The sequence below is a fragment of the Coptis chinensis genome, chromosome 1 (genome assembly GCF_015680905.1).
Source record: "Coptis chinensis isolate HL-2020 chromosome 1, ASM1568090v1, whole genome shotgun sequence".
Taxonomy (NCBI): domain Eukaryota; kingdom Viridiplantae; phylum Streptophyta; class Magnoliopsida; order Ranunculales; family Ranunculaceae; genus Coptis; species Coptis chinensis.
In genome coordinates, this window is record NC_141456.1 from 35,958,055 (window position 1) to 36,029,880 (window position 71,826).

At 36.7% G+C, this 71,826-nt stretch overlaps 5 protein-coding genes, 1 long non-coding RNA gene and 1 pseudogene across 7 annotated transcripts in view; 3 read left to right on the forward strand and 4 right to left on the reverse strand.

Annotated features, from left to right (window-relative positions):
• Positions 1-6: 6 nt before the first annotated feature.
• LOC147523732 (pyridoxal 5'-phosphate synthase-like subunit PDX1.2) lies at positions 7-2,469 on the forward strand. The gene is made up of 2 exons (XM_086572238.1): positions 7-73; positions 1,722-2,469. Exons 1-2 carry the CDS (start codon positions 7-9, stop codon positions 2,429-2,431), a joined length of 777 nt encoding a protein of 258 aa, XP_086428364.1. The 3' UTR covers positions 2,432-2,469.
• Positions 2,470-16,791: 14,322 nt separating this feature from the next.
• On the forward strand, positions 16,792-18,790 carry LOC147523733 (uncharacterized). Its single transcript, XM_086562655.1, has 3 exons — positions 16,792-17,424; positions 17,549-17,678; positions 17,765-18,790. Exons 1-3 carry the CDS (start codon positions 17,292-17,294, stop codon positions 18,591-18,593), a joined length of 1,092 nt encoding a protein of 363 aa, XP_086418781.1. The 5' UTR covers positions 16,792-17,291; the 3' UTR covers positions 18,594-18,790.
• A 4,727-nt stretch (positions 18,791-23,517) lies between these two features.
• LOC147523734 (uncharacterized) lies at positions 23,518-24,177 on the reverse strand. The gene has a single exon (XM_086572247.1). The coding sequence runs from the start codon at positions 24,175-24,177 to the stop codon at positions 23,518-23,520; it is 660 nt and encodes a 219-aa protein (XP_086428373.1).
• A 14,276-nt stretch (positions 24,178-38,453) lies between these two features.
• On the reverse strand, positions 38,454-40,390 carry LOC147523735 (uncharacterized). Its single transcript, XR_015217240.1, has 2 exons — positions 39,094-40,390; positions 38,454-38,714 (listed from the first exon to the last, which is right to left on the reverse strand). It is a non-coding gene; the product is annotated as an uncharacterized LOC147523735 (long non-coding RNA).
• A 1,152-nt stretch (positions 40,391-41,542) lies between these two features.
• LOC147523736 (F-box family protein) lies at positions 41,543-49,393 on the forward strand. Its single transcript, XM_086599472.1, has 4 exons — positions 41,543-42,290; positions 48,221-48,354; positions 48,614-48,796; positions 49,007-49,393. The coding sequence occupies exons 1-4, from the start codon at positions 41,783-41,785 to the stop codon at positions 49,160-49,162; spliced, it is 981 nt and encodes a 326-aa protein (XP_086455598.1). The 5' UTR covers positions 41,543-41,782; the 3' UTR covers positions 49,163-49,393.
• Positions 49,394-50,373: 980 nt separating this feature from the next.
• On the reverse strand, positions 50,374-53,471 carry LOC147523737 (F-box protein At5g51370-like; annotated as a pseudogene). The gene is made up of 2 exons (XR_015217246.1): positions 51,749-53,471; positions 50,374-50,779 (listed from the first exon to the last, which is right to left on the reverse strand). The product of XR_015217246.1 is annotated as an F-box protein At5g51370-like (transcript).
• Positions 53,472-69,968: 16,497 nt separating this feature from the next.
• ARO4 (armadillo repeat only 4) overlaps positions 69,969-71,826 on the reverse strand; it is a 2,446-nt gene continuing 588 nt past the window's right edge. The window contains exon 1 of the mRNA XM_086599483.1: positions 69,969-71,826. This exon is cut by the window's right edge and continues 588 nt beyond it. Within this exon, the coding sequence (XP_086455609.1) occupies positions 70,432-71,826 (1,395 nt within the window). The 3' untranslated portion in view covers positions 69,969-70,431.

Sequence of the window (71,826 nt, forward strand, 5' to 3'; positions counted from 1 at the left end):
TTGGTTATGGCGGCATCTCAAGGAGAGCTCATATCTGTTCTGAGTTTGCTTCAATGCGCCTTTGTGAAACGAGGTATCCTACGAATTTCCCTGAAGCTACCCTAAATACACATTTTGCTGGGTTGAGCTTCATTTTGTTTTGCCGCAGTCTTTCAAAGGCTTCCTGTAGGTGAGAAATGTGATCTTTAGCCTTTTCGCTTTTGACTACCATGTCGTCTATGTAGACTTCTATAGTGTTGCCTAGCAAGAGTTTGAACATCTTTGTGACCAGTCTTTGGTAGGTCGCGCCTGCATTCTTCAAGCCAAATGGTTGGACGTTGTAGCAGAACATTCCTTGTTCGGTTATGAATGACGTTTTTTCTGGTCTTCCTCTGCAAGTGGTATTTGATTGTACCCACTGTATGCGTCCATGAATGATAGGAGTTCGTGGCCGCAAGTTTGATCTACTAGTATGTCAATTCTTGGTAGGGGGAAGCTGTCCTTGGGGCAGTGCTTGTTGACGTTGGTGAAGTCTATGCAGAGTCGTACCTAGCCATTCTTCTTGGGAACGACTACGATGTTAGCTAGCCAGGTCGGGTATTCGACTTCTCTAATGAAACCAACATTTTTGAGCTTTTCTATCTCTTCATTGATGGCTTTTTAAAATTTGAGTGCAAGTTTCCTAGGTCGTTATTTGATAGGCTTTATATTTGGATTGACATTCGATTTGTGGCAAGCGACACGGTCGATTCCTGGCATATCGATATATGACCAAGCAAAAACATCTTTATTGAGAGATAAAAATTTGACAAGTTGCTCCTTGAGCTTGGGGTCTAAATCATCCCCGACATAGACAAACTTTGGGTCATCATCTGTGCCCAGATTGACTTTTCTCCTAGTTCTATTTGTGTTTGTTTTCCTTTGAGCTTGTCTTCTGCTGCTGGTGGAGGGCTGGAAGGTTGAGGATCTTGCTTCTTTGGGACGTCCTTGCCTTCGACGACCTAAGGCTTGGGTGTTGTTGTTGTGCTGACGTGATTACATCAATGAGCTTCTAGTTGGTTGCTTCTGAGCTCCATGATGCCTCGGGGTCCGGGGAATCACAGGACCTGGTGTAAGGTTGATGGAATTGCTTGGATATTGTGAATCCATCGGCGTCCTAGAATGGCAATGTAGGATGACTTGATATCGATCACACTGAAGTGTCACTGCACCATAATATGATATTTGCAACACGCACCTGTTTTGCTTTGCAATGGTTATTTATTGTTAGCAAGTTGCCAACGCTATATAAGTGTTAGCAATGTTGTAAAGCGTTGCTTTATTTCAGTGAATTTCAGGAATTAATTGGTAACGCTTAAAAATCGTTTGAGAAGCGTTACAAATCGAAATATAAAACATAACTTTAATTTCTCTCCTCTCTCTCTCTCTTACCACCGCTACACTCTCCAGTCTCCTCCTCTCGCTCTCCCTCTCTTTAGACTCCATTTATTATTTTATCGCAAAAGCAGCAGCCGAAAAAGCAGATCTATCGAGAAAAAAACCCTTAATCAATCAATCAAAATAAAAAACCATGGATGAAGAGTACAATGTGATTGTTTTGGGGACATGTCTCAAAGAATGCATCCTCAGCGGTCTTCTCTTTGTTGACGGCCTCAAGGTGAATATTATTTATTACATCTCTGTGCTCATTACCGATCTATAACTTTCAATCATTTATCTTTCGTCGGATCCCGGATCGGAAGTTTTATTTCTTCCGACTCTTATTAAGGAAATAAAGAGGGTAGTTTCAGTTCTTGTAATGGCGAAAGCCCGAGTTGGGCATTTTGTTGAAGCTCAAATTCTTGAAGTAATTGGTGTTGAGTATATTGATGAGAGTGAAGTTCTTCCATGTTCAGATGAAGAGAATTATATTAATAAGCATAAGTTTAGCGTACCCTTTGTTAGTGGGTGTCGCGGGATTGGAGAAGCGTTGAGTAGAGTGAGAGAAGGGGCTACTTTGATTAGAATTCAGAGGGAGGTTTCTAGGATTGACAACATTGTCGAGATGGTTCGGAATGTGAGGTCAGTGATGGGGGACATAAAGGCTCTTAGCTACATGGATGATGATGAACTTTTCGCGTTTGCTAAGAGGATTTTTGCACCTTATGATCTAGTTGCGCAGATGAAGCAAATGGGGAGACTTCCTATTGTGCTATTTGCAGCTGGGGGGATAGCTACCCCTGCCAATGCAGCATTGATGATGCAATTGGGTTGTGATGGAGTGTTCTTAGGTTATGAAGTATTTGAGTGGTTTGATCCTTGTAAGCGTGTTCGAGCTATAGTTCGTGCTGTGATGCATTACAATGATGCACATGTCTTGGCTGAGACTAGTTGTGGGCTGGTTGATTCAATGGAGAGGCTGAACTTGAATGAAGACAGAGGTGAACAATCTGGAAGTGAAGGTGTTGATTGATCAGAGCAATTGAGTGTGCTTGAATTTGTTGATTAAGAGAAGAGGTATTATGTCTACTTCGTTGTTATGTCATTTGTGACAGTAAACTTGTTTTGTCATCTTCGTTCTGATTATTATATCAAATACAACTGTACCTAGTATTCCTATTTGTACCTAGCTGCTTTTCACAAATCCTATTAGTCTAATCCATCAAAAAATTTCTTTCTTTCTTTCTTTATGCAAATAAAACACTTTCATATTTACTTCCCTATACTGCTTCTTCTTATGTTGTAAAATATATTTCCATCTTTGTAATGCCTACTCTCTTGTATTTCATAATAAATCAGGTCATGTACATGGATATAAATGACTATTACGGCGGAGAGTCAACTTCGCTCAATCTCATTCAGGTTCCCATTTCTTTTTACTCACAACTCTGCCCTCATTACTTTCTTTCTCACTATGTTTTAATTCACAACTGTGGAAAAGATTTAGGGGTGATGACAAGCCTCCAGCACATTTAGGTTGTTTTATAGCTTGCCCTGATATATATTTTATTTAATGTTAGATTGGAGATGAGACATTTATAATTGCAGCACTGATGGCAATGCGCCATCCCAAGTCAATCGTACTATCTGGTTCCCTTTCCGCATTAGTTGTGATGATGGTAAGATTTTTGTGGTCTAGGATTCCTTCCACTGATTTGAGAGAATTTCACATTTAAACTTTTTGTTCTTGTGAAAAAGGTACTATCCACTCGGACTTGGTAGATTTGTGCCAAATTTGATATCAAGGAAACACACAAATAGTGTTGCTACAGGTAACAATTTATCTTTATACTAAAAATAATTTTTCTCTATAGGCTTACTCTGATTAAAATTCCATGTTATTTTAAGCTTCTTGTTGTTGGAGTTTCTTTTACTCATTGGTTCACAAATTTCTCATTCAGTAGACGTGTTTTAGTACTTGTACTGGGTAATGCTTTTGCTGTATATTCTCTAAACTAATTGAGATTAACATCTTGTAAACTTATGTTAGTTAGTGTCCGGCTGTCAAAAAAATCAACCAAGATATGTGTTTACTCTGTACCCGCATACATCGTGCTCTTACTACATAATTGTGTATGGGATGTAAATGTATGCAATGTGTTTCTATAAAACACGAGTGAAACTCCAGTCTAGTATGTAATGACACTGGACAAGTTTAGTTCAGCTTATGGTTTGTGTGTGTAATACCCATCAGTTTTAAGGAAATGGTATGCCTGATCATCCACACCCCACGCTTAGTTTTACGGGAAACCTTCCCAAGTTGAGTACTTTAGATTTACATGTTTCTAACAGTGCAAGTACATGAATGTAACTATAATGCTCAAATAATTGCCTTAGTCCTTTGGTGTAAGTATTTCTTGAGACAGGATGGGTAGCCTATGGCTGTTGGCATGTGTACCCATCTTCACTGAATATATTATCTATTATTTACTTATTTATCTTACCTTGGTTTACACTACAGTTCTTTATGCATTCTTTGGATTGAGGCTGCTTTATATTGCATGAAGATCATATTCAAAGGCGTCGCAGGAAAAGGAAATGGAAGAAGTAAGTTCTCTTCTATTTTTCTTTCTTTTGCACTGTCATGTATTCGGATTTACTTGTACTTCTGCTTCTGACAAGCTTAAACAAGTATCTCTCTCTTCTTGTCTGCGTTTTTTACTCATTACTTTAATAGGAAGATGGTAGGAACTTCTTAATATTTAGCTAAGGAAGTTAAGATTCTTGATAGTCTTATCCCCTAAGGTTGCAACTGGTAACTGTTAAGGTTTTGAAGGACAAAATTCACCTCTTAGCCCTTGGATGTCAAATTATACTGGATAGTCTGCTACTCTAATCAACTAACATATTATACTGATACGCTAGGTTATAATACCTTTTATCTACCTATATTACTCAATAATTCTATTAGCTACATTAATTGAAGCTACATAATACTTAAGGTTCACTGGAGATGATCTAGTGCTTATGAACTGCCTTATTATTTATTGCAGGTGGAAGAGAAACTAGAGACACAACAAGGGAAAATAGCATCTCGTCCTATATAGGTTAAATATGACAACCACCTTTCTCTTGAGCCACCATTATTATACTAGAACAATTAGATATATTACCAAATAAATTGCTTTATTAAAATGCAAAAGGCTGTTAGTGTTAATTGTACTTGTGAAACATTTCATAGGGATTAGCATGTGTTTATTACTATATCTATATGGAGATTCAGTCGGATGATGTGAACCCTTTTGCAATAAAACTAGTAGAATGAGGATTAGTGGCCCTCAGCCTTTTTGGTTTCTTTTCATTTAGGTCCCATAGTTTTTTTATACTTGTATTTAAGGAAGCTGAATTCTTTGTTTTGGTTTTGTTCATAAGAACTTACAACTTCTATTAAAAAAAGCCAACTAAATGACTGTGCTTGTTGTTTATTAAAAAGCTCATAAACTTGATATATATGGTTTTGTTCTTGCTCATACGTGCTATTCTTACTTGCTTGCTCATCTGATTAATTGATCATGTGATTATGAAGGCCTCACCTATCACTTTCAGGGATCGTCAAGCTTACATAGAGGAAAAGAGAACTTCAACTAGAGGTAAGTGGAATTCTTATACATATAAAGGCATGGGTGCCTTTTCTGTAATCCATCCTATAATCTGATATAGTTCATCTATTTGCTACAACACCAAGTCCATGAGAGATGAATGACTATATGAAGTTATCAAGAAAATTTTGGACAGTCCTAGGTTTGTAAAAGTGGTGTTTTTGTTTCTAAAGTATTTTAAAGTCTTCTAGAATATAGCTCGATTAATTAATCTTTTCATGTTGGGCAAGTTCTTTTTTAGCTTGATAGATCATTTTGTTGTCGTTTGGTGTATTGTGTAGGGTATCGATTTTATGAAGGGAAAAACAAGAAGGCCAAAAGAATTGCTTCCCAATAATTTGATGAGTCAGGCTCACCTCAAGCTCCTCGTTAAGGTAAAAACTTAAACCCCACTCTCCATTTTCTCAATTTTCAACTCGTCAAGTTACTACATGGTTTTCTTTTTATGCACCGATTTTATGTAATCATTGTTTATGTCGTCGAGATATGGGAGTAGACAACAAATGCTCTATCTTTAGGGGTCAAGTATTTAATTAATTGCATGAATTTAATTAGTATGATTGTTTTTCTGAGTTCATTATTTGTTTTGTGATTTTTTTGGAATTAGATGGGCTTTGTGGAGCAGCACTAGGATTTCTATTGAGTGAAGTCATTGTCATTAATGCATGTTATTGCATTTTGAAGATTCGGGATTGCTTGGAAAATCGAATAGAAATTTGTAACCTTTAGTAAATCTGAATTTGTAACCCTCAAAACTTTTTTGAAGTTATATATATGGTTCAATGAATATAATATTTTTTTTAGGTGTTTGCTTGTGTTTATTTTACTTGTCAAATGGTATGAAAAAACATTGGTAATTTTATTTGCTTCTATATGAAACCAGTAGGTGCAGGTTTAGGGAACGAAAAAAATTAAAATATTTTTTTTTACTATATCAACACATTAGTAACGGTTGTAAACCGTTGCAAAGCAAAAAATAAATATTAAAACATCCATCAATAATCATTACAAATCAAACTACATAACGCTTTTTAACCGTTAGTAATTGTCACTCTGCAACGGTTAATAACCGTTGGAAATTTTGGTTTGCAACACTTTTTAACCGTTAGTAATTGTCACTCTGCAACGGTTAATAACCGTTGGAAAATTTGGTGTGCAACACTTTTTAACCGTTGCAAACATTTCCAACACTTTACCCACGCCATATTTGCAACGCTTAAAAAGCGTTGCGAAAATTATTCGTAACGGTCTTTTGCCGTTAGTAATAGCCTGTTATGGTGTAGTGTGTGTTGAAGTTTTGACCATGTTCTCTTTTTCTCCAATGGAGACTAGTAGGATGACATCTCCAATGGCATCTGTGCGATCTCCGTTGAACCATCTGGATCGATGAGGACTCTTTTGACTGTCTACCCATTGATTTTGACGTGCACTACTAAAGCATCATTGTGGGGTAGGCACACCTTGTCTAGATCGTCCTCCGTGAATGCTTTGGAGGTCGTTGACTGAGAACTGGTAGGAGTGATGACTTCAGCTTTGTGGGAGAGGTGGTAGATTTCTTGTAGCGCGCCTACCCGTTTGCACTTTTCCCGACCTGATGTTTTGTCATTGGACGTGTCTGTAATTATATTGATTACTTTTTCTTCATCATGGTCGGAGGAGTGCTGTCTTCTATTGTGCCTCGACCGACCTGGAGATTTAGATCGTCGAACTGTTCTGCTCCTGCTTCTGTTGTTGGCAGGTCGTTCATGGCTGCGGCTCCTGCTTCTATGGCATTTGGCATCCAGTTTATGCCTGAGGTCGCTTTATGGCAGGAACTCTTTCAATTTGCCCTCCTCGACTAAGTCTTGGAGGTAGTGCTTGAGGCTCCAACATTCATTGGTGTCATGGTGGTGGAGCTTGTGAAAATGGCAGTATGGACGTTCTGGTATGGTGATCACCTTATTGATGTTGGGTTTGAAGTATGGTGCTATATATATCTTTTTCAGGATCTGGCTCGGCGTCCTGGAGAAGTTGGAGAATTCTCTTTTTGTGTAAGAGGGCTTGTGGGAGCTGGAGCCCTTGTTATTGTTGTTGTTGTTGTTGTTGCTGCTGCTGCCCGAGTAGTGTTTGTTTTCTTTGGGTTCTCGCTTGTCGCTTACTGCGAGAACTTCTTTGCCCCTGCGCTGGGCTAGCCATTCTTCGTACTTTATGTACTTGTCAATTCTGTGATACAGGTCGTCTAAGCGTTCTGGTTTGTTGCACATCAGAGATCCTGCTAGGTCAGAGTCATCCAGGAGAGCGTTGGTGAATGCAGAAGTTGCAAAGCTATCATTTAAGCCTGGCTCCATTAAGAGGAGCTCCTTTTTGAAACGTCCTAGGAAAACGCATATCGTCTCGCCATGTGCTTGTTTTAGTTGAAACAAGGAATCTAGGTCGGCTTGTTTCTTCCTATTGTGGATGAACTCTACTGCGAACATCTCAACTAGCTTGTCAAAGTTGCTGATTGAGTCAGGAGTGAGCGTGTAAAACCATTCTAAAGCTCCGTCCTTCAGGCTGGCTGGAAAAAGCTTGCACTTCAGATAGTCATACTCTGGAGCACTGTAAAGTGTGAGAGTCTGGCTGAAACGAGCTACGTGCTGACCTGGACATGAGCTACCGTCGTACAACGAGAACTTTGGTTGGATGAACTCTGAATGAGGTTGCTTGTCCCTGATTTCAGTTGTGAATGGTAGCGCCTTGTACGTCTGGAGTATCTTTTGAGCGATTTGGATTGCACTTGTCTTGTCGTTTTACTTCTCCAACATTTGTGCGAAGTCTTCTAACCTTTGATTGGTGGTAGTGGTGAGGGCTGTGACGGTGTTGTTCTCCACTGCGTCTAGAGTGCCGTTGTTGGCATTAGAGGTGGCTTGCTCGCGCATCGTTTGGTTTTCTTGTTGTAATGTGATGAAGGCCTCTTGGAGCGTCTTCATCTGATCTGCTAACATCTGAAGTGAGGGGTCCATGATGATTTTTCTTACCAGCTTCGTGGGCTTGAGAAAAAAGTGTGTGTTTTTTTTTCTTAGGGAAACGAACCGGCAGACGGCGCCAATGTAGAGGTTTGGTGTTTAGGAGACAACGACCTGATGGTCTGTTTGATAGGGAATGACTGCACTCTTCTTGGAATAAGAGTTGCCTACGTATCAAGTTTCTTGGGGTAAACTTGAATCAAGTCTTACGTAGTCCATCTCTCTCCACTTATAAATGTTTGAACTGACTTTTCTTATTTGCTCTAAGCCGTTATAAAGTGTAGATCCACTTTGTGTGCTATCTTGATGATTCGCCATTACTCTAATGTTACAAAGTAAATGTCTCCTTGATTGTTGCGTTGACTGAGCTCCAGGATTGTGTTAGTTGATTTGCTTCCATAAATGGCTGTAACTGATGTTGGAGACGACTTGGGTTTGGATTGTTGGTACGCTCTGATGGATTGGTACGACCTGGTGTGTGGACACGTGTCCTGTAGTGCAAAACTGAGATTACTTACACCAATAGTCCACATTCATATATGGTTGTCAAGTATAGAACTTACTATCATGCTATGAACAGAGTATTTATGTCCGAATATTAATCCCTGCGGTCCTAGTAATCAGAGAACAAGAATTGTGGAAAATGAAGATTCAACTAAAGTATTAACATTGGTTTCTGCATTTGGACCACTACGTCCTATTGATAGAGCAATAGAATCTGCAAGGACACGAAGGATTCCATTAACTAATTTTTGAAACTTTTGCTAGTGCTGAAGGTCCAAGAGAGTGAAGGTACGGGGTACAAATTGGAAACAGAACGTTTGGTACTGTATATGTTATCCAAACATCATTTTCATTACAATGAATATAAAGTTGCAAAAGTAGCTCACCACATAGAAAAGATGGTGCTAAAACTGAATCAATAATGCTGAGAAGCACTAAAACTGTTGTGTTTTGGTTTCATGTATCCAATAATTTTGAGCATTTGGGTCTGCTGTATTGATGATGGATATAGTTGATGACACTGGGAATCATAGCTCCATCAGCTATTCTACAAAATGGTTTTCTAAGCCCTTTTCCATTCTGTGTATTATGCATTTCAAAGACGAAATTAGTGGGGTTTGAAATTTATTGCTCAACTTAAGTAGACAAAAATAACCCACCACTATGACTGGAAAAGGAAAAAAACATAAGTGAATGAGCTCACATCTAAACGACATGGAAAAAGACATACTTGGACGGATTATGTTGGACATGTCACTTTGAGAGATCTCTATCAGTTTCTCACGTGTACAATAATCTCAATTCCAAAATGAGGATCGAAATAAAAAGGGTCAGCTAAGATGGCTGAGAATTACATAAACCCAGATGGCTTTAAACTGCGGTCAATTTGTTGCCATCTGTCCACTTTAACACCACCAAATGGGCCGTTAGTTTCTCTGTTTCTATTCTCTTATTCTTAATCCTTTTTTCATTCCTTTGAACTATACTCTTTTAAGCATAATAAAACTCTAATACAAGTAAAAGAGCCTTTTGTTTGCTTAAAGGCAGTTTTTTTTAATAATAATAAGAAAAAAGAAAGACTAATAAGAAAAGAAAAGAGTAACAGAGAATCTAACGGGTGAATTTGATGTAGTTAAAGTGGACAGATGGCATCATACTTCTAACAGTTACAGAGATGGATCTCTGTACCCAGAGGAACCGGACTCTTACAAATTCATACATTATGGTTTGAAATACTTGTATCAAGGACCATAGTGCATGAAACCTACTGAAGTACTCTTGAGCTAATAGGATAATCTTCTGTAGGCCATCGCCTAAATGGTTGTGAGCAGTTGGATATGCAACTGAAATCCGAAAAAAGATCAGCAGGCCGGCATGATCTGAATTTACATTGCATAAAGGCGGCACAAACATTAGTGGACAAGGCAAGCACCTAGGGGGCCCTTGAAAATTCTAGTAAAACCTCTTGGAGATGGAATTAACCTTTCCTCGCATTTTAGGTGCCAGACTTTTCCAAGGAAAACTTTCCAGATTCAAGTAGTTCAATTAAAAAATATAAATAAGTCGCACTTTTTCAATTTGTTTAGTTCCTTCTTATTATTTTACTGTGTCCTAAAACTCTTAATGCCTGGCTTCAAAGAGAGGGCAATGTTGATGATGTTTTCTCTAGTAGCAAGCCAAGTGAAGCTGAAGCTATCTCAAACGGATATTGAGTTTCAACATTTTTTAATTTTACCAATGAAAGCTTAAGCGTACAATCTCTGCCTTCTGATGTATCTTATCCGTCTGTAGTCTGTACGCACACATTTCACATTGTTTTACTATTATAGACAAATTTCTCTATCATTGTCCTTGTTTGGTCAAATCCAGAAACTTCCATGTTGAGAAAAAAAAGTATACACAAAGCTGCTTTACTGCTTAATGCCTTTCCACATGTCTGTGAGAGTCTTCCATCAATAATGAAATGAGAAAACCTTGAGACAATAATTAATGGTATCGCTTACCAGAAATCGGTATGACATAAGCCTTTACAATAAAAAAGTACGTCATAAGCCAGTTTTCAGATAGCACTTATATTGGAAATATATTGCTAACGGAAGAAACATGCTTGCATTTATCCTTAAAATGGTATATATATATGTGTGTGTGAATTTGATTCTGTCTATGGATTACATTGCAAAGAACAAAGTAAGGCACCTCTGATAATGGATTACAAAATAGTTTGAGTACATAAAGATCCTTGCAGAAAATCAGCAGATCTATGTTCGTCGTACTATTGAAACAAATAAAGAGAATTGGAGTGAAAGCATAGATAGAGATGGGATTCTCTCAAACTATTGCAGTGACTGTGAAGTAATATATATTAGACAACATTTTACTGTCACGTACTTTTGATACGTTTGTACACTTGAAAGTTTGGGAAATTAAATTAAAAACAATCGCCCATCACGGAGTAACTAAAGTCAACTTAGTCAACATAGCCAAAGACGTGGTCAATGTTTTCTTTGGTTTTAGTGGAAATCTCAATCGGACATACTATATAGGCAGGCAGGGAGAAAAGAGTTCCCATTCCTCCTCATGGTCAGAGGCCATATGGTAGGAACTTCCCTGGTGAGATACGAGGACGATACTAAAAGATACGTTATGGGTTCTTGAAGACTCTATGACGGGTTTAGAGACGTAGCTCAGTTGGAGCCTGACTACGTAGGTTTGTTGGGGGTATATAGTGAGGTTTCCAAATAATACCACGTCCTAGCACTACGTCGGGTTGCTCGGTCATGTTTCATAGTCACTTCCCACGTTCCAATCCAATGGAGTATTGGGTATCTAGTCTTAAGACATATGGACTTATGGAGTATTGGGTATTTGGGTATACCGTCTTAAGACATGAGATTGGTGTGCTTAGTGTTCTCTTGGGTTTATCCGAGAAGTCGACTGTAGATAAACGGGATAATATATAACCTTCATTGACTATCCGTGAGAATTGAATACTTGACTCCGTACTAATGCTTATCAGGCTTGGACGGTCGAGTTGCATGGCCATGTACACTGCACGTACCCCTATCAACACATTAAATCAACTTCGGGTCTGTCCGTACCCACCCCCCACCCCCGATTAATCATTAAATCAACTTCAATTCAGTGTAGTAGTGTACACACCTCATTAATTTATCCATAATTATATTGATTAATTGGCACTCGTTTGTGTTATGGATGAAAATATTGTTTGTCCGGTAAAAGCGACACTTTTGCTTATATGTCAGACCGTGTTGGACGTTAGAACAACTACTACCTCAGTGTACACATTCACTGAGCCAAATGGAATGAATGGTAAGCTAAGTCTCAATGCAAGTAGAGTATTATGCAATTCTCTTGTGCAGCACAGTGGACAAATTACTCTCAACTTTCTGGAATGGTGTTGGCATGCAACAAACGCTAGCATTGGCATCTTGAGCAAAAACACCAGGCCGTACTGAAGGCATAAACTTAATATAATATAGGGTTATTTAGGCTTTGGTCCTACTATTAATAGGGAAATTAACTTTTGGTCCTATTTTTTTCCTTGACTGTGAGTCAATATAGTTGATCCTGGTCAAGCTGCTTGTTATTTCAAAATGGCCAAAATATCCCTCCTTGTGCATGTCACGTGTTTTTATGTTGACGTTTTCAGTTCGCCACGTGTCGATATAGGGTTTGGTTACAGAGAACTAAAAAATCAGACAGTCAATTTGTTGTTATGCGCATCTCGAGGAGTTGGTGAATAATAAGGAGGGTAAATTTGAAAAGTAGGACCAAAGCCTAAATAACCCCTCTTAAAACCCCAATAAGTCAATTATCAAATCAAACAAGCACTTGATTGACCCAGCATTTGATATTAAAAATTCAATAATAAATGGGAAAGAGTAAAAAGAGACCAGATTGGTATGGCATCGTTTGAGGTCCAAGCACTTGACAGCAACAAGCTAGTTGATTAGAAGGGAGATAGATCGCTCAAAAACAAGCCCAATAACTTGTAATCATTTGAATTCGCTGAGTAACTTGTCTTTCCGTTACCACCCATCCTTCTTTTGTTTCAACTAGTAGATTATGAACTATTGATTGATGATTAAAAATGTTTGTCCGCTAAGTTGTTATGTTTGTATTTACATTATGTAATTCAATTAAATTGATTGTGTCATAAGATTTTTGAATGAGATTTGTACAGTAAAAAAAAAAAGATGAAGGTTCTCTGAATCTGAAGATAGATTGAATAACATCTTGCTATTAATAGACTAAAAAAATTAGGGTTATTTAAAAAAAAAAAAATTAGGATTATTTAAGTTTTGGTCCTACTATTAATAGCGAAATTAGACTTTGGTCCTACACTGAAGGGTAATATTGTCATTTTGAAAATACAAACAGATTGAAACAGAATGACCAAGGTCAACTATTTTTGAGTCACAGTCAACAAACAGAAATAGGACCAAAACCTAATAAATTTGAAAAATAAGACCAAAACCTAATTTCACTATTAATTTTTTCATAAAACTAGGTTTAAAACCCTAATTCCGGTCTTTATTAGCTTAAAACCCATTGACTTTATTAATTACACCTAAAGCCCACCCGATTTTTGAAATGTGAAATAAAGGTTCCAACTTCGTAAATTTCGAAGTTTAAGTCTTTTCTTTGTGTTTCATTTATTCAAAATGCCCATTTTACCCTTTTCAAGTTTTTCCCTCACAAACACCTCTCTTCTCAAAATATATCTTCATCACCACACTCCAACATACACTAGCTGCCGACCTTCAGATCTCCCACAATCAAAGTAATCACTTTGCCTCTCCATCTTCTTTTTTCCCCACTTTTTTTTTCCTAATCGCTCTAAAAAATGAGTGTTTTATTATTTATGATTTTGGGTTTCAAAATAACCTTTGAAATTTGGTATTGATTGACTTTTGGAATTACAAATGAAGCATTTCCCTTTATGTAGATTAGTTTTATTGCATACTCTGATTTCAAGCAACAAGCTATATATATTGATTGTTTTTAATTTAATATCCGATTTTCTTTACTTTGAATTATTGATATTGTTACTACATACTTTGTAAAGTTATACGTTGAATACATTGTGTAATATTCTAATTGTGTTTTCAAGGTCATTTAACTCATATTGTTTTTGGCACTTGAAGAACAATGTTGGTTATGTTATATCTGAAGATAACAAATTGAGAAAATATGTTGTGAAGCTATTTTTCTGATTGTTGGGAGATCATGAATTTTTGCCTTGTGTTGAAAAGTTGAAGAAACATGGTGGTTTTCCTGTGCGAAGGTTTTTGACAGATATTATATTGGAAAATTGGGCAAATGCATACTTTCACAGTGCTAGATATGGTAAGATACATGTGTTCGACACTAACTGATCGAATGTTTCAATGAATGATATGGATCACTAAAGAGCGCTTCCTGCCTATTATTCCTATGCTTTTTGGAATCATGGAAAAGATGATAGAAATGACTTGGAACAGATTGGAGGAGTCTATGAAATGGAATTCCGTTTTATGTCCAAAAATGGAGATAAAATCCGTTAGTAAGGTTGAAGCTATAAGGACTTTGAGGGTGGTTAGATCAAATGAAAATCAGTTTCTAGTTCATAATTCATTCAGTTGATTTAATGAATAGATCATGTACTTGTAACTATTAGTGTGTCGATAATTTCCCTTGCATACATGTTATCGCTTGTATTGGTAGTAAAGGGTGATTCCTTTTATAGCTACATTGATGATGAAGGATATACGATGATCGATTGATGTTACTCATTTTGAATGGTTCTATGCCAAGACATATAAAAAGTCCTAAGATTGGTCCTGTAGACTTCGAAGAAGAAAAAATTGAAAGAAAGCACCGGTGTGATTCGTTATTATTTTGATGTTCTTGGCAAACCATATTTTTTTTTATCTTAATTGAGATTTTTTAAGTATGGTCTTCCTGACATTTATTAATGAGAAATTGATACTCATTGTATTCTTTTTATTGCATGTTAGATACTCATTTGAATTATTCGTTAGTCGTGTTATAATGGAATTTATATCCCCGTGAAATTATTTGAATTCATGTTGCCAACCATAATTGATAGTGCAACATTTAATTGATATGGCAACATTCATGTTGCGAAAAAAAAAGATGAAGGAATTTCATGTTGCGGTCGTGAAGATAGATTGTAATATTCATCTTGCTATTGAAGGTGCAACATCCATATTGCAAATTGGGATGTTGTACAAGAACCATGCGCGAGACTTACTTTTGAAATGCATGAGACTTAATGCTAGAAAAAAATCGTGGAGACTTAATGCTATATACACATATAAAGCGAATCTTGGTGGATTTGAACCACCATCCTCTTGGGATTCTTCTCCCAAGTGCTTGAGCTAAAGATCCATTCTTTTTATGTTAACTTCATCACGATAATACTTATAGTACATTTGAATCAAAAAGTAATAAGTGCACTTTCTATTGTGTATAACCATTAAGTTCTTTTTAACATTCATATATGAGTACATGTAATCTCAATTATTTGATGTCAATGTAACAATTGCAACATTCATGTTCATTTTGAAAATACAACATCCATGTTGCAAAGGTAATTAACAATGAAACAGAATGACCAAGGTTGACAATGGTTGTTGCTAACATCCATTTTGAATGGTAATTGACGATAGTGTAACACCCATGTTGTAGTAGGAGTTGACAATTGAAAACAACATGTAAAATCAAACAACAAGAATCAACATTTAAGCTTCATGTTCATTTAAGCAAAAAGCAAGTTCATTAAAACAAAACACAAAATACAACTAAAATTATATATATATATATATAAGGAAATTTTAAATTTAGTTTCTCACTTTTGTAATAGTTGGTTGTTTTTGTTTTGAGTAGATCTCGGTTTTAATGTACAAAATCGGGTGGAATAGCCATTAATTTCAAATTTCAAATTTCCATGTTACAATACTTTCACCTAATTTGGAGGAACTAGGGTTTGTTTTTTGTTTTCAAAATTTAGATTTCGCTTGGGGAAGATGGGGTGAGGGACAAATTTGTAATATTACCAAAAAATTGACTGGGTGGGCTTTTAACCAAATTACCTAATTTTTTATCCTAAATTAATTTTTTCTCTGTAATTTTTTTTGGTTGGCATGTTCTCAGTTATTATATTTTATGTGTCATAATGGATGATAGATCTATTATGATAATAATTGTGAACTCCAAGATAAAATTTTATATTGTTGGTTCATTCGATCACTTGGTTGTCACTTGTCACAATATATATCTCACCTGAGATTACCATGTCAGGAACTAGAGTGTAACTAATTAAGCCACCTAAAATGACTTCTCCCCTACCAATTGTGGATGTCATGATGCTGTTAAGACTTAAGTAATCAAATAAGCTTATGCCGACTCGCTTTTTTAGCTGAAGAAAAAGGCTTGCTTCGAGATCGCATTTTTCGCGTTGACGATATGGGCTAGTTGTAATATAACCCTTGCTTTACTTTCCTAAAAGTAGATTTTTCTATATCTCATCAATCGCTCTTGTTTGTGTTGATAACATGGTTGCTCGAAAAGGATCTTATAACGACTTAGACATAATAATTACCTTGACTTAATTAAGCTCTTTATTAACACTTTCTAATGGGGATGTCTGTCATAGTATTTTTCATTTGTACTATTTTTAATACCTTAAATCAATATTTAGTGTTTAACAAATCACAACTCAACACATAATTATAAGCTAGATCGAGCTTTTTTGAAAAGTAAAATAACAAAAAGTAATAACAAGAGGGCATTAGTGTTTGATCGGCAGTATCAACGAAACTAAGTCAAAATGTCTAGTTTGATAGAAAAGACATTTTTAACAAGCAAAAATGGCAAATCCAAATAGTTATATTAGTCATCTTTTATTCTCATAATTAACGTCATAAAAGCTTATGCTATACTATAATTGATCATCGTAACATATCAATATCCAATACGTACTTAACTTTACATCTCATAAGGTAACTCTGTCGGCCTGTTGTCCAATTTAATTGGAGCTAGTTAACTTTTTCAAAAAACATAACATGTGTTGGAATAAATCTGTAATATTTGTTTGAATATGAAAAAACACTTGGATTGGAACTAATAAACATAATTTACATTAATTTTTCTACTCATAACTCACTTATATATAAGTGCATGTTTATAAGCTTGTCCACAAAATACTAATGCGATTAATACAATATGTTTTAGTTTTTTGGAGGTAGAGATAACTTAAAGCTCAATCCAATACAATGCAAAAGCACCCCAAATTTGCGTAGAAACCACTTGATTGCTTCACCTTCTTGTGAACTTATTCACTCTCCCTTCAACTTCATATCTTGAAATCTAAGCATGGTTTCTCTTCTAAACAGTTCCACTCAAATATCGCAAATTAAACAGCTAGAACTACTCCGATCCATAAGCTCTTCTTCTGTTACTAAGTTGTCGTCCTTATATTAAAGTCTCTCTTTTCGATCTTTTCCTTTTTTGAAGAATAAGCTAGCTAGGGTTAGGCAGACCCTCACCTGTACTATTAAACATTCCTAGTATATACATCCTATATATATTATATTTTTCCTCCGTTACAACTCTATCCAGTTCCATTCCAGTTGTTTTTATATATAGTCACTACCAAGGTGCCCAGTTTTATAAAACCTTCATAACAATATCAAATTTTCTTGACCATAGATAGTCATACATGGGGCGCCACTCGTGTTGTTTGAAGCAGAAGCTAAGGAAAGGTTTATGGTCTCCTGAGGAAGATGAAAAACTGATTAATTACATCACTAGATTCGGTATAGGCTGCTGGAGCTCAGTTCCTAAACAAGCAGGTTACTACAGCTAGCTAGCTTTGATTCGTACCAGCTTTTCTTTCTTTTATTTCGATTCCATCTACTTGGGGTGCATATATTGTTTTTAACTTCATGTAACGTTCCATATGATGCTTAATTACAGGTTTGCAGAGGTGTGGAAAGAGTTGTAGATTGAGATGGATAAATTACTTGAGACCAGATTTAAAAAGAGGGGTGTTTTCACAACAAGAAGAGAATCTTGTAATCAGTCTCCATGAGATTTTGGGCAACAGGTACTGATATATATATTGAAAATGTGATCATGTTCTTAGTCTTTTGAATGTGTATATTATATATATAATATTTTTCGCAACTGCAGGTGGGCTCAAATTGCTGCACATTTGCCTGGGAGAACCGATAACGAGATAAAAAACTTCTGGAACTCATGTTTGAAGAAGAAACTCAGGCAACAAGGAATAGACCCAGCCACACACAAGGCATTGGATCAAATGGATATTCAGAATGGAAATGGTAGAGAAGAAAAACCTTTGCAATCGTTTCAGTCAAACAAGTTTCAAACCTTGTCTAGCCTTGGTGGAGTTGTGCAAGCATTGGGATTTAACAAATCATGCTACATCGATACAATTGGATTAGATGAAGCAGAAAAAGTACAATTTCTGTCTAAACCCGTTTTCGATCCATTCTCCACATTTGAAGTGCAGTCTAGTTTCCATCAAATGGAGTCTAACAACTCTAACTTGCTACTGCAATATCACCAAAATTTCAAACCTGCAGACTACCAGACCCCTTTGGAGACAACATATGATTCTAAGTTCAGCTCGATGCCACATTTGACTTCCTGTGATTACAGTAATGTGACAGAGACTGATGTTTCGGATAATTTGTCGTTCAGAATAAACAACACCATATGGTTGAATGAAACCAAAGAAAGTTGTTGCAACGGTTATAACTTCAACAGTCAAGCAGCATTTCAAGTGAACAATATTGTGGACAGTGCAGTTTTTCCTTTGGACCAAGATACCAATTTAGAGTCAGGCTTTATCAAATGTGAAGATGTAAAGCTGAATTCATGGCAAGAAGAGCAGCAACAAACACAACAGCATTCAACAGATTTCAATAACTTCACATCATTCTTCTCTGAAGATATGATAACGGCGGCAAGTTTCCATCTCTTTGAGCAGATTTAGACTGTATATCCTATAGTAATTTACTCTACTTTTTGCCCCCTCTTTCTTTACAAATAACACATGTACTTACAATACAAGGGCATTTGCTATTTTTAAGTTTTGGTTCGTCCATAAACTTTTCTGTCTTGTATATTTGCTATTATTTTAGCCTCAATAATGTTGATATATATAGATGTATGATTTGAAATGTTGGAATATATTCTTCAGCTGTGTAATATTAAGGTTTTGCAGAAATTCTTGGTATGCATTTACAGTTTACAAGTATCAATCATCAATGTAAGTTGTCAAGAAAAGGTTTGTTACGTTTTTTGGTCCCAGTAACCCGTTTGTGTTTGCCACTTTTTGATGGAACACCACACCTGAAAAACATACTAAGTTACTAACTAGATATTACTGATGTGGGCTAATTACACTTTTTTCATGTTCTTGGCGTACAAGTATGTCAGTAGATTAGACAAGATGCATGACAGGTGTAGTAAGGCATATCGAAAGACCATTCGACCAGAAAGTTTGAGTTTATTGATAAAATTGAGAAAATAAGATCGAGCATCTCTAGGGGAGGCATCAAGTGTATATTTGCCTCCACCATTCGGAATTTTGGTGGATTCGTGGAAGCATTCATAGCCGCACCAAGTGTCTAGCCGCATCCGTAGAGACAAATTTGTTGTTTCGGATGCAGATGCGGTGCAACAGTGACAATGTCGCCTGTGGTAGGTTCTACTCCAAATTTATTGGAATTGTTTGAGAAAATATGTTGCTACTCCAAACAGTGCTAATGTCGCGCGACATTTCCACGGTCGCACGCCATTTTCAATGTCGCGTGTAGTAGATCCTACTCCAAATTTGTGACCTTGTTTTTTCCCACCTAGAGTTGGTCATTGTTTACGGATTCTTGCCTCAAATACAGTCTCAAACTTGACACTTGATGCCTCCACCACTTACAGATATTCTAAGATGCTTTGCGCGCAGATTTACCATCCATGGAGACCTTTCCATTTGCGTAGGTACGGACTACGGAGTTGTCCATTTTTTTTGTTATTATTATTAAAATTTTGATTAGCAGAAAAATCACGTTAAATGTTGCTATATGTGTACGGAGTTGTCCCTTTTTTATTATTATTAAATTTGTGATTAATAGAAAATTCACTTTAGATCATTAGTTGTCGGGGTCCCTCTACAAGATCCGCCACCACCTATGCATGAAGATGGTGAGCACTTGGCAGTAATCTAATTTGGGACTTGGGGTGCGAGTGTGCAACATGGCAAGCTTCATCCCGAAGTAGCTGAGGCCGAGAGTGAGAGTGTGAGACCACGTAAATTCAGGTTTGGTTTGGGCTAAGTAGTTATGAATTTTCATGGGCTTATATTGAGTATTGGATTTCAACTTTTACACTGGTTGGGGCAAAATTCAAAAGTTTTTGGCTAGCCCAATGGGCTGTCTTACATTTTGAATGTATAGGAGGTAATGAGGTATTGAGGTAACATTCCTACCATTCTTATGATCTTCACAAAACGTCAGACCACTCTCAAAATAGTTTTTCACTAATTTTGGATGTGTTAGAAAAGCTTATGGTTGTCAGAGTTTTGTTGGACTTGATCTGCAAACTTCTGATGATATTTTGGCGCTCTAAATAATCATTGGTTATTGATGGCTAATGTCATTAACTGATATAATAATGCAATTCATATATAAATGAAGTGAGTGTGATATAGCCAGTCCCAGCGCTACTGTCTATATATGGGATCCCACATTCCTACCTGAATTCCACAAAGATACTGTCGGCATCCAGTCCATTTAGACCCCAAAGTTTCTCAACGACTGCAGCTATCATTGTACCAAATACCCTGTGACTCTTCACTCTTGTCTCCTAGGCTTTTTTGTTCAAACTCGTGGCTTTTAGCTTGAAAAAATAGGACTACCTTTTCAAAAGGCATATAAAAGTTATTGGCTCCAGGGTCACACCATAATGAAAGATTCGCACCATGTGATTTTTTTTGCTTTATGAAAAAGAAGCCAATGTCAATTGTCTCATGACTCATGAGCTTATTGTTACTGTTTGTGCTTCATTATAGTGAACTGCATGCTTGGTCAAATAATCCTTTATCTTCTCCTGAAGTCATTTTAACCGTGCCATCAGACCTGGCCTGGCCCGACAGGTTGATCCGGTAAACTAGGAACCGGGTTAATTGGGCCTACCATAAGACCATTGTTTTCGCATTAGGCCCACTACTAGCCCAGTTGAACCGTCTTGTTTTATACCAATACCACTATGCCAACCAGCTCATTGTGAATATCGTTAAAAGGTGAGAAAATCATAATTCTAAGGAAATTTGAACCTAAGTCTTTTAGGAAGAGGAAAAAATACATGTTCACCAGTTTTACACTTTTTACTAAATAAAATAGATGTGGGAAATGCATATATTAGTAATAGAATATTTTATGGCCGGTTCAACCCATTGATTCTAACCACCAACCCAGTGATTCAGTACCTAGTACCTCTGCTGGGTTGGGTCTTATAAATTTTTTAAGATGGGCAGTCGGCCGATACTGGTTGGTGGTTGGTTACACCGTCAAATCACTTGTTTTTTTTAGCAAGTATATTGATATGGAAAGGTTACAAAGGTTGGCTTAATTGGGATTATATTTCTCAATTATCCACAATCAAATCTGTAATACATACACCGTCAAGTCCAGTCAATCGTACAAACTTGCTACTACACGTATACACTTGGTCAAACTGTTTGTTGTGTCGGGTTAGCCCGAACCTTAAATCTTAATCCCATATCAAAATATGAGAGAATTTGTGTTTCCACACATACATGTGAGAACCTATTTAAAGACGCTATCTAAAAGATCCAGAAACGACCCTGCTCATGGTCATACAACAATGCTGAAAAATATAAAAAGACACTAATATATTAAGAGTCCACGGATCGTCGCCACTTTTTATTCGAATACCGGACTCCGATTGGAACCAGTAAATTTTCGGTTCGGGTAAGATATAACTTGTTTTTTATTTTTTTTGAAAAATTGATAATGTGGGGAGTTGAACCTAGCACCTAAACCAGATAGTCCAAACTCCAAACCAACATATTACTATGTGTTTCTTGTATAAGAAATTTGTTTTGATATATAATACCAATTAATATTGAATTAAAACATGTATTTATTCATTTTATTATTGTAATTATTAAAAAAAATTGCTAAATAAACATCAATCAGTCCGACCGAGTCGAACCATGGTTGAACCATTTTAACAAAAAATCGATTCAATCACCAGTTCGGTTTTCAAAACATTGAGCATAACCCATCCCTTTGAGTCGTTAGATAAAAGAAAAGTTGACCTCATCCACTCATGAAAAAGAATAGCCTTATGACTAGGAGGATTGTTGGGATGAGAACAAGGAATTCTTCACTCTAGAATTCGGAGTAAATATATATTGTAAATGAGATATAGGTGTATACCCAAGTATGCACACATTAAAATGAATACACATCTATAATATTGATAAGTATAAAAACAGTTAAACACTAATATTAATGCTAAATAACACTAACACATAATATTACCATTCTTATGTTATCAATTTTAAATATTTACTCTCATTATATCATCATGTAATATATTACGAGTAACAAGTTTGATCCACTCTTAATAAATCAAGAACATGTAAATTCAACCAATTTAATCTAAGAAAGGAGCACGTGCAGGGGCGGATCTAGGATTTTAGATAAGGGGGGGCTGCCATGGAGTTAACCTTTAAAGATTTTTTTAGAAGCCAATAAGCTAGCATTGATAAACAAAAGAATTATCGCTTTTATTACCTTACCCAAAATGGACAAAATAGTGTTTTCACTATAGACCTAGACAAATATAACAAAGAAATGTGCAAGAATAATATAGCACATTAGCATCACACTAGTGAAGTTTTGACCTGCATGGATTCTTATCAAATACATCTATTATTGCATCCAAATCAACTTCTTTAGCAAATTCCCGTTCAATGTAAATAGTCATGCAATCTGAAAATTCATCCCCATCTTGTTACGAAGTCGTGTTTTGAGCAATTTCATAGCTGAGAATGCTCGTTCTGTAGTTGCCGTGGAAACAGGAAGTGTCAAGACAAAACGAATCAATCTATCAATCAAATAATAGATATTGATCTTTCTTGTTTCAACTAGTCTTTGACATAATTCAGAGATGGTAGACAACTTCTGAAAAAGAGGATGCTTGAGCACATCAAGTTTGTAATGTTGCAGTTGACTTCTCAAATGATGTATCTCTTGTTTCGTGAAGTCTCCACAATAAAAAAATTCTGCGAGTTTGCAAATGTCATCAATGTTGAAGGACTTAAAAGCATCTTTCGGATCCAAAGCAGAACTAAGATAAAGAAGCTATATTGTTTCTTTTGGAAATCTGTTATTTAATTCCACCAACTGGTAATCTATTACAGCATTAAATAACTCGACGCGGTAGTGGTGCTCAACTGTAATGTAATCTTTCTGCTGGCAAGAACGACTTGTACCCGCCATGTGTCGAGCACCCATATTAGGCATATCAATGTCATGTTTTTTGCAAAACAAAATCACATCACTAAGAAAAGCGTCCCAAGAAGATCCTCTTAATTCTTGAAGAAGTGCTTCCGTACTAGAGACTAAGCTGATAGCATTTAAAATGTCTTGGGACTTTTCTTGCAGGACTTTACATAAGACATTAGTAATTCCCATAGTCTTATGCAATAAATGAAAAAGAAAGACAAACTCAAAACTTTTCATTGCAAGAATAACACCTTTAACTTCTCCACGCATAGAGTTGTTTGACCCGTTCTTCATAACGCTTTCAAAAACTATACAAATTGAATCAAACATCTCTTTCAGGCTACAAACCGAAGCAAAATGAGAACTCCATCTAGTATCTCTTGCTCATTGCAAAGTAGAAACTTGATTAGCTCCTTTTCCAGTAACAAGTTCACCACTAGCTACCAGCATATCAATTTCATTTTTCCGAGTATCTTCCAACTCCTCGCTTACGGCAGCAACATGAAGATTAACAATAGAAGCCAACTTGGAAAAAAACAACCAAACATCAGAAACATCTTTAGAAGCCGCAACTAGAGCAAGTTGTAGACAATGTGCAAAACAATGCACATAATATGCATATGGACACTCCTTCAGAAACAATGCCTGTAATCCATTCCATTGACCACGCATATTGCTAGCACCATCATAACCTTGACCTCTCATATTTATAATATGCAAATTATGGCGAGCAAGGATATTGCATATAGCTTCTTTAAAAGTTAAAGCACAAGTGTCTTTAACACCAACAATACCAAGAAAATACTCTCTAACAAAACCACCTCTATCAACAAATCTTAGGACAATCGCCATTTGCTCCTTGTTTGAATTATCTTGTGCTTCATCAACAAGGACACAAAATTTTGCATCACCAATTTCCTCACGAATTCTCTCTCTCACTTTATCGGCATAGATATGCAAAAGTGTCTTTTGAATTGAATGTGAGGTATATGTGGCATTTCTTAGAGCATCTTTTAATAATTCTGCAACCTTGTCATTCAACATCGCTGCAAATCCCAACACCCTCTTGAAATTTCCACCATTTTTTGACTTTTTGGACTCGTCATGGCCTCTAAAAGAAATCCCTTGTAGTACAAGAAATTGAATACACTGAAGAATAACTTTGACTAGCAAACGTTAACGGTTCTTAACAACCTCTTCTTTAGATAATGTATTTAACACATTATCTATATGTCGAGAAGGATTCATGAAATTTTCACAAGCTATCATCGCCGACCTATGAGGTGAGCATGGACCTCCTTCATGTTGCAAAAAGGAACACTTCTTTCCATTATTAATCTTCTTCCAACATTTAAAACCTTCAATAGTGAATGCAGGACGCTTCGGCGGATTTGTTTCAAATATAAAACATGGAAAACAATAAGCTCTATCCGTATGGAGTGAGTACTCTAGCCAAGGAAATAGTGTGAACCAAGAGGAGTTGAACCGGCGAGTTTGCTTTCCGAATATGGTGGATGAATACTCTTTCTCACCGAAGTTCAAGTAACCAACGCCTTTCCAAAAAAAAATCAATTAACATCATCTTGTTGATTAACCGGGTAATTATATATTGAGATGCGTTTACCGGATCACGTTCAAATAAAGATGTGGACTCAACTTCTTCAACACTAACTCTTTGGGCTTGAGGAGAAGGTTCAACTTGCTCAATTTTAATAACTTGAACTTGTGAAGGAGGTTGGCCATCTCTATCAAGTCTTGAAATATCAAGACTAGATGATGTAGAAGTTACATCATTTTCCGGGGTGACATCTTTGGGTTTAAAGAAGGAAAACATGGTTTTCATTTTCTTACGAGCTTTATGTTCAGACATTCTTACCTAAGATAAATCATAATAATTTCGTAATCAATAGTTTACTCTATACTAAAAACAAAAAAAAAATATCACAATAATAACTACAATAATATTCAACTAATTAAATAAGACAAAAAATTAAATGACAATCTAATACTCCAATATAAACTATAAGTTAACAAGGCAATAAGTCAAGTAGAGAACACATTAGTATTTGAAAATTGAAAAACAAAAACGAAATAAAAAATATAGGCATAATACAAAACAATTTACCTTAGCCCTTAGCTAATGAATAGCCAAATATGAAATAAAATGATAAATAGATTAGGCGCGGAATTGGAACTGCCGACTGGAAGAAGATAATAATAGAGAACAAAATTTTCTTTTGTGAACAATACCGTCAGTACGAGTGTACAACACAAAGGACCTTTCAGTTTTTTTTTTGTTGACCTTTCGGGTTTTTTTTTTTCGGTTTTACTTTTTTGAGAATCTCGGATTGTGAGTTGTGATAAACTGGGATAGACGGATAGTGACTTGTGGGCCCCTATTGTGAGTTGTGATTCTTTTTTTTTTTTTTTTTTTTTTTAATAGGAAGTTAGGAACAGCAAACAAGACAAGACCAAACTGGAATTGATTGTTACTTGTCACTTGTGGGCATATGGGCTAGTGTTCATACTACTATTTTTTTTTGGGGAAGTTTGGGGTGCCAGTAGCCCCGTCCACCAAACCTTTAGATCTGCCCCTGAGCACGTGAGAGTAATTATTTGAATAAGAAATTAACTATTATGATGATACTACGAATTTATACTAAATTAATTTAAACAATATTGTGAATCAAAGATAGAGAATGTTAAAGAGAGAATTAAATCTACTTTTCAATTCCTATAAGTGTTAGAATAGATTGTTGAGAAACCCTAATTTTTATATTCTCACTAAAATATAAATCTTAGACTTTTATGATCCCTAATTCAATTATACCATCTTTAGTCATAATCAAATTAGCATGATTATTTTCCATTCTCATGGAAAAACTCACAATCCTCTAGTTTAGATTTTTCTCTTCTTATCTCTAAGTCAAAAAAAATTCAAACTTTAAACCCTAATCAACAAATCTATGCTAAATAAATCAAGTCCTCTTAAAGCTTTATTAACCTCCCTCTAATGGGAGTTTAGCTTTGATTTATTGGAATGAAACTATTTAAACAATGAAACAAAGACATTAAAGTACATAAGAAGAAATGAATTTAACTAAAGCTTTTATTGAAGAAGGTTTTTAATGGAGACTACACTACAAACTAATTAACTAAACCTAAACTACTATATACTAACTAAAGAAAAGGGGGGCTAGGAGAGAGAGAGAGAAGGGAGATGAGTTAAGTTTAGCCTTAATCTTCTTTATATATGAGAGAATTAGGGTTAAATTTTCATGCATAGGCCTGGAGGTTAGACTTTGGGCCTCTAATGTGAGCTTAAAGTCCATTACGTTAAGTCTAAAAAAGTCAATACAGCTAGAAAATATTTTAGTGCCCTTTTGGTCTACTTTTATAGCTCTGATTGGGGCAAGGCTGGGTCCATTGGAAAGCTTGTTCCGAGCCGGTCATTTTAACATATAGTACTCTCAATTTTGAGGTCCGAGTCCAAAAATACATCCTTTTAAAGTTCTAATGGCTTTTTGTCATTTTTCTATCCGAATTGACTTTGACTTCCTAGCTTTGACTGGGCTTGAAAATATTTTTTCTTCTTGATTTTTGGGCTTTAAACATAGAACTCTTCTAGCAATAATCTTGACTCGTTTTCCATGCAAAATGGCGTCTTTAAGCACATAAACATCTTCAAGACCTGAAATACACAAAAATACGTAAATAATACTAACTCTTATTTATTATAAACATAATTGGCCTAAATGTAATACTATTAGGGCATCTCCAATGGGGGGTGTAAACTGTATAGAGTAGAAATTTGACACCCCAAATGTCAAAAAACTCTTTCCAATGGAAGTGTTATACCATAGGTAATAGAGTATTAGTTGATAGAGAGGGTGGGGAATTTTCCCTCTCGCTATCAGCTAATAAAATGCCCGGACGATACTCGAACAGACGTCTGAGTAAAAACAAATTCGGACGTTACTTGGAGTGTCATCCCTATCTATTTCTAAAGTTACAATTTGAAAATTTTAAACTCAGACGACACTTGAAGTGACGTCCCACTTTAAATTAAAGTGGGACGTCACTTCAAGTGTCATCCGAGTTTAAAATTGAAATTTTTTACACTTTTCCATTGGGAACAATAGAGAGTGAATATTTATGGACTCTACAATAATTTACAATTAGAGTTGTAAAATCCTAATGGCGCGTAGATGGCACCTATGTGGAGGTGTAATTTTGCACCCCCCATTGGAGATGCCCTTAAGGGGTTAAAACTACAGTTTTGGGTGCTTATCAAATACTATATAGATAGATATACCAATATGCAAACTACATATTTAAAAGGTTGAATTATATATATATATATATATATATATATATATATATATATATATATATATAGCAGAATTTCAGACAGCATCCAAACAGCACAATATCGGCCGTTAGATCAAGATTAATCAGATAAAAGATCAAAAAACAATATTTCGATATTTGCTTCACAAAATATGATATTGTGCTGTTTACAAAATACGAATACGAAGGGTTTGGGTTTCAAAATTTCCTCCCAACAAACAACAAACTACGATCACAAGGGTTTTGGAAATTCATACAAACTTAACAAACAACAAATCATCAACAAAATCAAAACCACCAAAAAAACCAAAATCAAACCCAAAATTCAAAACCCAAAAACCCAAAATTCAAAACCCAAAAATCCAAATTTCATGGGCAAAGCAGTTTGTGGATATCAGTTTCGATTGTATATGGTATGTTGAATTTCAGTTGTTAGTTTTGCCTACCTTTTCACTTGTTAGCTAGTATTTGAACTCAAACCCAAAATTTAGAAATGGAGTCAATGAGAGATAATGTAACAATCAGTATCGACAATGACGTAGTTGTTGGGTCTTCGTTGAATAAATCCCCAGATAGACTAGTTGCTCCATTTGTAGGTATGGTTTTTAATAGTATTGACGACACAAAGACTTACTATAGATAGTATGGTCAACAAGAGGGATTTGAGACTCATGTTCGATCGACAGATCGGAAAACCAGTGTGGATTTGGCTAGGGGCTATTTAATAGTTTGTTCACGTGAAGGGATCCATAACAAGTGAGAAGTGGGAGAAGTGAGTGTTTCTAGAAATACTAGCACTGTCAAGTGTAGTTGTCCCGCTAGAATGCGTGTTACAAAAAGAAAACACGATGATACATACTATGTAAGTTGCGTTGAAAATGACCATAACCACGGTTTGGTTAGTCCAGCAAAGAGAAATTGCTTGAGATCGAATAAAAATATGCCTGAAGCAGCGAAGAAGTTGACTGAGATTTTTGGTGAAAATGGTTTATCTACCAGTAAAGTTGCAGCTGTTTTTAGTGGGGAAGAAGTTGGGTTTACAAAGAAGGATTGTTGGAACCATCATTATGGTTTGACTAGAAAGATGCCTAAAGAAGGTGATGCAACTGCCGTGCGTAAATATTTTATGCAAAAGAGTGCCTGTGATCCCCTGTAACGCCCGTATTTGTAATATGTATTTATTAATTAATTAATTAATTAATTAATTAATTTTAAAATTTGTTGGATTGGATTTGGGATATGTGGGCCCGAGTCTGTATTGGGCTTAGGTTTCAACCAGGAATGTATATTCATATTTTTCCATAGAATAAGGTTTTTGGATAAAAAAAATAAAATAAAATGGAGGCGGCTCGCTTGTTAGAGAGTTGGAGCACAACGATTTGGACTATGAGGGATTTGTGGAGCTTTTAATTAATGTGAATAGATTTTATCTTTCACTGACTACTAAAACTATGATTTTTCGTCTATTTAAAATCTACAAATTTATTGTCAAAATATATAAGTTTTATGTTTATTTTTCCTGTTCATTCTGTTATGTGCCGTAATATTCTGTCTGCTGTTGAAACCAAGTTATACTGATAAAATGGGTTTGACTACTAATTAATTTTAATTAATTATCCCTATATAGATATAAACTGTTATTGTGAGTATTGTTGATTGTGTTATCGGTTTTATTAGTTTTGGTTGGACTGTTTTGTTGCCTGTTGGGTTAGAATCGGTGGTGGCTATTGATTGTGGGTGGAACGTTGCTGTCGATTTGGTTGTGTTGTTGTATGGAATACGGTGGTCGGGCTATCGATTGGAGTTTGTGGTGTAGTTGATGGAAGTTGGGAAATAATGTTAATGGAGAATCAGTGGTTTAACTATCTGGGTGTATGGGTGAAGGGTGTGTTGATTGAACTGTGTTTGGTGAATGGAGATTTGATTGTGTAGTGAGATGTGTGCTGTTAAAGTTTGGAAAGAGCTTGAACAGGTGTTAATGGCGGTTGGGGTCGAGTTTTGGAGGTGAGGGGAATCGGGTATTTGTTGGTATTGGAAGATAAGGTTTTTCGCAAGGAGCAAAACCGCTGGAAGGAGGAAGTGAGGAGAGGTGGCCGGCAACTCGAGCTGGTGGTGGAAGGGAGCTGCTGTTGAGGAAGAAGAAGAGAGGAAGACGACCTGTTACCTCTATTGGGCCTTGGGCCGAAAAGTTTAAGTTTTGTTTGGGCTAGTTCAATTAGTTGTTTTGGGCCGGAACTTAGTTTTGTTTTTGTTGGGGCTCATTCTAATTTTGTTTACACGGGCCGGTTTTCTTTTATTTTGTGGGCTGGGTCATTATTGTTATGTAGATCCGGCCAACATTATTTGAATCTTTGGTTGAGTCATGGGCTTGGCTACTTGGGTCTGAGCCATGACCTTAACCATGACCTTAGCCATGAACCCATGAGCCATGCACCTTTACCTTAGCCATGATATGAACTATGACCTTAGCCATGAACCATGGCTATGACTATGAACCTATTGAACATGGAACTGACATGTTGACTTTGACTTTGACTTTGAACGTTGACCATTGACGGTGGAATGTTGACTTTTTCCAGATTTTCACATATTTAATTTTATGGACAAATGTAATAATAAAATGTTGTCGAAAATTTGTTGTATAACATTGTTTGTCATTATCTAATTAAGATTTGACGTGAGTAGTGTGTAAAACTTATAAATATTGGCACGTAACAAGAGGGGAATTCTTATAAGACTTAGATATATAAGTTTTTATGAGAATTAAACTACATACGGACTTAGATTCATGGACTTTAATATTGGGCTTTTAATGGTTGATCAGTTTGACTTGACTTGTGATTTGGACTCGAATAATTACGCATGATATTTGGACTTGAGTTGTTCCTTCTTTTTAAAGTCGTTTCATTTTGACATTGGTAGAATGGACATATATTTTGATTATTTATTTACTATTTATATTGTGCACAAATGAAAATAATGCGTGCCTTTGATGGTGAATTGGGTTCACATAACTATATTGAAAGAATACATTACATGATTGATTACTATTATGAGTTGCTACTTAAATGAATTGTAATACGTATTTATGAAGGCTTGAGAGATTCCATATGGTGTAGTGCAATATATGATTGGCACGTGAAATAATAAGTTTTGAGATTTGATATAGAGATGCTTAGATATCGTGCAATGAATAATATTGGCACGTGATAATGTGGATTTTATTATAATGAGAAACATTGAGCTTCAGTACAATTAAGTATACTGGCATGAGATAGAACAAGAATTATTATGAGACATGAATGTATGACACCTGAATAAATTACCTAACGAAAATCCTAGAACCTAGCTACCACAACTCATGTGATTTGGCCTTTGTGATGGGCGTAAGTGATATGATTGGCCCTTCTGGTGTTCCAGTGAATCTGAATGGCCCTTCTCGCATAAGTAATTTGATTGGCCCTTCTGGCATTTCAGTGAATCTGAATGACCTTTCTGGCGTAGCCGAATAGTGGTTTGATTATTTCGTTCGCCAAAATTAGAACGAGACACGCGATATTTTATGCCGAATAGTGGCAGTACTCACCTAATAGCGTTCGTGTGGAGGTTACCTAGTATGCGATATCCTGCTTAGAGTAACTACGCACGGAGTAGTTTATTATGTGAGGGGAGACATGTGGATGTACAGTTCGGCGTTGGGTAGCGATTGTGGTAGCCAGGAAAACTAGGTAAGACATAGAGACGACATGATTCTAGAGACACTTGAAGAAACTCTAAATAATAATTGTGATGATATATCAAAGTGTACTTTAAATCTATAATAAATAATTTATTGTGATTTAGGTTGCATTCACAATGGTTTTGCAGAAGGGTGGGTTGAATTGATTATTCATGCAAATGTGACCCACTCAGCGATTTGGCTTACACCAGTGTCAGTATAGAGTAAGTTTTAGTTTGGTTATTCTATTATTAGATACAGTTGATTTAGTACGGTTTGAAGCTAAGGTGCCTCAGTGGAGGAACTAAATGCCTTATTATTATTGAATTAGAAGCTAAGGCGCCTCAGTGGAAGAACTACCTGCCTTAATTATGATATTTAAGAATGTTGTATTAGTCATTGGAAGTTAAGGCGCCTCGGTGGAGGAACTAACTGCCTTATTGATTGTGTATATATATATAAGTATATGTTGTATTTTAGGGCTACTCACACCAGCATTGTTTATAATGCTGACCCGATTTGCATGTTTGCTTATCGGGTGTGTTCATTAAAAGAACATAGTTGATAAGTCTTGACAGGATTAGTATTGAAGAAGGTTGGTTGCTGCTTGTGGTTTGCGTTAGCATCGCATTCAAGATATATTTTGTTTTCCCTTAAGGTGTAATAGATTTTAGTTGAGACAAATGTTGTTTTGTATTTTTCAGTTGTAATTATAATTAAAGAGTTGTTGAAAGGAAATTTGTAATTTAATCATATTTGTGAATTTTTGTATTGAAGAGAACTTTTGTTTATTTAAAATTTTTTATTGGTTTCAAATTATTAGAATAAATAAATAGATGATGGGTTTTTGGAAGTGGAGAGTGCATCACGCCTCGAAAATTGAAGAGTCGGGAACAAATATTGTTTTTTTTTTCCGATTTCTGTCGAAATTCGGGGTATGACATCCCCAGTTTTACTATGCTATTGATCTAGATCAAAATGGGACTACAGTAAATTTTTTCTGGGTTGATGGGAGGTCTCGAGTGCAGTATGAGTATTTCGGAGATGTTGTCTCTTTTGATACCACATATCGTACGAATGCATACTATATGCCTTTTGCCCCTTTTACTGGAGTCAATCATCATATGCAGTCGATTTAGTTTGGTTGCGCGTTGTTACTTGATGAGACAGAAGATACATTCATATGGTTGTTTAAAGCCTGGCTTGGAGCCATGGGTGGTTGTGCGCCAACTACAATCATCACTGACCAGGATAGAGCAATGACCGCAGCTATTGCTAAAGTGTTTCCTGGTACTCGTCATCGTTACTGTCTCTGGCATATTATGTAGAAATTCCAAGAGAAGATGTCCTTTACTAAATTTGAGACATTGGTAATTGAGTTGAAGAACACTATTTCTTTTTCGTATAGGATTGCTGATTTTGAGAGAAGATGGTGTACAATCATTGAGAAGTATGAGTTGTCTGAAAATCATTGGTTGACAGAGATATATTCAATCACGGGAGAAATGGGTTTCTTGTTATCTCAGTGACACCTTTTTTGCTGGCATGCATACGACTAGGAAGAGTGAATCGATGAATTCTCATTACGACCAATTCGTAAATTTAAGCACTATGCTAATGGAGTTTGTACATGGTAATGAGAGATCTTTGGCTTTGATTGCTAGGAATGAAAGAGATGTTGATTACCGCACTGAGCATAGTTCACGAATTGTGGCTAACGATGCTTTCCTCCTTATGCATGCTGCGAAGGTCTATACGATTAATGCATTTAATAAATTTAAGGAGCAATTAGACAAGGCAAAGATGGAGTACAAATTTGATGGGGACGAGATTGTCAACAATGGAACCGGAAGTTGCATGGTGAAATTCAGAGACCCGCAAAAGAAATCCGTTTGGAAAGTGAGTTTCAATAGAGGAACCTTAGAGGGAGACTATGAATATAAGCATTTTCAGTTTATGGGGTTACTTTGTGGTCACATGTTAAAGCTTTTTCAGCGTTATGAGATCGAAGAGATTCCAAGGCATTTTATTTTGAAGCGGTGGATGCAAAAGGCAAACACGTATAGAACGGAGTTTCATACTGGATTAGTGGCCAACCATGAAAACCACGAACTTTTAAGAGTGGCTCATTGTATCAAGGTTGCTTCTCAAGCGGCTTATGATACGGGGAATAGTGTTGAGGCTTATTCATATTTTATAGAAAAGATGGATGAAATGGCTAAGCATGTTTCAACGTTGAATAATACTTCCAACGAAGGAGACGAAGATAATGAAGATGATATAGTTGAAGAGCCTTTGGTTGATACCTCACAGGTTATGATTGTGATATTAATGTTTAATTTTATATCGGTTTAGTGTTTAATGTTATTTGATTTATTTTAATATTTAATTTGATATAAAAAAATTATTTGATTTTGACTTCCAAATCTTTATTTCAGATATTGATTTTGAATCCCAACATATCTCAAACGAAAGGGAGGAAGAAGAAGAAAGTGGAGAGATGGAAATCCCCCAAAGAGATATCCCTAAACAATCCATGAAGAATGTGTAGAAACTGTGGAAAGATTGCTAACCATGACTCGAGAAATTGTCCAGAGAAAAATAAGACGTAATTTGTGAAATGTAAGTATTTTTGGTTGTTAGGTTGCTTGGTTTGTTGGTTAATACATACTAGATGCTTATGAAGAATTTATTCTTTGCCATTTTGTGTAAACTGATCCTTCGATCTTTCGATGCTTGCAGTAGCTTTGGATTCAATATTGCGGTGTTTTTACTTGCTGGGAAGACTTCGGCACTTACTATGAATATAGTTGGTGTTGTGAAGGATTGGTTATTGATGCAAGATGAGTTATGTCAGAGTTAAGGGTGTGTTCTGTCAGAGTTTTAATTTAGTTCTGTAAGAGTTAAGGGTGTGTAATAGCTAATCCAATTTCGAATTTTGTATTGATGACCATACTATTGTATTTGGTATTTTGTATTTTGTATTGGCTGTCAGAGTTTTGTATGATGTGTTTGTATCTCTACAAGTTTTGTATCTCTACATACATAATTATTTTTAGTGTAGAGATCGGTCCAAGCCCAGCTCAGCTCAATAAGCTAAAACTGATCAAATGGAGTTCTGAGTTTTGTCAGAGAATATATACTAGAAACTGATCAGAACAAGTTCTGTCAGAAAATCAATAAGATGTTGCAAGTCACATAGCATATTGGTTTCGAACTACATATGAGAAGCTATTGGTTTCGAACTGCATATTGTGTTCTGTCAGAGAAAATTTCGAATTGCATATTGGTTTTAGCATGTTGGTACTAGTTCTGGGTCAGAGAAACTGATCATAACAAGTTCTGGGTCAGAGAAAATTTCGAACTGCATATTGGTTTATTTCTTCCTTAAAGAGCAGCCTTAAGTTCCTTAAACTGTCAGAGTTCCTTAAAGAGCATATTGGTTTATTTCTGTCAGAGTTTATTTCGAACTGATCATAACAAGTTAGCCTTAAGTTCAATACTGTCATTTAAGGAACATTAAGTTAGTCACATAACATTAACTAGTATTTCTGTCAGTGCAGCCTTAAGTTCCTTAAACTGATCATAACAAGTTCCTTAAGTTCGATACTATCAGAGTTTATTTTGATACTGTCACACCCCGAATTTCGACAGAATTCAGAAAAACAATATTTGTTCCTAACTCTTCGATTTTCGAGATGTGACACACTCTCAACTACCAAAAACCCATAAACAGTTTAAATATGCGGATAATTAAAAACCAATAAAAAATTTCAATTAAACAAAAGTCCTCTTCATTACAAAAATTCACAAATAAGATTAGGTTACAAATCTCTTTTCAATAACTCTTTATTTAAAATTACAAATGAAAATACAAATAACATTGTATGTCTCAACTGAAAATCTATTTCCCCTCAAGGGAAAACAAAACCTATCTTGAAAGGCGCGCTAACGCAAACCACAAGCAGCAACCAACCTTCTTCAACACTAAACCTGTCATGACTTATCAACTATGTTCATTTAATGAACACACTCGATAAGCAAACATGCAAATCGGGTCAGCATTATAAAAATGCTGGTGTGAGTAGCTCTAAAATACAACATATATTTATACATATACATACACTATCCATAAGGCAGTTAGTTCCTCCACCGAGGCGCCTTAACTTCCAACCACTAATACGACATTCTTAACTACAATAAGTAAGGCAGGTAGTTCCTCCACTGAGGTGCCTTAACTTCCAACTAACCACACAACAAACCATACACATAATAAAAAGGCATTTAGTTCCTCCACGAGGCCCCTTAGGTTCTAACTAAACTAATAATCAGCCAAGCATATTCTATACTTACCGCATTTCATGCTCAATTACAGAGTGGGTCGTCTCTGCACAAGTAATTAGTTTGACTCACCCTTCTGCAAAACCATATACAATCATCTATCTAAAGATATATAATTAACCAACATATTACCATAATTATATTAATTTAAGGCTTTCTTTGCGTGTCCCTAAAATCACGTCGTATCTATGTCTTACCTAGTTTCCCTGGCTACCACAATCGCTACCCAATGCCGAACATGTACATCCACATGTCTCCCCTCACATAATGAACCACTCCGTGCGTAGCTACCCTGAGCGGGATGCTGCACACCAAGTAGCCCTCACACGAAAGTCATTATGTAAGTACTGCCATTATTCGGTATAAAATATCGCGTGTCTCTTTCTAAATTTGCGAACGGAATAATCAAGCCACCATTCGGCTACGCCAGAAGGGCCATTCAGCTTCACTGAAATGCCAGAAGGCCCAATCACATTACTTACGCCAAAGGGCCATTCAGATTCACTGAAACGCCCGAAGGGCCAATCATACCACATACGCCCCTCACAAAGGCAAATCACATGAGTTGTGGTAGCTAGGTTATAGGATTTTCGTTACGTAATTTATTCATGGGTCATACACTTATATCTCATAATTATTCCACTATATCACGTGCAGGACAAATACCTTATTGCACTAAGCCACAATATTTATAAATATCTCAATAAATCTCATAACCACTTTCATTCCTTCACGTGCCAATATATTATTACACTACACCACCATCCCGTAGGAAATATCCACAAATACTCTACTAGCATCTCACAGATTAAATAATGGAGCGTTTATACATTTATTTCTCCAAAACTATTACATTTAATATATATATCCCAACATATTATATAATGTCACACTTTGGTTCAAACGTATCGCATAACATTTTTATAGCATTTTAGGAATATTATATCTCCTAAAGTTTCTATCTCGTCACGTGTCAAAATATACACAATATTAACGTCAAATCTTAATTAGATAATGACAAACAAGGTTATACAATCTCGACAATATTTTATTATTACATTTGTCCATATTCTTAAATATGTGAAAATCTGAAAAAAGTCAACATTCCACAGTCAACGGTCAACGGTCAATGTCAAAGTCAACCTGTCATTGTCAAAGTCAAACTGTCGTTTCCATATTCAACAGGTTCAGGGTCATAGCCATGGTTCATGGCTAAGGTCATAGTTCATGTCATGGCTAAGGTAAAGGTGCATGGCTCATGGGCTCATGGCTAAAATCATGGTTAAGGCCATGGTTCGGACCCAACTAGCCAAGCCTATGACTTAACCAAAGGTTCAAATAATGTTAGCTGGATCCAACATAAAAACCAAACTAGAAACCGGCCCAACAATAGATTTAGCCCAATTAGAAATATCTAGAGGGAACAGATCCACTTAAAACAATAATGGCTCAGCCCACAAAAATAAAAGAGAACTGATCCTTGTACACAAAAATTAGAACAGACCCCAACCAAAAATAGAACCGGCCCAACTCAAAAGATTAATATCGCCCAAAACAAAAAATTAGATTTCGGCCCAACTAGCAAAACCAAAAAGCTTTGGCCCAAAGCCCAAAAACTGAAATCGGCCCAAGGCCCAACCGGTCATCTTCCTTAGCTCCAGCTGCCACCAAATCGGCCACCACCACCTCCACTCGTCCGCCTCTTTCAACCCACCGATTTTAATCCTCATAGAAACCCCTACCACTTTAACAAAACCAAAAACTCTAATTAATACACTCGAAAATCACTCTCCCAGATTTCGACCTCCATTCACTACCGTCCGACGGCTTCCCATAGCCCCACTCGACAGCCCTCACACACCCTACACTACCCCACTTCAACCCACCATCAATCAACCAACAAAACCAACCCCATAACAGTCCGAATTATTTTTTGGGAGGATGTGCGGCGTCGCCGCCTTGCTTGTCGAAGCTTTGTCCCAAGCTTCAACAAAGACTCCAAAGACTCACTCAAACCACGACCACCAAACATCATCCCACCAACATCACAACCTAAAACACATGATCTAGTTTCAAACAAAATAGTTCAAAGCATAAACTGACGATTTCTTGGTTATAGCTTTGGTCGCCATTAACGACCTCTTCAGAGCTCCAACAGTTCTATTAAGGATTTCAATGATTAAGTGAATAACTATACTAACATCTAACCAGTCTCGAGAATTCCGCAGAATGAGAACAAAAACCCGACATAGGAAAAACAGAAACTGAGCGAGAACAAAACTTTGGCAATAAATGTTTTATTCTAAAACTCTAGTTTTTATGAAAAAGAAAAACATAACTACTCACCTTAATTAACAGCTCGACGAATCCCTTATAGTTCGAATCGTCGCGCTCTAACGCTCTAGCCAACGAGCTGCCTCCATTTTTATTTTATTTTTTTATCTTAAAACCCTATTCTCTAGAAAAATATGAATATATACTTGGGTTTGAAACCTAATCCCAACACAGACCCGGGCCCAGAAATCAAGCCCACATATCCCAAATCCAATCCAGTGAATTTTAACTAAATAATTAAATTAATTAATTAATAAATAAATATGTATTTTAAATACGGGAGTTACAGATACTGTCAGAAGCTAGCCTTTAAAGAGCAGGCCAATTCCTTTTGGCGCCTAGCCAAGATGAACTCCCATAATATCATAAATGCAAGAAGCTCAATACCCAATATCATAGATGAACTCCCCTGATATTAACCAATTCAACACCCAATATCATCTATCACAAATTCACAAGAAGCTCGATCAACCATATAATTAAGAAAAAAAATATGCTGGGGGCATACCAACAAACTAATTCACAAGAAACCCAAGTGTTTTTATACATGAAAAGATGATGGTCACAAAAGGTCGACTGGTCGAGTAATTCTCTCAACAAAGTTTCCAAAAGTACAAACTATTTAAGCAGCAATGGTTCTTTTCTCCATTTAGTACAAACCAAAGAGAAAGATTCCATTTATTTCTTTGCTAACAACTTCTTAGGCAGCATCTCTAAAGGAGTAGTCTTGAGCAGGAAGAGCCTGGCAGCACGCTCTGGCAAAGTACCCCCACATTTCAATCCGCATGCTTGCAACTCTGTTTTTAGCCTTTCCATGCCAATTCATCATCATTTCTAGCTGCCAACAACACAGAAAATAACAATAACAATAATAACAATACCAATAATAACAAAAATAATAATAACGATAACGATAACGATAACGATAACGATAACGATAGCAAGTTAATAACAATAATAAACGATAACTTTGTCTACATCTCTCATATTTCATTCGTTGTCCAATGGCAGTTTGTCTAAACCACTTCAATAACATAAGGGCTACAAACTCCGTTCTTACAAACAAGACAACTTACAAACGATTACATTTTGTAAACTTCGTTCTTACAAACAAGACTAACTTACAAACAAACGAAAAAGGGTTTCAGGGTACACTACAAACGGAATGCCCAACTTCAAGTCAAATTGAAAAAAAAGGGCATAGTATAAATGCAAACCTTAGCAAATTCTACGATCAACTGACAAAATCTTGGGTGTTTTCCTGCATGTAACCAAGAGGCGAATGTAACGAATGAAATATAAATTCTAAAAATAAAAAATAGAATGAGAACCATTGCAAACTTTACCTTATCAGCTAAGGCATTAGAAAATGCTCTTTGCCCAATCTACACATAACCACCTTAACTAGGAGAATAACACCTTAACTAGATACTTAATCAAACACATAACCACTAAGATAAGACAAACTAACAACAATTTAAATATTATATGAATGCCGATAAAATTAATCTCTGAATCAGTCGTTATCCTTCTTGCGTAAGTAGAAACCGGACTCTCAGTTGAAGCTGGAGTAGCAGAACAATAATTTGATTCGATATTCGATGACGAACAACTTCCATAATTATCCTCGTTATCATTCCACTTGAAGAAAGTACATCTCATTTCCCTCGGAAGACGATCGGAATGTTTCTCGCAGACGATGAAACGACGTCTAGGATTCGCTGATGTTCTTGAAATTCTCTTAAACAATACACTTCCACATATTGGGCACCCCATTTCTTGATGGAATTTCACTATTTATTAAAGAGATAAAAAAATATGTAATCAAATGTAAAAACAGCTACCCAACAAGAAAAACATGTTTTTCGTCGTATCCATCAATAATCAAATGACTATAAATGAATAAATAAAATCAGACAAATCATCCATCACAAATCCCTTAACACATAGTAAAAAGTACTACTTATATCATATTAAGAAATTTATTTACATAAAAAAAATCTCAAATTCTAGAAACAATAAAAGACAAAAAAAAAAAATAATAATAATGATTTAATACTAGACAAAAGAAACTTAGAACGGAGGCAACATAAACCGAAAACACCTTAGCAACTTAATAACATGTTTTTTTCTCTATGTTTTCCCTTAACATAACTTCATACAAACATCTTTGCAGCAATAATAAGGTGATTCAACTAGGAATTTAAGCAAACAAGAGTAAGTATTTTCAATCAGCTAAATAACAAAATAATTCGAAGACGCTATTGATTGAAAAATAATCATCATCATCATCATCATAGCCAGATCTATGTGAGATTTATACTAAAACGAGCTTAAAAAACAATTTACACCATAAACAAATGCAATGCGGAGATGACGAATACAAAATCAAAATAAGCCAGATCTACATCGATTATAAACTAAACCATCCGAGTATAATGTAGATCTACATCAAATGCATATAACAAATACGATTGAAAAAAAAAAAAACAAATAACAAGAAGCAGAAATAGTGTGTCACAAGATCGAACTAAAAACGATAAATTCTTACCAGATAAATTAAGAATTAAGCATGAAGTGTGAGCGAGATGATTTTGGAGAGAGGAATAGCGAGTCAGAGAAACCTAAACCCTTCGTAATTTCGTATTTTGTGAGGTGAAATATCGTATTTTGTGAAGCAAATATCAAAATATCGTTTTTTGATATTTGATCTGATTAATCTTGATCCAACGGCCAATATTGTGCTGTTTGGATGCTGTCCAAAATTTTGCTGTCTACCTAGCCGGCTCGATATATATATAAGAAAGAAACAGAAAACCAAAATCAAATCGAGTTCAACAGCAAAATAAAATCAGTTGGAAACTTAACACCATAAAGAAACATTCCTACCACCTATTACCACAATATGAGAATTACCTAGATCTTCTCATTCTAGGCTAACCTATGCTCTGATACCAAACTGTGACACCCCGAATTTCTAGAAAATTTAAAACATGAAATTATTTAAGATATAAATATCTCAATCGCCACTCTATTCAATAATCTAAAAACCCAGGGGTGAAACGAAATCCTAATAACCCATTACCAAACACAATATAAAAAAAATGAGATCAAATTAAAACAAAAAATGAACAATCCTTCAATCACAAATTCAAGAATTACTAACCAACTCTATTATATCTGTCTCAAAACAAAACTGTCCACTCCAAAAAAACTTAAATCATAAAGACTCCAAGAACGAATCCAAATTAAGCGTCGTCATCCACTGCATTTTACCATTTATGTTTCTAAGAACACATCTACGTTGCAAAAGAAAACATGGGAGCAAATTGAGTAATACAAAAATAAAATATACAGTACTACATTCAATCTTTTAAATATATAAATCTAATGTCACAAACTATTTCAACTTGGAATACAAAATAGTTCCGTTTTCCAAAACGTTGTGTAGTTTCTTCAAAACAAGCTTACTATACATAATTTCAAACTAGTAAACAAACAAATTATACCTTACCTTTAATCTATCACGTCATGTCAGGGTAGGACAACGTCTCTGCATAAAAAGTTAACAAGTCCTACCTTCCTGCAAAACAAAGTTAGATTTTCGATACGTAATTCATTTACAATATACATCTATTTTACTCTCACTGCAACCACCGTCAAGTCACATTTTTTTTTTTCCTTTAGCAAGTATATTGACATGGAAAGGTTACAAAAGGTTGTCTTAATTGGGATTATCCACAATCAAACTTGCTACTAGCCAAGCTTTTTGTCGGGCCGGGTTAGCCCGAATCTTAAATCTGTTAAGCCCATATGAAAGTTGTTCGCGTGTGAAAAACTGTGAACTAGCAGAAGTTGGGTTTTATTTCCTTTCAGAAAAAGCAAACACTAGTCACTCAAAATTGGATGAAGCAAAAAACGTGGCCAGCTGCATCAGACGGCTCACACTTCAAATCCCTAAACTTATACCGTCCCACCACATCATTATTCCACCCTACACCCAGACACAGCCGTCTTAACCAACTGCCATCATCCCAACCGTCAAACTTTTCCACCTTACCATTCGATATACTAACAAAAATAGGCTCATCCTTGAATCACCCAGACCTTAAATCATCATCCTTAGTATGTACATCATGGAGAGATGGTCTTACACCGTTGAGAGAAGCTATGTTGTTTGTTATGTGGGGGAAGAAATTTAAGCATGGTAGAGGTGGGGTTAGGAAGAATCTTGGCAAGGCTTTGGATTCATTTATGAAAGGTGTAGTTAGAGGCTCTACACTTGCTATGGTTGATGCTGGTCTTATTTATTGGGAAATGGGGAGAAAGGAGGATGGTGTTGCTTTGTATAGGAGAGCCGCCGAACTCGGTGATCATAATGGGGAGTGTAATTTGGGTATTTCTTACTTACAAGGTATATCTGTCTTCTTTTATAGTTTTATGTGTTGAGATGTTCGGGTGGTACGGCCAGGAATGAGAGAATAATGGATAACGTGGACATAAGAGTGTTTGTACCAACACAATTTTCTTATTACCCGTTGCTTTTGGTGTTCCTTTGTGGTGAATTTTTTTACAATTGTGGTGGCTTGAAAAAATTGTGCTAAGCGTTGGCAAAGATTTTTTAGCCATTGTGCTAAGGAGTGAACATGCTTCTTTAGGTCAACCCCAAACATTTCGCATTATGTGATATTAGTATTTTGGGACTGAGATTTGGAATTTTATTTTCATTTCAATAAGTCTTATTGGAGTGTTTGCATTGGTTGCTTAGTTGAGTACTGAGAAATTAGTTTGGTTGGCAAACTTACTTTACAATTGTGGTGGCTTGAGGGACTGGGGACAGGACAGTGACGGGATGACTAAGAATGTTTGTAGTTCTCTTAAAACCCGTTGCTTTTGGAGTTTCAGTCACCAGAGCATTGGCTTTGTGATCAATGTTCATTGGCCGGAATACTGAACTTTTTTTTGGGCTCACAATTTTATTCCGACTTTTTAAATTCTGCTTTTGTGGTTTTTGTGTGCTTGTTTTTGTAATGCATATGAGCCATACAAGTGTCATGGTGAGAACTGTGAAGCAGGAGACCTCTAAACAATTGATGGGAGCTTTGTGATGCTGGGTGTGTCTCTTAAAGATGTCTAGTATCCCACTGGTCAAGCCCTGTGAGGCAGGGCCCTAGCTCGTGGGTTCGATTCCCACTGGGAAAAAAGGGATTTGAGGGGAGAAGATCAAACCATCAAAAAAATAAAAATAAATGTTGGGTTGGCATCTTGGAGCGACGTTACCCTGAATTAGTGATTTAGTGCCTAGGGTGCTAACAAGACCAGCATCTAGTAGGAGATATCTTAACAAGGGAGAGTCCCATATATGGGAGGCGGGCCCTTGCTCCATTTACCTTACCGTTGACCAATTAGATCTCCAAAAGCTATAAGCGTAAGCTACTAAGCTTGTCTGTCAGATCTAGACGCTACCAGTGTCTCTTAGATTTCAGTTTGGGTATGAGATCACCATTGTCGATCAGCTCAGTTTTGATCCGCCAGTTAGGATCCAGATGATCTCAATTCAGGTTCTCTACGTGGAGTAGGACCGTTGTTGTCATGGAAAATTGGCAACCTTCCGTGGTGAGAAAGGAACGCAACCGAGCTCGACGATCATGATGGGGAGTGTAATTTGAGGAATTATTTACTCGCAAAGTAGTGTAATAAACCAATATGAATCGTAAGTTAACGCTTCAAAAAGAATATGTTGACAAAAGGGTAACAATGCTTCCCAGTTCCCATAGACTAAGGCCAAATTTATGAAATGATTTGATTCTTAAAATGCTGTTTAAGTGATCCGTTCTGATAAAATCGCAGTTTTAAGAATCATTTTGATAAAAAAAAATTACAAAGTTAGTTTAATAAGATGGTATTGAGTTCCTTCATATCCAATGTGATATAATTTTGGCAATTAAGAATTGACATGTTCGGTGGCTTACCTATCTTGAGATGGCCTGGTGGTAGGCTAGGAGTAATAAATCTGGAGATGATGATGTTTGTGTAGTGTGAATATATAGACACAAATGCGTGATTAAGGGAACAATGATTGGTAGGGACAGTTTGGTTGTATTTGGACATGCATTATGCATTTCTAAAGGATTTTGTTGAGGATTTATTTTATCGTTGGAGCAAAGGATACCTAGAGTGTAGAATGCCTATGCACTTACAAACTACTTGGTTGGTTTGGCTTCAGGGCTTAAAGTCAACTTGTCTAAGTCAAAGATTTTTGGAGTTGGGATGGTGGAAAATTTGGTGATATTGTTTGTTGGGTCGTGAAGTGGGGACTTTTCCTACACTATATTTGGGGATTCCATTGGGAGCTAGAAGCAAGTCTAAGGCCGTTGGACTAAGGTTATCGATAGGGTGGACAGTTAGTTGGCTGGCGTAATGGAAAGACCACCCCAAACTACGATCTTTGTTTGCTTCCTATACCTAATGGTGTGGCTAGGCACTTGGTGAAGCTTTCTAGACGTTCGTGTTGGGTGGTGAGGAAGGAAAAACAAAGTTGCGTATGATTTAATAGAGGATAGGCTTTGCCTACCAATGGGAAGAAGGTCGTTTGGATTGTATGCACTCTTGCTTATGAATGAAGCTTTACTACCAAAGGAGTGTATGGTGTTATGTTTAAAGGCATCTAGTGTGTCATGGAAAATTTCAAGCTTCGCTAAGGATATCTGAAATAATCAGCTACCTTTGTCTAAGTCGCAGATGGTTAAATGGGATAAGCTTTGGCGCTTTGCCTACCAAAGGAAGAAGGTGGTTCCTATAAAAATCTTGCTTATGAATAAAACCTTGCTATCAAATAAGTGTCTGGTGTTATGCTTGAAGGTGTTTAGTGTTTCATGGGATATTTTGAGCTTCTTCAAGGGTCTCTGTAATAATTGGCTCCTTTTGTTTTTTTTCGAGATGCGGAAAACTGTTTGAAGTATTTCTTTTCTTCACTATCTTATGGGGAATCATGAGTGGTGCACACAGAGCATTAAAGGAAATTGGATTGGGAGGTTGGGTTCTATGAGATCATCTTATTAATCAACAGTTGTCTTCCTTTAGGTAAGGCATTACTGGCATTCAATATATCGCATTAGCTGGGACATCTTGCTGAAGCTGGGTTTTCATTGCATTTTTTAGTTCTGGCTTCTGGTGTTTTTTCCATTTCGTACTTGCTTCTATCAGTAGTTTCTACCAATCTTTGTTTCTGTATTTTGCTAAATTCTTGGAAGCGAGTTTCCTTTTTGGGGGTTTTGGATGTGATTAACACTGTTGCTTGTGTGTTTGCTTGAGCATTTGTCATGTTGTGTGTGTTTTTCCCTTGTTGGATTCATGCTCCCTTTGAGATATGTTGAGGTGTTAAGTATAATCCTACATGGGATGTTTAAAGCCTTGCAATATAGTTTAAATGTTTCCTGGGCCTCTCCACTCATCACCAATTGGTTTTGAGTTGGAAGCTCCCAAAGTTTTGAGAGAACGTGCTTCTATTTATCGACCCTAAACATTTGGCATTATGTAAAGTTGGTATTTAGTGGACGAAGTGAGATTTGAAAACTTTATTTTCATTCAACAAGTCTGCTTGGAATTTTTGCGTTGGTCGCTGCAGGAAAACAAGAAATTAGTTTGGTTGGGGAACTTAAATTGGACAATTGTGGTAGCTTGAGGGACTGAGGACATGAGAGTGGAGTGGGATGACTGAGAGTGTTTGTACCTACACAGTTTTCTGAAAAGCCGTTCAATTTGGAGTTTGGGCAACCAGAACATAGGCTTTTGTGATCAAGGTTCGTTCGCTTAGATTCTAAACTTTTTTTGGGCACACGATTTATTTCTGTAATGATTTTAAATAAGAGCTCTTTTGCGGTTTTTGTCTGTGCATGTGTCCGTTATGCATCTAAGCCATACGTGTACCGTTGCGAGACCTGTGAAACAGGGAGCTCGGTGATGTTGGCTTAGCCTCTTCGAGTGATGTGACACTGAACTAGTGTCAGTTTCATGAGATATCCTAGCATGGGAATTTGCCCCCAGCTACATTTATATTGCCATTGATACCAATTAGGTCTGTAAAAGGTAGGAGTGTAACATCATCTGTCAGGATCTAGATGCTACTGGTGTCAATCAAGTATCTGTTTTGGTGCGGTTACCATTGTCGACCAGCTCAGTTTTGACCCTACTGTCAGGAGCCAGGTGATATCAGTTCAGGATCCCTACAGGAGTAGGACTGTGGTTGATAAGGCATAAGGCAATCTTTCATGGTGAGAAAATAAGGAAGCCAACCATGTAGATCACAGGATCACAGCGGGCAGTGTAATTTGGGATTTTTTTTTGAACTCTAAAGGAGTTTAATAAACCAACATAGTTCCTAATTGACACATCAAAAAGAATTAGTTGACAAAGGATACCCATGTAAGGACGCTTCCCAGTGACTTAGTGATGTGATTTATGGTTCCAAACCCTTATTTAAAATTTATCTTTATTTGAGGATTACTTTAACTTGTGATTAGGAGTTATGATATTAGAAGTTGTGTTTGGTTGAGAAGTTTTTATTTATTTATTTAAAGAGTTGTAGCCTTGTAAGCCTTTAGCCAAATTTGAGTTGATTAAATTGAATTTCTATTTAGCAGAGAATTCTTGAAGTTTTTGTTTATTTGTGGGTGCTATTCAATCAATAAGTGGAGTACGCAAACCTTAAAGGAAATTGGATTGGGTGATGAATATTTTGAGTAAAATTATATTATTGCTAATGAAGACGAAAGTTTAGAGAGAATGGAGAGAGAAAAGAGAGTACGGCTTAAGTAGTTTCGGCCTTCTCTCACACTTCTTATATAGGAAAATAGTATGTTTACAGATAGTCTCTATGCTTGCTTCGGGCGAAGTGTCCCACCTATCTAATGACTCACAAAGAACTCTAACATTAGCAATATACATAAACAAAGTTTGGTAACTACTGAAAGAAGCAAGTAAAGAAATATGCAGAAACAAAACTCAAAGCCAGCACAAAACACCCAAAGCGAGCATAGAGAAAAACAGTAAAAATACTTATATCTTCATATATAGTACTTTCCCAATTAATGGAATAAATTAAAATGCTACCCAGGCCTCACCTCTTACCCAAGGGAGACAACTCTTGATTTATAAGATAATCTCATAGAAGCGAATAGAAAATACACGCACACATACACACGTTAAAGTTAAATAATAAAAGAAAATAACTGGCATTTTACTTGGAGTATATCTGAAGTGCGAGATGTAGAACTGTGTTTCCTTCCTCTTATGTTGGTCTTTAAGTGGTAGTCTCCTACTAATCTAAGGGTAGGTCCTGACTCCTGACTGTATAATTACGTTGTGCACATTAGATTCTTGGAAGAGGGTTTTCTTTTTTGAGGGCACCAGATATGATTCATGTGGTTGTGGTAGGTTTTCTTGCTTGAGTATTTGTCCTGGTGTGTGTTTTCCCCTTATTAAATTCACGGTCTCTTTGATATGCATTGTTGTGCCTCTCTTAACCAGGTCGGGCTTTTGGAGTAAATTGGGTCTCAACATGGTAGGAAGCAGTAGATTCTAGGGGCCATAGTTTGAGTCTCGAGTCCAGCACCGAGGAGTGTTTTGGTATGTGTGTTTTCTGTGGTTGTGTATACCCCTTGTTAGAGCAGTGGTCCTTAAATATACATTATTGTGCCTATCTCCATGAGCTCGGGCATTTATCGGGTGTAGTATGTCTCATTCAATGCTCCATATCAGTGGCAAAGATACCAACGAGGTGCTTGAGCAACTTTTTGTGAATTGATGTTAAAATCACTCACAGTGGACCAATAAAAATGGAAAATAATATAATGAAAATGAAAATTCAACTTATAGTATTGTTTGATTGCTTAGCAGTTAGGATAAAGTCTACCCTTTAAAGTAAACCTCAAAGATGCATAAGAGTATAAGACCCTTATCTAATGCTGGTATTTTTGGAAAGAGAGAGAAATTTAATGCAAAAAGTAGAAGAAAGTAAGTATTGTTTGCCTACTTCCTGTCCAATCCTCAGCTGATCCTAGGTTCCCCTCTCCTCCTCCTCATTCCTCCGTCCAAACTAACCATCTCAGATGAAGGTAACTTCATAGGAAATCATGGTAGAAGATAAATAGAAATGTTTAGAAATGTTTTAGTCTATGGTGATCATGGTAGAGAGGTCTACAGCCCTTATGTGAAGGTGGCATTTGTATTGGTTTTCCCCCTATTTTAGTCAATTTGATTTTTGTACAGCCAAAAGTAACTTGTAGTCCCCAGCAATTGCATACGTCCTCCAACATCCTAATATTTGTGTTGTTATGTTTGCAGTTGAACCTCCTAACCAGAAGGAGGCTTTCAAATGGTTGTATAAAGCTTCAGTGGCTGGCCATGCCCGGGCTCAATACCAGCTTGCTCTCTGTCTGCATCAAGGCCGTGGCGTTCAACGCGATCTTACAGAAGCTGTATGAGGCTTTACTTATTCGCCCTTTCAAATTGAATCTACGGTTATGGGTTTATTTGGGAAACTAATATTTTAGTTAAGATTGTTGATCATATCATGATGGTACTTGCAATCAGTGCTAAGAGCCTAGGACTATATCATGTATGCAATTTCAGCTGCCTGATCATTCTTGTTATATGTATTTTGTACCAAGCCTTGCTTGTTTCTTTACTTCTGATATATCTGGATGGTCATTTCTGATAGCAGTTTTTGTAAACCAGGGTAAGTGGTACTTGAGAGCTGCTGAGGGTGGATATACTCGTGCCATGTACAATACTTCTCTGTGCTACTTGTCCGGCGAAGGTCTAGTGCATAGCCATCGACAAGCAAAGAAATGGATGAAGCGTGCTGCTGAGTGTGGGCATAGGAAAGCTCAGTATGAGCATGGTCTTCTACTCTTCTCAGTACGTACCTCATGTGAACAGAATCACGTTTTCTTAAGCTGAAATTTTTGTAGGGGATGGAGTTTTACTCACCTTTGTGTTGCAGCTATTAACAGAATAGTTGATTTGCAGATTCTCAAACCAATTGAGACACCTTGGGGACTTTGCCAATGGCCTATTTCGTAAGGCGTTTATATTGGCTCAGTACTAATACTTTCACTTCTTTGGCAGAAAGGGGAGATGATGACTGCACTTGTGTACCTGGAGCTTGCCACTCGAGCTGGTGAAACAGCTGCACATAGTGTCAAGGATGTTATACTTGAAAACCTTTCACTGAATTCACGTGATTATGCAATGCGTCTTGCTGACAAGTGGAGACCTTCTTGATGATTTCATGTTATTGTAAACGGTGCTTACAGTGCTGATGAGTATTAGTTGATTAAAATTCAACATCCTTATTAGGGTTTTGAACTTCTCGCTATTTGGTGTAAATATATAATTTATCCAGGTCTTTTATACCTGAAAATCTGAAAAATGATTGTCTGCGAATGCCACTTTGAATTGGATGGCGACATCAAAGTTAGAAGATATACGAAGTTGCTGTACTTTTTCTTTTTACCTCCTCGCCTGAAAGCTTGTAAACATTTTTCTCCCAGATTGTATTGCACATTTGCACGGAATTATAACTGAACATTTGGAAATACGGGAAAATCTTATCCGGGCCTCGGTTCTTTTTCCGAGGGATGTGGATTTTCATACTTGCGGGTAGACCTTTTCCATTTAAACTTTTATGTGGTGCCTTGGTGTAAGCAGAACTGCTGAGAGTTACTCCGCTTCTTTACGACATCATTGATTTTCATTATCATCTCTGGAATTAGTACTGTATTTGGTGCAGTTGCAATTCTTCAATCGTTAAGTGAAGTGAGCTTCCTTAAATTTTATCTGTGTCACTTGTTCTACCATTTTACTTATATCCATTCTGAGAAGCGGGGTTCGCACCAAAATTTTGCGCTTTCATTTCATTTCAAATGCTTTTGTCAAAAAAAAAAAAACTTTACCAGTCCTACCATTCAAGAGCCTGTTTCTCACTACCTTAGTTTGGCAGGACTTCCCATCAATAAGGTGAATTTGAATCTTCACAACAATGAAAATGAAAGTTCGAAATGAAACAAAATGGAGTTGGTGGTTGGTAGCTAGAATTAAAAAAAGAGATGGCATCTGATTCATGTGGTCCAATATGTCGACACATTGTTGGCCCCTAGCTATTGCTGTATAGAATAATCATATGAATAGCATAGATGCCAACAATAAAATTTACCCGTTCTTGTTTTAATTTTGCCGGAGGAAAGCAGCTCTATTTGGCCTCCTACGTCTCCATCTTGCTTGTCACTTAAAAAAGTTATTTATGGCCCGTCCGAGCATCAGAGTATTAAGTAGCAATTCTTTGCTGTGGAAATGTAGAATTGAGGAATTGACGTACATCAGGAAATCTCCATGGAGAGAAAAGACTCGTACCAATAAATATTACCAATATGGATGCATTCTATTTCTAGTAGCCGATACATAAGCAGTATTATGGAGTACACAACACTACAAAGTGGACACGAAAATCAAGTATAGCATTAATGTGGATTACATCGTAGGCATAAGATTCTTTCATCTGGCTTGTTCACCATTGTCGATATTGACTATGGTGATGATCTAATATCATAGAAGAAGTCAAGAAGATATTGTATAGACTCAGAAATCTTATTTATCAGCTTCCATTATGGAAGAGTTGTCCACAATTTTTTATATTACGAAGTTTCTGTAATATATCTGATCCATGCCAAGGTAAAGTCGCATGAGAATGACCATCAAAAGTTGCAGTTGCTGTGGAGGAAAAGAGAGTGACCTGCATCCTGAAGTTGATGCATGCTTCATACCCTGTTGCAAATGATCTGGTCTGACTTCAATTATGCTACCTCCTTATAAGGGTAGCTCGCTAGCAGAACCAGAAAAATACTAAAACAGAACAGGAGAGGGACATTCGACACATTACCAACATAAAATGTCGGAAAAAGTAGTAAAAAAAACAGTAAGTCCATTTTAATCCCCCTTAAAATTTCAACTAAATACAGGTAGCAAATTTCAACAATCAGTGTTCTCTGTATACTAACAATGTTGCCAGCATGTGGACAATAAAATCTCCTACAGGCTACAGCCAAGTCCAATACAGCTCAGAAAGGAGGGTGAACATCTTATGCACTTTCGTCGTCATACAGTAAAAATAATCGGCACTCATTTCATTCTGCAAATGGTGAGACTACAAAAAAAAACCTAGTATGATACCTTGGCAGTTTTGGTTATTAACTGGGTTTAAAGTTTGAACCTATTGGAGTATTGGACTGTGAAACCAACAAGCTAGTCTTCCATTGGTTTCTCAGACCAACTCTTCAAAACTTATGAAACCTCATGGAATAACCAAGACAGCATAAAAGCTGTTTCGCAGCGTATGTTCCATCTCCCCATATCTATACTTGTACTCTTGTAGAGCACTGATCAAGTTTTAACCAACTTCTAACAACACGTGAATATATGTTTAATGTGGTTGAATGCTATCATAGACCTTAACAGCGGAACATTTATATTCGAGCAGAACATTTATATTTGATCAACCAACAGTCAAGGAGCACTATGAAAGAATCATCAATTTATTTTTTACAAGTTCTAGGTGCTGCAGTAGTAACAACATAGTCAGCAAAACTAGTACAAAATAGCCTGTTCATGAGGAATAAAACAATTAGGAAAGAAAGCTTTATACATCTCTTCTTCATAGACAAAATGTCATTATTTGAAACAGACATGTAAATGTGTGAATACATTATATATGCAATGTTATTTACGGAGAAGATGCAATTGGTCTTTCTGTTTGGCACTATAAATAGTAACATTGGCAATAAAACACCAGAAAGAATGAAATGGTATTTGTACCTGTATGGTTTGAGACTTTGAAATAAATAGAATAGATAGCTAATCTTGCCCCCAAATTCTGATTAACAGAATCAAGTGACCATTTCAATGAATTTCTCCGATCCCCACTGCTTTGCAGTATCTGTAACCTTGCTTTCCTCAACTTGAATTCGTCTCAATCTTTTCGAATTCAGAATAAATACCTCAACACCCTCATCCCCTATAGTACTACAATGCATTATGTCCACATTCTCAAGAAACTTGCAGCTCTTATACATGGAAACTACTGCGAAGTTCGTGAGTTTTTTACATCCTCTTAACTTAATATCAGTCAAATTCTTACAAGAAACTACCATTGAAACAAATTCCATATCAACCAACGTTTCATTATAAGACAAGTCCAACTTCTTGAGTCCCTTCAGGTTCTGCCCCAAAGTGGTTAACAATCCGGGTTCTCTCTCAACGACATCGCAGTTTATTAATGCCAATTCTTCTAGTGCAACACTCACTGTGGAACCAATTGTCTTAAGGCCTTCACCTGTTACTAGACAACAACTTTGTAGCCTAAGACTTATAAGTCCCCTGATATTCTCTGCAACAGCTAATAGGTGATTGTTTTCAAGGTCTAAAGGCAATCGAAGGTCGAGTTTTTGAATATTCGATCTGCTTCGACTAATAAACTGATGAAGACCCTCTCTACTACCACCATCATAGAGTAATAGTGAATTAAGAGAACTGCAATGTTCAGCTAATAGTAATAAAATTCTATCAACAATAGTCCTACAAGTTCTAATTTCCAATTCTTGTAGAGCTTTTAAACACTTAATAAAGGATGTAAATGAATTACCATCTCCAATACCTTCACAGCTTCTCAATTCCAACCTTTTGAGCTTAGTGCAACTTCTCCACAACCAGCCCAAACCGCAATCGCGGACCCCAAGTCCTGATACACTAAGACACTCTAAAGGCAACTCCGATGGTTTATGTGAAACACTAGACACCCCCACTTCATATTCTTCATCAAATTCCCCTGTTTCAACTCTGTTTTGAAACTTAGTAAAACAGAGTATTTTAAGAGAAGGGAAAGAAATAAGCCAAGAGAAAGAAAGAGGTAAAGAACAAGAGATTGTAAGAGAAGTAAGATGTTTACAACAAGAAGATAGAGAAAGAAGAGCAGAGAAAGAAGCAGGGCCAGCTAAAAAACGAAGATGTCGAAGATTTGGACAAGTTGAAGCAATACATATAAGAAGGTTATTGGAAATGAATAAAGGGTGGTCATTAGAATCAGAGACAAGAGTGAGAGAAGAAAGAGCAGGGTAGAGAGTGAGAAAGGAGGATAAAAAGGAATATAGATATTGTTAGGAGTAATTCTTAGAGAAATGGATGCCTTGCAAGTTCTGTAGAGGTGAAGCCAACGTTTACAAACAAGGGAAGTAGATGAAGATGAAGATGGTGGGAGGTGTTGCATGATTTCTTGAACAAGTTCATCACACAGCAAGTTGTCCATCTCCTTGAAGCTCTACACACACACACACACAGAGCAAGAGAGGTGTTATTGTGTTATGTGAATAAGAAGAAGAACACAAAACTTGTTGTACACCATTGAATGATATGCTGTGATCAAAAAGTGTTGACAAGAACCAAGTGGCGAGGCCAGTGTTTTTTGTGTTTGGTTTGTTTTGTTTTGTTTTGTTTTGTGTATTCTGTCAGCATTTATCAGGTAGCTTAGTTGTGTTGTTGGTGTCTCTTCAATAAGACTTTTGTACGTTTACTAAGCTTTGAGAAATGCTAATAAGCAATCTACTTGTTCAAGAGTTTCACCAACTCCATGGACGAAAATGTTGCGATTTTATATACACATATCATCTAATTTTTTTTATTTCATTTTTTTTTCATTTTTCGATTGACCCTCAATTATATCTGACTATTGTCGTGGGGAAATATTGGGTCACTCCAAACCTGAAATATGGCGATATATCGTTAATTGTTAAATAAGTTTGTCATTATAGGTAGAAGGCAGAAAAAGAAAGGAAGAAGAAAATGGACACGTGGCAAGAGTTGATTGGTCAAAAATGTTCTGAAAGTACTATAAATAGACTGGAAAAGAAGAGATTGATTCATTCAAAATCATTACACAAAATCATTTGTAACGAATGAGAGCAGAGAAAGAGAGTGAGGAAATTGTAACCGCCATTGTTACTCCTTAATAAAACTTTGTTTCCAGCTCAATTCAGTCTTCATTTTCTCATCTTTAGTTTCATCGTTCTTATAAATCGTAAGTGATTAATCTGATCACTACATTGGCGCCGTCTGGGTTCAAAGACAAAGATCGAGTGTTTGATTTTCGTTTTCTTTTTCTTTGATCGAATCCATTAATTGAAGTCTTGGTGAGGAAAAGAAATGGGTGTTTTCAAGAAAGAGCATTCTTTTCTTGGGTTCTTTGGTTAGAGAGAGTAATCAAGATGCCTCCAAAGCGTGCTACAACAAGTAAGGCAATGATGGTGAATGAGGGAAGCACTTCTCAGGCTATATCTAAGAATGAGGAGCGAAGAACTCGAAGATCAACAAATAGGATGATAGAAGAAGCATAGGAAATGCAAGAGAAAGAAGTGTCTTTAAAAGATTTGTTGAGAAGGATGAATGAATTAGAAAAGCAGAATCAGATGTTAATGGCTGAGAATAAATTGATAATGGAAGAGAAGGAGAAGCGTGCTGAAGACGCTATGTATGAGAAGGATGATGAGGAATCGAGTTCAGGAACTCCAATAGTGAGAAAGAGCCATCTCGAGGAGAGGAAAAGGAGTCATATCGAGGAAGTGCAATCTGTAGCGAGAACAACTCTGAAAGAGGTGAATGAAGAAGAAAACAAAGCCTTAGTCACGAAGGAGATGGTGCAAGAAATGATGCAAAAGCAGTTAGGAAAACAGTTGTTGGAAAAAGTCTCGACATCGATAAGAAAGTTGGCAGATGATGTCAGTAGAAACCCATTAAGAAAGGAGATAGAGAGGGCCTCGTTACCTCCGAAGTTCAAAAATCCAAAATTGAGCCAATATGAAGGAGCTACGGACCCCATAGACCATCTGTTTAGTTATCGACATCAGTTCTCGATATATCAGGGCACCGAATATTGGGATAATGTCTTATGTCGGTCTTTTTCATCAAGCTTGAAAGGAAAAGCATTGAAGTGGTTTTGCACAATTCCAGAAGGATCCATTTCATGTTTCAGAAAGATTGAAGAAAGGTTCCTCACTAATTATGGTCACCAGAGGGTGAAGCCAAAGCAAGTGTTAGCTTTATTCCAGTTGAAGCAAGCAAAGAAGGAGTCATTAAAAGATTTTCTAACAAAATTCAAGGCTGAAACACAGTCGGTGGAAAGGTTGGATGAGTCAGAGATGACAACGATCATAGCTTTTCAGGCGGGGGTAATCCCAGGATCTTATATGCATAAGTATCTGTTGAGGAAAGAAGTGAAAACTTTATAAGAGTTGTATGATAAGGTGGATAGAGATATCATAGTAGAAGAAGGGTTAAGAATCGCCACGGTGCAAGTGGTGTTGCAAGTCACCGATACGGGGAAAAAAGAGAAAGATAGTAATGATCGATATAAGAATCGAGACTCCTCGAGGTCAGATAAGAAAAGACCTCAGGAGCATTATACAAATCGAGATAATCAGTCTCAACAACGAAGAAAATATGACAGAACATTGAAAGAGGAGCTTGATCCTAGTAATTTCATAGCTCTAAATTACACGGCAAAAGATATTTTGCGGCGAATAGCAAAGGAAGATTTTGTGGTATGGCCGAAGTACATTCTTAGAGAAATGAAAGGAAAACCATATTGTCAATTTCAAATAGGTGTCTCCAGTTATTAAAGGAGATAGACAAGCTTATGAAAGATGGGAAACTAAGAGAATTTTGTGCCGATGTTAGACCTGCAGAAATAGCAACCATAAGAGAAAAGCTATTGGGCGTAATAAACATGATTTACAAGGGAGAAATTCCTCAGAAAAAGATTGTTCGAGACAAGATAAGGAAGATCTCGACGGTAAAAGAAGTTCTCGAGGTTAATATCGAGCCAGTGCCAGTAAGTCAGCAGTTGATATCTTCTAGCATTCCTTGAGCAATCATGTTTGTACCAGAGGATTTGTCTAAGGTAATGTTGCCACATGATAATGCATTGCTAATCACTCTGCGTATTTCGGGCTATGATGTGCAAAAAATATTGGTAGATTGTGGAAGTTCAGTTAATATTTTATTTTGGAAAGCATTCAAAGGAGTTGGTCTCGATGAGACGCATTTAAAACCACCAAAGTTCAATTTATATGGTTTTAATGGAACTTCTACCAAACCTGCTGGGGAGATAAAATTGTCAGTTCGAGCTGGGCCTCAAACGGTAATGATGAAGTTCCTAGTCATCAAGCACTAATCTAATCACAATGCAATATTGGGGAGGTAATGGATACATAAAATGAGGGCTGTACCTAGTATATTTTATCAAGTACTCAGATTCCCAACTGTATATGGATTGCACGAGATTAGAGGGGATCAATCAGAATCAGAAAAGTGTAATTTCGTTACAGTAAAGGGAATGATAAAGGAGAAAAGCCAAGACACCGGGGGAGTCTTAGAAAGCTTTGCTTAGCAATTACAGCAAACTTTGTCTGCCAATACTAACATACAGATACAGGAGCAGGTAAAGTTCACTCAGGAGATGAATAAGCATGAGGAACCACTATGGGAAAAGAAAACCATAGAAACAGTGGATAAGATTAATATTGGTAAAGGAAAAGGTGAAATACATACGTTCATCGATCATGAATTAATTTGAAGATATAAGAAAAGATTTGATAGTGTTTTTGGAAGAGAATCAAGATGTTTTTGCGTGGTCGATGTCGGATCTCACCTGTATCGATCCAGAAGTATGTTCGCATAAACTGAATATGGAGGAAAATGCAACGCCAATACATCAGAAGCATAGAAAAGTAAGGCCAATGTATGAAGATGCAGTCCAAGTGGAGATACAGAAGATGTTAGATAATGACATCATTAGAGAAGTTGAGCATTCTGAATGGGTAGCAAACATAGTGGTAGTACCCAAGAAAGATGGTAGGGTCAGAATTTGTGTCGACTTTACTGATGTAAATAAAAAGTGTCCAAAGGATCATTATCCCATGCCTAGAATTGATGAATTAGTTGACCGAACGGCTGGTTTTGAGTTGATCAGTTTTTGTGATGGTTATTCAGGATATTTTCAGATTTTAATGGTTGTGTTAGACCAGTTAAAAACGGCGTTCTTGGTTAATGGTGGAATATACTGTTTCATCAGAATGCCATTTAGATTGAAAAATGCAGGGGCTACTTGCCAAAGACTAAAATATTCAAGAAACTCATCAAACGCATTGTCGAGGTCTATATCGATGATATGGTCATCAAGTCTATGAAAGTTGGAGATCATGTAGGGGACCTCGACACCGTGTTTAGAATTTTGAGAGAGTTTAATATGAAGTTTAATCCAGAAAAGTGTACTTTTGGGGTCAGTTCTGGCAAGTTTTTGGGATACATAGTCATGAAGAGAGGAATTAATGCTAATCCTGAACAAATACGAGCGCTTTAACAAATGTCATCACCTACAACTCGAAAGCAAATACAAAGGCTGACTGGGAGAATAGCGGCGCTCAATAGATTCATCTCCAGAACTTCTGATCGTTGTAAGCCACTTTTTAAATTGCTTAAAAAGAATGTCAAGTTCTGTTGGAATAAGGAGTGTGAAGACGCATTTTCTGAATTAAATAAATATTTGCAAGAAATGCCAACTCTAACAAAGCCAGATGAGGGAGAAAATTTGCTTCTTTATTTAGTTGTATCAGATTTTGCTATAAGCTCTGTCCTCGTGAAGGTGGAAAATGGTTTGGAAAGGCTATTGTATTTTCAAAGTAAAACGATGCTCGAGGCCGAGACTCGATATTCGATGATAGAAAAGTATGTCTTGGCACTTTTATTTTCATCTCAAAGATTAAAGCCTTATTTTCATGCACATTCGGTGATAGTGATGACGAATCTACCATTAAAGCATACGTACTCTAGCAAAAACTGCTAAATCAAGAAGGATGTCTAAGTGGTCGGTACTAATAAATGAATTCAGAGTCGAGTATCGTAACCGCGTATCGGAAAAGAGTCAGGTACTAGCCGACTTCCTGGCTGATTTTCCATCTGAAGATGCTAGTTGGGGCATGGAAGAAGAAGAGTTCGCAATGCTGTAAGAGCATGATGATGTTGTCGATACAGATGATCCATGGGCCGGAACAAATGGTTGGAGACTATTTGTCGATGGATCTTCTGGAGGAAAAAGGTGTGGCATTGGAGTGGTGTTGGTTACTTCTGAAAATCAAAGAATCGAGGCTCCAATAACATTGGGTTTCCATGCATCGAACAATGATGCTGAATATGAGGCTTTGATAGCTGGTCTCGAGATGGCTAAGTCTCTCAATATAAAGGAGTTATCGATTTTTAGCGACTCGATGCTCGTGGTCAGCCATATTAATAGGGGATACTCAGCAAAATGTGAAAATATGGTCGATTACTTGAATTTTATAAAATCCAAGTTGAAGAACTTCAGTAAAATAAGATTGTAGCATCTCAATAGGAATGAGAATCGGCATGCGGATGCTTTAGCATATGTGGCAGCGATGCTAGAAAACACAGAAGGTCGTACTTTACATATCGGCGTTCAAGAGAAGCCGAGCATCGACATTGAAAGATTAACAGTTATGGAAATTGATACACTGGGGGAGTCATGGATGGAAGCATATACTTCATATTTGGCTAATGGGAAAGTAGTGGAGGACAAAAATGAGGCCAGAAGAATCAAGTCGAGCGCCCAAAGGTATGTATTGATTGATAATGAATTGTATCAAAAGAATCCTGGAGGTCCACATTTAAAATACATATCGTCTGAGGAAGCGCAGCTAATCATTACTGAACTTCACGAAGGTGAATGTGGAAACCATTCAGCTGGTAGATCATTGGCCAATAAAATAACAAGACAAGGATATTTTTGGTCTCAAATGCGAAAGGATTGTCTTTGATATGCAAAAAAGTGTGTGCAGTGCCAAATTCATGGGAAGGCCATACATGTCCCAGCTGAAGAGTTACATTGTGTTTCAAACCCATGACCTTTTGCTCTATGGGGTATGGATATTGTCAGTCCGCTTACACCAGGGAGGGACAAAAGAAGGTTTATATTGGCAGTCACAGATTATTTTACAAAATAGGTAGAAGCCATAGCTCTACAACATATCAAAGAAAAGGATGTCATAAATTTCCTTTTCGAACTAGTCATATGTCGATATGGGTTAATGGTCCGCAGTTCGAAGGAGGGAAGGTGAAAGCTTTCTTGGAATCTTACAAGGTTAAGCATTTCACATCTGCGCCATACTATGCTCAAGGTAACGGGCAGGCAAAGGCAACAAATAAGACTATTACAGATAATATCAAGAATAAATTAGAAGACAAGAAGGGATTATGGGTGGATGAGCTAAATAGTGTTTTATGGGCTTATTGAACAACACCTCGAACAGCCACAGGTGAATCACCTTTTACTTTGGCTTATGGTATGGAGGTAGTAACTCCATTAGAAATGGTGGTATCGACATCCAGAATAAAGATGATAAAGAATGGTCAGAATAATGAGAGAATGGCTTCAAAAGTTCTTAATCTCGAGGAAACAAGGGATCAAGCAAGGCTAAAGCTCAACACCTATCATAGGCAGCTTAGAAAAGCTTTCAATAAAAAAGTAAGAGAAAGGCATTTTCAGGAAGGAGATTTGGTCCTGAAAGTGGTTACTCAAGCTACTAAAGAAAAAGGGGCTGACAAACTAGCAGCAAGCTGGGAGGGGCCTTACATCATTCACAAAGTCGGGATCAATGGAGCTTACTACTTAATAACGGCTGAAGGTGTAATATTACCAAAGCCTCAAAATGTAAGCAATTTGAAAACATTTTATCAATAAAGAATATTTCCAGTATCATGATGTAATTTTTTGTTATCAAGGCCATACGATCAATAAAGATATTATCATTCTCGAAATCAATGTTGATACGTGTATAACAAATATTTGTATCTCTAGAATTATATGATTGATAATAGGTCAAGCAAAATCCTGGTGATCTGTAGATCCTAATCTCGATACTAGGTCAATAAAATCCTGTTCTTGGCAGAAATGCGAGTTCAGGTCAATAAAATCCAGTTCTTGGCAAAAATGTCAAGTTCAGGTAAAAAAATCCTGGTGATCTGTAGATCCTCATCTCGATACCAGGTCAATAAAATCTTGTTCTTGGCAGAAATGCGAGTTCAGGTCAATAAAATCCAGTTCTTGGCAGAAATGTCAAATTTGGGTAAAAAAATCCTGGTGATATGTAGATCCTCATCTCGATACCGGGTCAATAAAATCCAGTTCTTGGCAGAAATATCAAGTTCGGGTCAATTAATCCTGATGATCTGAAGATCCTCATTTCGATATCAGATCAATAAAATCATGTTCTTGGTAGCAATGCGAGGGCAGAATATATGGAATAGGTAATGTCGAGGTATCGACACCAGAAGGCGAAGGAAGTAAGGTATGTTTTTATAAATAATATTTTGCTACATTGATGATATCGAGTGTCGAATGTTGACATCATTTTTTTTTAAGCACAGAAGCTAGTATTAATAATTAAGGAAGATGGTATCAAGGATAGTCCAATAAGATTTCATTAAAAGGGAAAAGGGGAGGCTAAGCAGCCTATTACAGGTTGTAGTAAAAGCTTAAAATATAGGAAATAAGGCTAATCTTCATCTTCACCGTTTTCAGCATCTTCGTCTTCATCGTCATCTTCATCATCACCATCTTCACCATCATCTTCATCAGTATAAATACTAGGATTTTCTTCATCATCAACATCGTTAATTTTGGCGGAGTCATTGCAGTGTGGATCTTTCATCCATTCATCGGTATATTCATTTCCATTTTCTTCTTCTTCAGTTTCTGTTTCTGTGTTCTCTTTTTCTTCATTACCTTCTTTTTCTAAATGCACTTCATCATTAGAAAGATCGGTGGTATGACAATCAGACCAGTGGTCTGGAGGAGAATCAGTGGGTAAAACCATATAAATAGCCACAATAACGAGGAAGATAGAGGTATAAGTCATGCTTTTTTTAGAAAATGAGTAAGGAGTTTGGAAGAAGGAGATTGAAAGATATACGTTAAAATGCAAAGTTGTAAAGGGTTTTTATAAGAGAAATAATAGGTAGGAAAAAGTTTTGTTTAATGATGATTTGATAAGAAAAAGAGAAGTACTAATGGTAGATGAGCATGAAAACGAGGAAGGGGTACGAAAAAGCTGTTTTCTTCGTTGTATGTGTGCGGGATAGTCAGAGGTTTGAAGGATGTTTGTGTAAGTTTTTAATAACATGGTTTAGTACAATCAGTATTGGTTTTTGAGCCTGTACTTTGTTGGTCAAAAGAATATTTATTGGCTATATTAAATGCATAGCAAAGAATAATAAAATATTATGTATTAAGTATCGATACTACTTTTGGTGGGAGTGGTATCGAAACTCGTTTTAAAATTTAAGTATATAAGAAGTATCGATACTATTTTTAGTGGGAGTGGTATCGAAACTCGTTTTAAAATTTAAGTATATAAGAATTATCGATACTACTTTTAGTGGGAGTGGTATCGAAACTCGTTTTAAAATTTAAGTATATAAAAATTATCGATACTATTTTTAGTGGGAGTGGTATCGAAACTCGTTTTAAAATTTAAGTATATGAGAAGTATCGATACTATTTTTAGTGGGAGTGGTATCGAAACTCGTTTTAAAATTTAAGTATATGATAAGTATCGATACTACTTTTAGTGGGAGTGGTATCGAAACTCATTTTAAAATTTAAGTATATAAGAAGTATCGATACTACTTTTAGTGGGAGTGGTATCGAAACTCGTTTTAAAATTTAAGTATATGATAAGTATCGATACTACTTTTAGTGGGAGTGGTATCAAAACTCGTTTTAAAATTTAAGTATATAAAAAGTATTGATACTACTTTTAGTGGGAGTGGTATCGAAACTTGTTTTAAAATTTAAGTATATGATAGGTATTGATACTACTTTTAGTGGGAGTGGTATCGAAACTCGTTTTAAAATTTAAGTATATAAGAAGTATCGATACTACTTTTAGTGGGAGTGGTATCCAAGCTTGTTTTAAAATTTAAGTATATGATAGGTATCGATACTACTTTTAGTGGGAGTGGTATCAAAACTCGTTTTAAAATCAATATACATGTTATATAAGTATCGATATTTTTTCATACTTGTTTAAGAAGGGTATAGAAGATGAGTTTATTTCTTGTTTAAGTATGACAAATATCATAAGTGTTGCATACAAGATGAGTATATAGAAAGCAAAAAGGTATATTTTCCACAGATCAAAAGGAATGTTAAAAAGTTACAAAAGCAGGTTTAAGCCAACATCAACATTCAAAATTCATCATCAAGATCGGTGACAAAAGACAAACAAATCATTGTATCAATATTACAATCATAAAATATTGGGACAAGGAAACTAAAGTGGGGTGAAGATCTCGTTGGGTTTTGGACCAAGCCTTTTTGTCTCAAGAAGAATGTCGAGACCAACTCGAAGTTCTGGGTCATCCAAAGCGCTGGGACTACTGATGAGAGAGTCAGGATTAAAAGGTGGAGTAGTTGCTTCCGTCTCGACAGCAGTATTGGCAAGAGTTGTAGAATCCACAACGTCAGGATCAGCATCTTGCGCACCAATGTTGGAGGGCAGTTCGCTCTCGTTATCAGAATCCAGACCTTTCTCTTTGATGACATCAGCAGGAAGAAATTGCCTGAAACTTTTCATGGTCTCCACACAATACTCCATCTATGAAGCATAGTCAACTACTTTGGAATGGGCTTTCTCCAGTTCAGTTTCCAAGTTATTCTTTTCAGCTGCCCGTTCAGTTCTTTCAGTAGCGAGGGAAATTTTGGTTTGAGCAAGTTCTTTTTCCATAGCCTGGAAAGAGGTGTTAAGTTTATGATGCAGCTCTTTGTGTTCATCAAAATATCTATTTATTTCGATAGCACGATCTTTTTCTTTCACAAGAGAACGTTCAAGACTGTCTTTATCCTTTTTCAGCTATTGAATCTCTTCTCTATATCAACAGAAACTAGCCATATCACTCTCAAATTGCCCCACAGCAGCAATTTTAACCTGGAAAAGAGAAGATATGGTGTACAGATAAGGTAATAGATAAATAAGGATAAGAGTAAGGGGAGGGATAGACACTTACTTTTTCAAGAAAAGTGCATAGGAGTTGAAATCTTTCTTCGGTGGTGATTTTAGTCATGGCTCGCCTATCTCGAGGAAGGATAGTATTCAGCACAAGAGCCTCTCTGAGACCAGGTACAGCAGGTTCAGATAACAGAGAAGAATTTTTTTTTACAGGGGTCTGGTCTTGAAGAACAAGTTTAACCTCAAAGTCACCAGTGGACGAAGAGAAGTCAGAAGCAATAGACTTTGTGGTGGACAAAAGGGTTGAAGACTTGGAGGGTATAGTAGCAGGTTCAATGTCGGTACTCTTTGCAGGTTTGCTTGGTCTCGAAGATGGTGGTGCTGTAGTTTGGCAAGATTCTTTTCTTTTTCTCGAATGATGTACTGGGTTGACATTCTGATCTCGGGAAGAAGTAGGAGCTTGGGACGAACTACCATCTGTTGGTTTTTTCTTGCTCATAAACTTGTCGAGCATCTTCGAGGCTTTGACTGGAACATGAGAAATATGAGATGCCATATATGTGAAACATAAGCAGTGTTGATCAAATACATCGTTCAAAAGAGGATAATTATAGAAATTGGGAATCTCTTGTTTGATTTGAGGAAAAAGATCTTCAGTCATTTTAAAATCATTAAGCATATATTCAAAATAGCATCGAGGAGTATTAGTTGGTAATTCAGTGGAATCGAAGGTTGTTATGAGCATTTGTTTAGAAGAACAAGGTTGTAAGGGACATGGAGTAGTTTCGCATTGTATATTAGATTTGGAAGGTAAGGAATTTTGACCTCGAAGAACGGTAGTTTTTAAGAAGTATAAAGGAGCGACATAATTGGCGATATCTGGAAGCTCGATAGTCAATTTTGGGTTGCCATACTTATCAGCGCCAGTTCGAACATTGATTTCTTTGTCAGTGCCTTTTAGAAGATCTGTTACTCTAACGGATTCCCCAAGACTTTTCATCGAGCCTGGTTTAGGAACTGAAACAAGCTCGCAATAATAGACCAGTCAGATAAAAAGCTTGAGATAAAGGAGGGAGGGGATGTCGAAAGATAACGTACCATTAAGGTTAAAAACAAGATGTGCCAAGGAGGGAACTGCTATCGGCTCAGATGACTCCCACTGCCCAGATACAATGATAGGGTATAATGGCCATCTGAAATCACTATCTCGGTTTATCCTTATAATGGCAGTACGGTGCATTCGTTTTTTAGGATAAAAATAAACCACTGGGCTCTTTGATACCATGTTTATTTTTCTCGTTACATTCAAGAAAGGAATAGTGTTTTTGGATATCGATGAGACGAATTCTTTTCGAAGGTCGGACATCGGGTTCAAGATGAGAATTATAGAAGTTACAAATATACAACAATCTCCAAAAATTACCTGTGCCTTGGCCAGGAGAGATGGCCAGATAGTTCAATACTTCTCAATCGAGGTTAGATAAGGGAAGACGCAAGCCGGCAGCCAATTGCCCAACAGTTATAATGGTGGTTTTCAGTTCGCCACTTTGACATTGAGTTCCTCTTTTACTTCCAGCATAATGTCGAAGTTGGACATATTCTGGTATTTGGTAGCAGCTCTAACTATATGTAAGTTGGGTCTTTCTAGAAAACAATGGTCCAAACCACCACTCTACATACTGTGATCATCAATAATTTCGCGATCGGTGTCAGAATCCACAGTCTCAAATGGATGGCAAGGTAAGCCATCAGCCAAATACGAGGCATGCCATTCTGGTTCGGCAGACTCGGTTATTTGGGATGACGAAGTCGAAGCAGACGAGTTGATGCGAGTTGCAGATTCAATACTTTCGTTTGACATGGTGGTAACACTAGAAACAATACATTTTTTATTAGAATTATATCTTTTATCTGAGTTACTATCGCTATATTTAGTATAAGTATATAATATATTATGTACTAAGCACGTATCGATGTCTTGAGAGGATAATGTCAGGGTTCGAGGTGAAGAGGTGTGTCTCAAACGCATATGTTCTTGACGTCGAAGCGGAGATTGTTTCAAGAGAGTATGTATAAAGTTAATACAAGTTTTTCTCCTAGCCATACTGTCAACGATTGTTATTAAAAATCTAATTAGTATAATGATACATAGGTAATATTCAAGTATTCAAAGCCTAAACTCTAAGTAACATAATCTGGAAAAAGAAAATGGCGAGATCAGTTAAAATATTTTCAAGAAACTATAAAGTATAATAAGAAATAACATGTTAAGTTACTTTGTAGTACTAACCTGATGTTGTGTAGAAGAATTTGTTGAAAGTAACAGTAAGTACAGACAAGGTGGAGCTTTTCTGAAGACGATAATGGTGGTGGGGTTAGACGGTTTTTTTTGTTGTTCAAGAGGTTTTGTAAAAGTGAGGAAAGAGAAAAATGAAACAAGGGTTTTGTAAGTTCAAAAAGTTAGGAGAGAGAAAGAAAGTAAAATACGGCGTTTGTGATTTTGAGGCAACTAAGTTGTCTACAGTTGTAACTGTTTGAAATATGAATTTGGGATTTTGGTTAAATTTGTTTTGGTTCTCGAAACATTCAAATTTTTTGGGTTGAAAATTTGAACGTTTCGAGAGGGGGCGATGTCGTGGGCAAATATCGTCACCCCGATATTCCAACCTGAAATATAGCGATATATCGTTAATTGTTAAATAAGTTTGTCATTACAGGTAGAAGGCCGGAAAAATGAAGAAAGAAAAAGATGGACACGCGACAAGAGTTGATTGGTCAAAGATGTTCTGAAAGTACTATAAATAGACTGGAAAAGAAAAGATTGATTCATTCAAAATCATTACACAAAATCATTTGTAAAGAATGAGAGGAGAGAGAGAGAGAGAGGAAATTGTAACCGCTATTATTACTCCTTAATAAAACTTTGTTTCCAGCTCAATTCAGTCTTCATTTTCTCATCTTTAGTTTCATCGTTCTTATAAATCGTAAGTGATTAATCTGATCACTACAAGTATGTTATTTCTTGATATGGCAGCGATATATTTACATCTTACCATTTTCTTAGCATATACTGCCCCAAAAAAACATATCATACATGCTAATATGATGTGTTAACGGTTAACAAATAGTTTCATTTTCTTTAACAGATCTAAAAATGTACATGTGAATCATGTTTTATTGGACTAACACGAAACGAAAGAAGATGGTTGTGGAGACGACTTAAAGATGTAGCCCTTCTTCTAACAGAAGTTTTAATTATTGAATTTGATCGAAGAAGGCTGTTCCCAACACATGATCAATATATAACATTGTTTTCGTACTTGATAAAGGAAAACCATTTTATAAGTGATAATGGATATCCAATTTGCAAGTCTACTGCCATATGCTCAATTAAGTTGGGGAAAAAAAAGAAAAGAAAAAGTTCCTTTTACATTAGCCAGAGCTAGTTAGCAGGTGTAATTCTAAGTGGCATAAGTACAACTTTTTGCATGGGATGCCTATCAGCATTTTCTTTATATGTTTTTGGTGTTTGTTTCCATTGGAAATGATAGCTTTGTTTTGACTATGGAGGTTAAAGAGGTAGGAATCCTTGTTAAATTAAACGAAGGTTTGAAATTATTATGCTGTTCAGAAGTTTACGTTTGGAAGTCTTATAGAATATAATCATATAGTTCACCCTTCTTTAATTACAGAAGAATTGAACTTCATATCTAATAGTTTAGATTAGGAATAGATTCGTTTCTGGTGGTTGATGAGATTATACTAATTAGAAAATGATGATATTAAAAGCTGAAATTGATAGTTTTAGCTCTTTTATAGTTTGAGGATAGACAAGAGATGAAGATTAACAAAAAAAAAATAGACAAGAGATGATGTATTTTTTAAATATTCAATAAAAAGCTAGGGATGCTGTAATCCCTCCTTGATGATAAAAAAAAAAAGTGTACACAAAACGTGGTCGCCAAATAGATTCACTTTTGTGCATTATTACATAGAATTGTTTTTTGTAATGGCCTGAAAGTTGGAACTAGGACTTGATTCAGTATTCTCCAAGGGAGGTTACTATTATTTTCCATTAAATATTCCCCATTAGAGCTTCCTTAAAGTCATCAAGGCGTGTGGTCTTCATCAATCTTAATCTTCTTTTACTATAATTTAGAATTTACTTCAACAATACCAAGCAAAAAGGAGTTCAACAAAAGGAATGCCCCCACCAGTCCACCACCAGTTTAATAGTTTCACAGAAAATTACATCTAGTTTTCATCTCTTGCCTAAGCTACTTCTCAAAGGCACCAACTTACTACTGACCCATCCCCATATATACGATGAAAAACTTAAAATCATTGCTATGCTTGTTTAAATTTGGAAAAGTTTTCTGATGAGATTTTACTTTTGCTTTGGTAAGGACTTTGAAGGTGCGACCACCTCCTACGAGGGCACGAGGCTACAAGTCTTCCCCCACCCCTGTCGATTACCAGGAAATTTTTCCAAATTGACAAAGCAAAGCATATGACCGAAAAGTTATGGATAATAAATCACCTACGTAAATAGGATTCCAAGCATGCAAAGAAGCTGAAAACCTTGTTGCAATATGTAGATTTACTAGTGTTTGTGTTTGTTTGTTTGCGTCTTTCGGCACAGGTGACTCTGACTCACGTATGCCACAGCACACCTTCGGCGTCCCTAATAATGTCACGTCTCACCTCAAACACAATTTGGCACTAGTAATTGGAATTGAAAATATAATTCCAAAATTTACAATTTCAAGTAGTCAATTCCAATGCAGAAAAAATTGCCCAACAAGATGATTCTTAATTTTAGGAAATATATTCTGAATTCCACCCTAAAATCCTGATTGCCAAACACACTTTAGTAGATGTTTAACTTTTCGCACACCTAAACAGTGTAAGGGTGCAAGAGAAAACTTGTGACTGTTTTTCAAACCTTAGTGTGAGGAAATGAGGAATAGAAAAAGGTTTGATGTAGTCTAAATGGGTAGTAGGTGTGGATCCTCTCCTCAACCAGCAACGAGGCCTTCCAAGAAAAAGACCCCACACCCAAGCCCAATGGTTAGGTACTCTCACGTCTCAGCTCTCAACCATCAACAGGAACAGTCAAGAAGGAATACAAGATGGCTCAGAGCCTTGGATAGACTCGTGGACACCATTCCATTCGGCCGAAGTGCCAATATGCAGCCACCAAGCCAAGTATGGGTAAAACATTTGGTAGCCAAAGCGTCAAGGCTTAAAATAGCTGAGCTCTTATCATCTATAGAGAAGCCCACAGCCCCACACCATATTGTGTAGCTAGCTAACTACACTTCTCTCCGCTTACCATGAAGTTTTTCTTTAACAAATGGTGGGGAGTTATAATAATCCTCTAACAGAGCAGGGCTATGTTTCCCAAAGTCTTTTTTTTTTTTTCTGAAAAGTCTTGACTTAAACAGAAGTATTTTGGTGTTTGAAATTCATATATGACCATATTTTGTAACAAGCAAATATCAGAGTGTGTATACATGACTTGAAGCTGTATTCTCCATTTTCTGCGAAAGGTTCAGGTAATTATGATTTGTATCCTTTTCACCGTCAACCTTCCAAATTTGAGGTCAGTTTGAAAAGTCGCGATTACGAGGGCTTCTGAGAGACACAGTGTCAACAAACAAACAAACAAAAAGACTATGGAAAAAAAATGCATATTCTATCCATAGTGAAAGACACGTCGAATCCTTGGTTGCCAAAGTTTTCTCATGAACCGTGTATTTCCTAAAGAAGAAACTTGACTGAAACATTCCCAGTCATATATGCTATAGCTTTTTATCATCGGATCTACCTCTAACAAGAAGAGCAAACAAATAATAAATCTTCTCCATCTTCCGCATAAGCCCTGAGAAAACCGCGTTACACACTCAAGTGCACAGAGATGAACTAATAGGTATATTTACTTGGTGACCATTTCGATACGTAGAATACAATACACAAAACTTAATGTCATTTTCGGAAAGCACGCGTGAACTGAAAAACAACCCTAACTGCAAATATGATAACTGGGCATGTCACTATGTCAGTATAAGAAATCAGTTTCTTAAACAACTTACAACTTTACCACAGTATATCACAATATAAGCTGTAATCTCAACTGTATACTTTTCACCATCAAGTTTCCAAAGTTGAGGTCGTTTTGAATAGTCATGATTTTGATGGGCTTGAGAGAGACAGGGAGTCAACAAATACGCACAGAAGATTGGTAATTTTGGAAAGGAAATTAATATACAATACAAAACTTGTCCATGGTGATACATTAAATACAATGTGAAATAAGAAAACTGGTTTTCACAGAGCACACATGAACTGAAAAATAACATCAACTGCAAATGTGATAACTGGGCATGAGAGGCCAAGAAAGAGCTTCTCAATTAGTCCCCTGTATTTTCACCATTTTACCATACCTAAACTCCATGAGGATGCGAATTGGCTAGAACAATATTTTGACAACAATTCGATGACGTCTAATGAAATCATCAACATTTCTAGCAATGTGACATTATAGCATTTGGCAGATGATTGGAGTGGGTTACATGGAGATTAAGACCGACTGTGAGGGTTAATTCTGGTATGGTACAGTTCACCCTACATGGCTACATATGCACCTGGGGATTTAACTTCTCAACAAGATGAGCTAGTGACTTTTTCTTTAAAAAGCAGAGGATACTAGAAATTCTGGCTAGAAGCTCACCTATATGGTTCACATGTTCGGCATGCAGTACAAACATAGAATTTTAACAATATACGCTAATGGCTTTTTTCTTTAAAGAGCAAAGGATAGTGAAAATTTTGACTAGAATGCAACTATATGGATGACATGGCCATCATGCAGTACAATCATGAAATTTTAACTGAATTAATACTTTTTTCTAAATCCAACTGCTTCATTAATGTAAAGAAAATTGACCAAGAAAAGCGGAAAATATCAAAAGAAACACTAATACTACTTACTTCATCATCCAAAAGCAACTCTTTTCAGTACAAGCTTAATATAGACAACGTAACTGCACTGAATTCCTTCACGGATCTGAATATTGCAAAGACAAGATTCCTCTACCAACATCAATATCAAGTCATTTGCCAGGTATTCTTAAGCTCTGAATGACTTAGGCCTGTTTGAATGAGTAGAGAAAAGGATGTAATTGAGGGAAAAAGGAAGCCATGGGCAACAGAATTTGGCATTCTTCCCCGAGCACAAATGCACAATCGACTAAACTAAAATATGTGCAATTAAACCTACAAAATTTTAAGTATATATCAATTTCTAACGATAATGCCAGATTGCACTTCCACTACTCCATCCCTGGGTCTAGATTGGATGACCTGATATATTACGCTAAAATCCAATAGATGGTCTGTGCTTGGAATCCGATAACTGGGATGCCTTCATGGACCATAAGACTGTTTGTGAGGAGGGATTCCTGCATGGTAGAGTTCTAGCTGGTCCATGGCCTTGGGAATCAAGTCTCTTAATAGTGGATGCTGAGACAAAGAAGCACGAGCTGCCCCCTCAAGAACAGACAATACCCTTGACCGTTCAAGAACCTCACTGTTGCCCACGTGCAACGCTAGGTAACAGAGGAGAATGAGACCATGCAACTGAGCACTGTCGCTCGACCTCAATAGTCTCACTAGAGATGTCACGCCTCCAAACTCAATGATAGCCTTTGAATGTTGCACACATAGAAAATTTTCTGGATGTGCAAACTTACCCAGGGCAATGATTGCTTCCGTAACTACATCCAGGTTCGTGTGTTCAAGACGCGCTACAAGGGGGCGTACAACTCGGGTATCACTTGCTGGGAAGGCACGAGCCAATGAACCAACCGCTCTAATTGCAGGTACTTGCATTTGGGGAGTGTCTTCCTCTTTAATCACCCTCAGAATCTGATCTACAACGGCCTTTGCAGCAGGTGAGTTGGTCTTGAATGCTGCCCGCCTGAGGTCAGCATCCAGTTCTGATGCCGCAGCTATTTCCATCACAGTCAACAAGCAATTAAGCTGCAACTCCCCTTTCTCCTTCTCGACATAATTCGCTAAACAAAGCAATCCTTTTGTCTCGGTAATCCTCTGGCTATTTGATACACACCCTTTAGATAGCAACCACAATGCTTCAGCACATTTGACTTTAAGCATCAGCTTCACTTCTGGTTTCTCATTCTCCCTCTCTTTCTTATGCTGCCCACTTCTACCACCACTACCCTCATAATGCAAAGAAGACGACGAATTCGTATGTGGATATGGATGCTGTGGAGTCCTCGGATACAAATGTGCATTCACCAAAGAATGAAGACTAGTAGTAGGCTTATCAGACTGAGGTTTTGGATCCTTAACAACATTCTCACAAGACAACAACGACACAAGCGGTCTAATCCCATTTTCCCTAGCAAACTCTTCTTGAGCCTCAGGATCATTCTCAGCCATTCTAGAAACCAAATCCGCAACCGCAATCTGAACCAACATGGGCGAATCCCACAAAACGTGAACAATTATCGGAACCCCAAGTTCGGAAACAATGACTCTAACCCTATCTTGATCAGTAGCTAAATTAGCCAAAGCAGTAGCAGCACCAACTTGTGCATCAGGTGTAGGCCCTTCTTTCAATAACTTCAATAAAGGAGGCACCCCAGCTTCTTGAACAATAATTTTCTTATTCCTATCATTATCAAGCGCTAACGAAGCCAAATAATTAGCCCCCTCGACACGGTCACTCAAGGAAGAACTCATTTGAATAGCAGCAACATAAGACCATACCCAAGATAAAATAGGATCATTACTAGC

Coding starts and splice junctions, on each gene's coding strand:
- LOC147523734 (XM_086572247.1), bottom strand. CDS start 24,177: ATGTTGAATGACAAGGTTGCAGAATTATTAAAAGATGCTCTAAGAAAT.
- LOC147523733 (XM_086562655.1), top strand. CDS start 17,292: ATGGGGCGCCACTCGTGTTGTTTGAAGCAGAAGCTAAGGAAAGGTTTA. Junction 17,425..17,548: donor CTCAGTTCCTAAACAAGCAG/GTTACTACAGCT, acceptor GCTTAATTACAG/GTTTGCAGAGGTGTGGAAAG. Junction 17,679..17,764: donor CATGAGATTTTGGGCAACAG/GTACTGATATAT, acceptor TCGCAACTGCAG/GTGGGCTCAAATTGCTGCAC.
- LOC147523736 (XM_086599472.1), top strand. CDS start 41,783: ATGAAGCAAAAAACGTGGCCAGCTGCATCAGACGGCTCACACTTCAAA. Junction 48,355..48,613: donor AACGCGATCTTACAGAAGCT/GTATGAGGCTTT, acceptor TTTGTAAACCAG/GGTAAGTGGTACTTGAGAGC. Junction 48,797..49,006: donor ATGGTCTTCTACTCTTCTCA/GTACGTACCTCA, acceptor CTTCTTTGGCAG/AAAGGGGAGATGATGACTGC.
- LOC147523732 (XM_086572238.1), top strand. CDS start 7: ATGGCGGCATCTCAAGGAGAGCTCATATCTGTTCTGAGTTTGCTTCAA. Junction 74..1,721: donor ATGCGCCTTTGTGAAACGAG/GTATCCTACGAA, acceptor CCGGATCGGAAG/TTTTATTTCTTCCGACTCTT.